The sequence below is a fragment of the Lactuca serriola genome, chromosome 6, assembly GCF_051521515.1.
Source record: "Lactuca serriola cultivar US96UC23 chromosome 6, Lser_US96UC23_V15, whole genome shotgun sequence".
Lineage (NCBI taxonomy): Eukaryota > Viridiplantae > Streptophyta > Magnoliopsida > Asterales > Asteraceae > Lactuca > Lactuca serriola.
This window is the reverse complement of record NC_136413.1, coordinates 168349699-168421787: the sequence shown is the minus strand read 5'-3', so window position 1 is coordinate 168421787 and position 72089 is coordinate 168349699.

Sequence of the window (72089 nt, the reverse complement as noted above, 5' to 3'; positions counted from 1 at the left end):
TTCTTGGATGGAAGATGTGAGAAATGAAGAAAAGTCAAGGAAACCTTCATATGTAGAAAGGGGTTCACGGCCAAACTTGGGTTCACAGCCGTGAACCTAGTTTGGGCTGTGAACATCCCTTGATGAATGTTCTTGGCTCAATTTGAAACTCATAGATTCATTACTCACACTTAATAGCATTAAGTCCTAAGTTAGCATGGCTTAAAAACTCTTTGAATAACCCTTAGCAAGGCTAAAAGGTAACAAATACTAGTCTGACTTTACAAGATAGAAATGCCGGGTTGTCACATCATCCCCCTATTAAAGGGAATTTCGTCCCGAAATTATATTTTAAGTAAATACAGATAAACTAAGGGAAATGATGAGGATACTTCAGTTTCATTTGATCTTCGTGCTCCCCAGTGAATTTAGGTCCCCGCTTGGCATTCCAACGAACCTTCACTATCGGGATAAGGCTTTGCTTCGTTCGCTTGACTTCATGGTCCATGATCTCTACTGGTTCTTCCACAAAATTGAGGCTCTCATTGATCTCGATTTCATCAAGTAGGATAACAAGAGTCTCATCGAATAGACACTTTTTCTGGTTCGAACCACGGAAAGTAGGGTGTATGTTACTAAGTTCTTGAGGTAGTTTGAGTTTGTAAGATACAGGGTCGATTCTAGCGAGGGGCCGATTCTAGCGAGAATCTCAAAAGGCCCTACGTATCTTGGATTTATCTTCCCATGCTTTCTGAAGTGTATCAAGCCCTTCCAGGGTGAGACTTTCAATAGAACACGGTCACCCACCTGGAATTCCAAATGTTTCCCTCTCTTGTCTGCGTAGCTTTTTTGTCGGTCTCTAGAGGCTTTCAATCGTTCACGAATCTGAACAATCTTCTCTGTCGTTTCCCGAATGATTTTTGGACCTGTGAGAGTGCTGTCAGGAACCCTTCCTTTAGCTAATTGTGTATAACCCACTTCAGCCCAGCATAGAGGGGATCTGCACTTCCGGTCATAGAGAGCTTTAAATGGAGCAACCTTCATGCTTGTGTGATAACAGTTATTGTAGGAGAAATCGACAAGGGGTAAATGAGTATCCCATGCCTTTCCAAAGTCTATCAAACAGGCTCACAACATATTTTCCAAAGTTTGAATAGTCCTCTCACTTTGTCCATCGGTTTGCGGATGATAGGTTGTGCTCATGTCCAGCCTAGTTCCTAGGGAACTTTGTAGCTACTGCCAGAATCTTGAAGTGAATCTACTATCTCTGTCAGAGATAATGGATATGGGAACACAATGTAGTCGTACAATCCCCCTAATGTAGGTTCTTGTTAGTTTCTCCATCTTGTCAGTTTCTTTGATAGGCAGGAAGTGTGCGGACTTGTTTAAACTGTCTACGATCACCCAAATGGGATCGAGACCACCCCTTGTCTTGGCCAACATGGTTATGAAGTCCAGTGTGATCCACTCCGACTTCCACTCAGGTATCTCTGGTTGTTGTAGCAAACCTGAGGGTTTCGGGTATTCAACCTTAACCTTGGCGTAAGTAAGACACTTGCCCACGAAGGTAGCAATCTCTGCTTTCATGTTAGGACACCATTATAACTTTTTGAGATCCAGATACATCTTATGTGAACCTAGATAGACGGAATATCGAGTATTGTGCGCTTCGGTCATGACCAAGTCTCTGAAACCACCGAACCTCGGTGTCCAGATTCGATCCATGAGATACAAGGCTCCACCACCCTTGACTTCCAAGTTTTTATCCATCCCTCTTAGGGATTGACCCGCCACATTTTCAGGTTTCAAGGCTTCTAGATGAGCCTCCTTACTTTGTGTGGACAAATGTGAATGGATAGTCATAGTCAATGATTTGACTCTACGACCAGAGTATTCTTTCCGACTTAGGGCATTAGCTACTACGTTGGCTTTACCGGGATTATAACGAATTTCACATTCGTAGTCATTGAGTAGCTCGACCCACCGTCGTTGTCTCATCTTGAGCTCCTTCTGGTCAAATATATGTTGAAGGCTTTTGTGGTCTGTAAAGATAGTGGTTCTTGTACCATACAGGTAGTGTCTCCTGATCTTCAGAGCAAATACCACTGCTCCTAACTCAAGATCATGTGTGGTGTAGTTGACTTCGTGTGTCTTTAGCTGTATTAAGGCATATGTGATGACCTTTCCCCATTGCATAAGAACACAGCCAAGCCCTTGGTTGGATGCATCGCAATAAACCACGAAGTCTTATATCCCTTCTGGGAGGGATAGTATCGGTGCACTGCATAAGGCCCGCTTCAGTGTTTGGAACGCCTTCTCTTGTTTCTCTTCCCAGTCAAAGGTCACACCTTTCTGGGTCAATGTAGTAAGCGGTTTCGTGATCCTAGAGAAGTTATGAATAAACTTGCGATAGTAACCAGGAAGACCCAGAAATTGACAAATTTCTGTAGGCGTCTTTGGAGCTGACCAGTTCTCAATGGCCTTTAATTTTGAAGGGTCCACATGAATTCCCTCTTTGCTAATCACGTGACCCAAGAATTCGACTCTTCGAATCCAAAATTCGCACTTAGAGAACTTCACGTAGAGCTTCTCTGACCGTAGTGTTTCTAAGATCTGTCGTAGGTGCTGACTATGCTCCTCCTTACTTCGAGAGTAGATAAGTATGTCATCGATGAATACAATAACGAACTAATCTAAGTAAGGACAGCACACCCTATTAATTAAATCCATGAATACAATAGGCACATTAGTTAATCCGAATGGCATCACTACAAACTCGTAGTGTCCATAACGAGTTCGGAAGGCTGTTTTGGGAACATCTTCCTCTAACACTCGTAATTGGTGGTAGCCGGATCTCAGATCAATCTTTGAAAGTAATTCGCCCCTTGTTGTTGGTCGAACAAGTCGTCTATGCGAGGTAGAGAATATTGGTTCTTGACAGTAAGCTTGTTTAGTTCTCTGTAGTCGATGCACATACAGAACGATCCGTCCTTCTTCTTCACGAACAAGACCGGTGCTCCCCAAGGTGATAAGCTTGGTCTAATAAAGCCCTTGCTGAGCAGTTTGTTCAGTTGACCGGATAAATCCTGCATCTCAGTTGGTGCTAGACGATAGGGCGATTTGGCTACTAGGGTAGCCCCTAAAACTAAGTCGATTCTGAACTCGACTTGACGTTGTGGTGGTAATCCTGGTAGTTCTTCTGGAAAGATGTCGAGAAAGTCGCGTACTTCTGGGATGTTCTTTATGTCTTTTATCTCTTGTCTCATATCCACTACATGAGCAAGGAATGCATGGCATTCCTTTTGTACGTACTTCTAGGCTTGTATGCTCGAGATGATACGAAGGTTCGTGTTGGGTTTTTCGCCATAGATAATTAGGGTTTCGTTAGACGGTAGATTAAGATGAACGGCCTTCTCGTAACACATGATGTAAACACGATGAAGACTCAACCAATCCATGCCGATAATGGCGTCGAAACTTTTAATTGAGATAGGCATGAGGTCGATTAGAAATGAATGGCTATCTATAGATAGGGTACATCCTATGTATATACAACTAGTGCTCTCAGTCTTTCCGTTAGCCATTACTACAGTGAACGATTCTTCTAGTGCATGTGATTTTTGTTTAAGTAAGTATGCAAATTTCTGGTTCACGAAACTCCTCTCCGCTCCACTATCAAACAGTATGCATGCATAAGAGTTATCGGTGAGAACAGTACCAGCGACCACTTTAGGGTCTGCTACCGTTTCCCCGTGGCCTATTGCCAAAACCCTTCCCACTCCGCCAGCGTTCAATGACTTTAGGCAGTTCCTTTTGTAGTGACCCACCTCGCCACATTCGTAGCAAGCCTGGCCCACACCAACGCCGGGGACTTGGGTGGTTGGCCTAGCCAGAGATTTGCAGAAACGGGCAGTGTACCCCTTCTTGTTTCAGTTAGCGCACTGCATTTCCCGACAGGGTCCGTTGTGGTGGAAGTTGCACTTGTTTCACTTTAGCAAGCTTCCCGCATATTGTTTCATAAGTGCAATGGCAGTAAGTGCTATCGTGGCATGAGGAACCATGACCTGCTGCTTCTTGGCAGAGTTCTGCGCTTTGTTGCCTTGCTTCTTGTCCCAAAACTTCCGCTTGTTGTAAGTGACTGTTGATGGTTTTGGGATGGCAAGGGTTGTTGTTGTTGTCGGTGTGCGGACTCTGTGATCAATGAGCCGTTGTGCCAATCGCTTGGCACTATTGAAGTTAGTGGGGTTTAAAGCTAAGACATTCCCCTGGAATGGAGGTACCATGCCCCAAATGTACCTCTCGACCTTCTTTCCCTCAATAGGGACCATTCCTGGACATAAAGCCACCAGATCACTGAAGTTGGCGGTGTAAGCAACTATGTCAGAGCCCTTGATGGTTAGGCTCCAGAGTTCTTGTTCAAGTTTTTGAACCTCACCCCTTGGGCAGTACTCCTCAATCATAAGCTCCTTCAGAGCTTCCTAGCCCATTGCATTAGCCACTATCAACGTAAGTGACTTGACATGGCGATACCACCATGTCAGGCCTCTGTCCGAGAAGGTGCAGGCAGCAAATTTTACTTTGCTTCCTTCCGGACAGGAGAATATCTCGAAGATCGACACAGTCTTTTTGAACTGTTGCGAGAGAGCAATGATCCCACCGTTGCCATTGAAGGCTATGGGTTTGCAGTTGGTGAAGTCCTTATATGAACACTCTCTAGAGCGCACTGGAGCATCACCTTGAGTAGACTGTACAGCTATTCCACTCCCACTAGTACTACAAGCCCTGAATTGAGTTAAGGTTGCCATAACAGCTACAATCACTACAACTTGGAGAGTTGCAGGATTGTATTGTGGAAGAGGTGGTGGTTGAGTTGGAGTTATCAGGGGATTGCGTCTTGTTACTCTATGTGGAGGCATCGCTCAAGTAAAGTTTACAAAGATGAAGATGATAGTAAGAATAATGAGAGTGGTCCATGGACTAAATCACCATAGCCCAAAAAACAAATGAGAGTATGATTGAAATAGGGATCTAACGATAGAAGGATGAAAGCCTTTGGATAAAGATTTCCCATGAGATTAGATGTCTGTCAATATCATTGGCATTAAAGATGTAACAAGTTCGGGAAAAGTCACATTGGAGTAGGTCTTACATCAAACCAGAAATGAGAAAATTTTGACAGAACAAAGACCTAACAGACTGAGAGTTCAAGGTCTTTACATAAGTAGGAAGTTAATACTAGATTCTATACAAAGACCTAAATTATATCCAAAAGACAGAGTAGAGTAGGCTCTACTCGGGAGGGGAGTTGTTATGGTTGATAGTTGATTCAGCCCTGGCTTCAGCCAGCTGTTGTTTCGTTTCCCATACGCGCCTTTGTAGTGCCACCTGGTTCTGACGAAGATCCCTGGTCTCAGATCGACAGGCATTTAGCTCCACCTGTAGGGCGTCAGTGCGAGACCTTTCAAATGTTGGGTTTTGAGCATTCTAACACTCCTAAGTGTACATGCAACCCTAAATACCTTGGATATATGTTTTTCTCTATTATAGATGCAAATATGAATATTCTAAGGTATTACCCTATCTAGCATACAATCTTTTGCTACTTGGGTAATATAACAAGTTAGAATACATACCTCTTGATGAAGCTTGACTCCATAAAGCTCGAGAGCCTAGTGCCCCAAGTGTGACGCCTCAAATGGTTCACACAACATTACTAACACATGGAATAACCATGAGAAGAAGACACTCATGCTCAAATCGGCTAGCCCTCATATATGTATCACTTGTGCCAATTTCTTGAGCTAAAGGGGTCTTTATATAGTGTGGCTATTAGGGTTACACCATGTAACTCATGACTTTTACCCTTTCCTTATCCTCCATGGGTTTTAAACTCCATGGAGTATCCATGGGTCACCACATGGGTTAAACCCAACATAATGAATCATGGATCATAAGCCCACATATATAAGAATGAATGATTTACAAAATTAATCCCTATATATTTAATTAGTCTCTTTTGATCACTTAATTAATTCCAAATTAATTCTTGATCAATACTCATTAAATAACAGAATTTCATTTTAATATATTAGTGCTTATAATATATTAATATGTCACAAATGTCCTCTTCTCACAAATGGTCTATCCAAATGTTCCAATGCCATGCAACCCAAATAGACCATGATGAGTCGGGTCAAGTACATACCAATTATAGTTATGGACTTAGACACTAATCCAACAGTCTCCCACTTGGATAAGTCTAAAACTATTATTACGTATGACTTCAAAAACCAACTAGCAATCGTAGCTCTCAGAAGCCGTTGTCGAACTTTGACCTTGTCAATGAACTCTAACCTTTGTCAATGACTTGCCCATTAGATAAGGGATCATATATCCCTCCATTCTAGATATCATATAGACTGAGACATGGTTTATAACTCATTCTCTCTATCCATTTGTTGTTTCCCGATTTCCGATTCATGATGACCGACTAATTGAACAAATCACATTAGTCCTGGCTTGGCCAAGCACTTCGGGTTGTCATCACTAAATCATCGAGGGGCCTATAGATATCGCTTTTATCCCGAAGGTAAAAGTAATGGATAAACTTCGACTCATATGGCTTGTTCTACTACTTTTTGAATCATACACAAAGGCACGTTTTATAACATCGAGTTACCAATGTGTTTTCATGCAATCAATGTATAACCAACTCATAGTAACAACTCATCTATCTAGGTTTGAAGAATATAAGATATTATCGCCTCATGATAAATCGTAATAAAATCCATGAAGTGATTCCAATGAGCGTAGGTTGAATCTAATACTCAGAACTTATGAGCACTCATGAGTGTTGTAGCACCACTTTGTCCATCATCTTAGACCTCTACAAGTAAACCCATGATAGTCTTGATTCATATCTACTTCCAACATATGACCGACTGTGGATGGTTTGAATAACTTAGTCATTCAAGAAGAACGACCTAATTATTCTGGAAGTTGAAACATGCAAAGTGAAACACAAGAATAATCGAATCCAATATGGTCTCAGAACTTATGAATATAAATAAAGCACCTTTTATTTATCACCATATTGATTACCCATCATTCATTGCATACTGTTTTGAACTATCAACTTTATATTTGAATAAAAACACTAGTTATCCCATGCTCGAAGCATGTACACTATGTTTTCCAAACATTAGTTATGCCATACACCAAGTATGCACACTAAGTTTGTCTATGATCTTTACTTTGTGAAATAGATCGATTGAACATAATACCAATGATTCTCATTTCACAATCCCAAGTCCTTACCGCAAACACAAGAATTCCAAATTCCTGCCATTTACCTAAATCTTGTTAGATTCTAAACTTATATGCATTGATCTTCTCGTAATAATTGTGCACAAAGTCACATAGACTTGTCAACATACAATACAGAGTATTCCAATGGAGACCATCTCCATGGAACCGAAGTCTCATATTCAAAGTTCATTGCCTTTGAACATTCTTCTTGCATTAAGTTTCCTAATCTTACATAGATTTAGTGAATAACTTCCACCTGTGGGAGCATTTGTATATTCCCCTTTTGACTATTACTCTTGAACAAGAGTTGCCTCTTTTCAGAATATGCCAATATGGTCTTTCCAAAATTAACATTATACTTCCAATTGTCCCTGAGCAACCAATCTTTGGTAAACCTTAGATTGTCCTCGAAAATTGCTTAATCTTTTTAGTCATATCCAATTGTAGACCTTTTCCCTTCTTAATGCCCCAAGCATTTGGAAATTTTAGAAAGGATGAATATTATAGCACATGCAATCAATCCTATATCCGAAGCATATGGAACACAATTCATGATGTCTCACATAAAGACATGATACTAGACCAGTCCTTTTGCTACAATATTTCTATTTGCCAAGTTCAAATAATTCAGATTATGAAAAGGGTTGTCGTAATCATAATCGAATTTTAGAACACAAATAATGTACCCATATATAGAATTTCCTCATGTTGAGCCATTCCAACATGAAATTCATATATATATATATATATATATATATATATATATATATATATATATATATATATATATATATCCTTGACTAAAGATGATTAGAACCTCAATCTAAGCTTTTAGAATTGAAATGAAGTATAATTTCCTCTCCCTTAATTATACCAAAAAAACTTTTTCCCAATTGAAACCTTTTGTTTTTCTATAATTAACATTGCTATCTTGCAATACTAATAATAATTATCATGCTCCCACTAACATGATGATTATTAACATAACACTTATGCTCCCACTAGCTTCGACATGTACTCATAAATCAGCTGGACTTCTAGAAATCAATACTTTATTGACTTTCTTACCAAAGTTCACACACCTTTCCTTAGATAGCTCACATGTGTGTCTAAACAATTTCCGAACTATGAAAAAGGGGTGCCATAATCATAGTCTCAATTGTTTAGACGTTTTGCCATTCCTCACAAGTCTGTGTTAGTGTGCCGGTTAACCACACATGCTCCACTAACAACTTTGAGAATGCAAACATCACAATTCCTATCTACCTAAAATATACTTAATGAAAGCATTTCCTCACCATCATTTTCATGAATCGGAGAGAAACTTTATGACACTTAGATTTTATGGTGTATGTGTTCCTATCCTTGTGAATTTGTCAAAACCATAATCACAAGACAAGGTTAGTGACAAATCCAAACTCTTATGGATTGAACTTGTGCAGTCTTAACTTCTTGTCACCTGGCAGCACAAGGGTCTGTCACTGCTTCCAAGTTGTTATGCAACCAATTGAGAACTCTCAGTACTCATATGCAAAGCCAACTTTAACTGGAATGTGTCAACACGATAGGTTATAAATCTCATGTCGTGTGCTAGTGATAAACTACAGGTTTTGATTCTTGATTAGATCTTGAAATTATTCCAGGATCTTTAAGACTCCCACTGTCCTCTTGACATATAAGACTATCTTGCCAAATATTCAAGAGATAGTGCGGATTCTTTATTAAGACAAACACTTCACACAATTAGCCTTAGTTGGTCTTTTTTATTCAAAACATCACAACTTACCAATCTCAAATGTACAAGAGTAGGACACTTTTACTCTTACATTTGACAAGTGTTTTAAACCTTTCTTTAAGATATGTCACTCAACTTACAGTCTTGGAGTATGACTCTAAGACTTGTTTTAAAACAAAGTATGTCTCATCTTCTTGATTTAGCCATTCCAACAATTCAAGATTCCTCTTCTTAGACATGCATTAAGATTTCCTTTGAGGACTAACTGTGATATGATCAGAAAACCTGATACTAAAGTACTCTCTCGTCTTTTTAGATTTGAGAAACTTTTATCCTTCTGCCTAATTTGATTCTTCTCATTCGTTCTGCCATACATCGAAACTTTTTCAATGCTTCAGAATTATACTTAAACTTGTAAGTATAACCATGTTTACTAAACTTTAGTAAATCATGACGAATAGTCTTATCGATCTTTTGTGGTGGACTTGACCAGTGCATAAGAATGTGTACTCGATCCCTTTGCCCTTCACTTGACTCACATATACATGTGAATAAGGAATTAGTCTTAATTTTCCAAAGATGAAAATTCTTCCTTCATCATACTATACAACTTGTATGATTTCCAAGTTTCTATCCAACTGAAACCTTGCGTGATGAAAATCTTTCCTTATTTGGTAAATTTAGACACTAACACAAATGAAAGGAACAAATCCATTTTCCAATACTGCTATCAATGAAATCATATAAGCAACACTTTTCCACAAATGCCATTGTAAGGATACTTAGAATAAATGAAATCAAAAATTTCCTTTTATTGTAAAACTTTGCGGAAAAACTTATACTTACAGTGCAAAAGTATATGGAAAACTTTGTTGTTATTTATTCCAAAGCAATATATTATAACTCCTAAGTAACAGCTCAAAATTCTAATCACCGAACCATGGGATCAAAATCCATCTTCGCGATCAGAATCAGCATATACTTTCTTTAAATTTCTTCACTTTTCTTTGATTTTTAAAACATCAACATGTGACCCAGTCACATCATGTAATAAGAATCTCATAATAGAAACTTAACAGAGTTAGATAGTGGACTTTACCTGAAGTAGAGTCAAACTTCTTGACTTGATCAACGTTATGATCTTACAGGTAAATAGGCAGCTTGGCAATCAACACCCCTTCCTTTGGCAAGAGAAACATATGGACTCTTTCGGAATGGTGCATTGGACTATCACATACTTGCCTTTCTCTTTACAGTTTGGTCAACCGTGTTGACTATGGCCAATCCCTTTCCATTGGAAAGAGAAAGCTTTTCTGGATATCCAATGTTACCATTTTCAAAGTCCATGGAAGTTTGGGAAGTTGATCTTCTAATCAAATTTGCTCTACCAGTGCTCCAAATCATTGTTGATTCAGCAGCACCAAGCAAATAGATAAGATCATTAAGGTTCATGTTATAGTCTATTTCATAATAGTCCCAGAGGTCACTCACTATGTGACTTAGAAAGTGATTGAACAACCAACTTTCTTAAGACTTTGACACCCAACTCTCCCGACTTGTCAATATGTGACTTCATCTCCAATATGTGAGCACACATAGACCTTGCTTGCCATTAGGGATTGAGTGACCTTGAACTTGGGGTTAGGGAGAATGATTAGAGGAGGTGAAGGAAGTGAAGCTCCAAGAGATTTGGGAAGATCATAGATGTCTGAACTAGACATCTTTTGGGAGATATTCAAGATAATTGATCTAAAGTCCTTAACATAACACCCAATATGAAATATTAAGGCTAGGACCCAACACAATACTTTTATAACTTGGAAGAGGGATGCCGTAATCCAAGCTATAAAATATTTGAAGGTAGGCGAATGGCGATTCACCAATTTCCACCATGAAAAAAGAAATCATTCAATTAGGTTTTACCTGGATTTGAAACTCCTAGATCTTTTAAGATTCGTTGAACTTTCAATGGCATGTTTTAATCTCGAGTGTGCCCTGCAGGTTTGGTGACTGGGATGCTGAGGATCACAAAACAAGGTGTAAAGTAACCATGCAAATTACTTGGTACCATTAATATTTACCCCTTAATCAATGTGCTGGTTAACCACACGTGCTCCACCAATACTATGATAAATATTAAGTTACCCTTTGCATACCTTGTTAAATCCAGCTAGTGTGCCAGTTAACCACACACACTCCATTAACCGACTCAAGCAAAGTGCAAAGTGTAATTTCATGGATTAGCACCTTATTCACATTTTCCTAATGTAACTAGGATTGGGAATCATAAAAAACATTTAGTTACTTTATATGTATCATTAATACTTTTAATGAATGCAGAATTCTAGTCCTTGTCCTACCCGTTCGGCTAACGGCCCTCCACCAGTCAAGGAAGTGGTGGGTGAGAGTGGACACCCATTAAACTGCCATTTTATAGGCAGTAACCTTATACCCCCCTTATAGACCGACTTCGTGAATGAGGCCTACTAACGGTAAGACTGACTTGCTCTTATATATATATATATATATATATATATATATATATATATATATATATATATATATGTATGTATGTATATATTATTAACTTATAATACTATAAAGTATAAGGGTTGAATTTTAACTTCTAAAATTCTAAGGGCTTAACTTGGAATTAAAGTATTCATAAGGGAAAACTTTACAAATTCCAAAACTTGAGGGCAAGTTTTGAAACTATTTAAAACTATTCAATTCCATAACTTATGTTTTTAAAGTAGTTTTAATCCAAAAACTCTTCAAGTTCCATAACTTGAGGACAAGTTATGGAAGACTTTAAACTATTAAAAGAATATGACTTTTCTTTGCTCATAACCTATGGAAATATTTATGAGTTCTATGAATCTTAAATGTGACTTTTCGTATTACTTGAGGACAAGTTACAAAAACACATTTTAGAATCAACTCTTAGATTAATTTGGATTGAAAACAACAATTTCACATAACTTTCCTATTTATCTAAGCAACTCATAAGAACAACATAATTCAAATCAAACTTTTTCATGTAATTAGCCTAGCCATTAAACTAATATAAAACATGAATCTATTGACAATTATCTTTTAAATTAAATTGGATTAGCATGAACATTACCACACCAAAAACATGTTTATAAGTTGAAAAACAGCTTCGGGTAATATTCCTAATCCATTTCCAACCAAAACAGTCAAAGATATGTTGTCTGGGGGTCCAACTCGTCGAGTGGACGAACCAACTCGACGAGTTGGATGAGTTTTTTCTTTGAATCGGCGAGTCTGCTGTCTAGACAACATAAAAACTTCGATTTTCAGCCAATTTTGCAAGTATAACAAGAAAACAAGCCTAGGCTCTTGTGACAACCCTATATTTTTCCAAAGCAGTGTAACGCTCAAATGTCAAATATAACAAAAACTATTTGGAACCAACTAAATTAACCTTGAAAATAAAGTGTTCAAATATCTAAGTTGGGATGCATCAAATATTAGATATCATGCCATGGTTTCCAAAAACATAAAGAACGCTCAAAACCGGGTTATATTGAAGAAATGATAACCACTCGTATATTTACGACACGCCGTTAAAACATTATTTGACGTAAAAAGTAAAATCTCAATAAAATGCATTTTAGCCTTAAGTATCTAAACAAAAGTCGTAGATCTCATTGGAAGGTGAGCGTGCATAAAAAGATCGCCCAAATTGGACTTCGTATGAAGAAGTTACGAATTTCCTAAGTTTCGTAACAGTAGTAGAGGGCTAAAAACTCAAATTGAAGATTTAGTGTTATTTAGCTATCACCACCTAAACGGAAGTTAAAGATCTCCACAATAGTAATAAAACGATAAAAAGACAAACAAAAACCGACGTCGAATAAAGAAACTTTGAAATTTTAACGGACTCTAGGAGGCCCGGCCTATTAAAATTATATCATTAAAAATAAAGTCAAAACTAGCCGACGGAGTCTAAATGAAAGTTGTAGAGCATAATCTCAACTACGCGTGGATATAAAGAACACGAAAAACGGAGCTTGTACGCGAAAGTTACAGAATTTAGAAGACGGAAGCCAGAATTACGCCCCGCGTAATATGGGAGTACGCCCCGCGTACTAGGCCCAGAGTCGAGTCCCATCGGCTGCCCCCTCTACGCTTAGCTAGACCCGAGTCGTAAGCCATGACGCATTATTATGCCCCACGTAACCGAGGTACGCCCCGCGTACTGCGTACGCCCAGCGTACTTTGGAGGTACGCGCTGCGTACGAGGAGTTTCCAGCCTTTAAATAGAGAGGTTGAGCTTCGAGTTTTTGCACACCATTCTCAATTCCTGAGTCATTCTCCCATACTTCTAAGTTCCAGAGACCATTCCATCACCTCGGTTTCCGCACTCGAGCCCCCGACGAAGGATCTACACTGCAGAGATCCCCAAAGAGCCCGAAGACGCAACTTTCCGCGGTCGAAGTTCTGCTCAACTCTAGCCTCTCTCTCTTCAAACCAAACGAGTGAGTTCATGCCCCTGCTTTTCAATTCTTTTCATGTTTTAGGGGGGAAATACAAGTACATTACAAGTCAAAGTATCGTTTTTATAAACATAATTATAATATCTATTCTATAGAGTATCGATACAAACATCGTTATGTATAGAGGGCTATTATATCACCAAGTTATTCTTACTAAATGGAACGTACTTTTGAGAAACTATAATGAGTATAGTTAACAAGTTATTCGTACATTTTACATATACATCTTGACAAATGAAATACTTTCAAATGAAGTAAAGTCTTTATCATCGTAAATCTGTTTATACCAAGTAATGTGAGATATTCAAACTTCAACGTACTCGTATGTATGCATTTCAAGTCCTGTATTATATACCATAATCTCTTGGAGAGAGAGCGTGATACTTGTGTATAGATCTATACGGGATTGAAAACCCCGCACCTAAACTATTAGCTATAGTTAGACCGGCAGGTCTGGGGTGACAAATGTCATAACACTACAACACCTGAAGAATGTTGTTACAGGCCGTCAGTGTCAATAGTATGGCTATAAAACTCACATAAAAGTATAAAAACAAGTTTGATTTACGAGATTCATATATGCATTCACTGTTCCAATTTATTTTTAGCACAAAGTTTATCATTATTATTCAAGTATGGAATATACTAACGCACTCCAACTCTGGAAACTTTTCAAACCATTTATAGAAAATATTGGATTTTCTGAAAACCTCGTTCATCGATTTACTACCAAAAAGGACATACTTTTCAATGCAAAACACTTATGAACTCACCAACTTAATTGTTGACACTTTTTCGAAACCACTTGTATTTATCAGGGAATCAGTGATACATGTAACCACCAGCTTTTGGAGAAGAAACACTAAGGATGTTTTATTATCGAACATTTATCATCATATTGTAATATTCTTTTGCTAATATGTATAACGCCACATTATACGTTTTCATTATATATATGATGGTTGTGTTACTTTCTTTACAATATTCAATTGTTGTGATACTACGTGAAGTCAACCACCCCCGAATGTTTCGGCCATTCTGGTTTGGGGGTGTGACAGCTCTGATACCACTGTTGGGTTTTGAGCATTCTAACACTCCTAAGTGTACATGCAACCCTAAATAACTTGGATCTATGTTTTTCTCTATTACACATGCAAATATGAATATTCAAAGGTATTACCCTATCTAGCATACAATCTTTTGATACTTGGGTAATATAACAAGTTAGAATACATACCTCTTGATGAAGCTTGACTCCATGAAGCTCGAGAGCCTAGTGCCCCAAGTGTGACACCTCAAATGGTTCACACAAAATCACCAACACATGGAATAACCATGAGAAGAAGACACTCATGCTCAAATCGGCTAGCCCTCATATATGTATCACTTATGCCAATTTCTTGAGCTAAAGGGGTCTTTATATAGTATGGCTATTAGGGTTACATCATGTAACTAATGAATTTTACCCATTCCTTATGCTCCATGGGTTTTAACCTCCATGGAGTATCCATGGGTCACCACATGGGTTAAACCCAACATAAGGAATCACGGATCATAAGCCCACATATATAAGAATGAATGATTTACACAATCAATCCCCATATATTTAATTAGTCTCTATTGATCACTTAATTAATTCTTGATCAATACTGATTAAATTAACATAATTTCATATTAATATATTAGAACTTATAATATATTAATATGTCACAAATGTCCTCTTCTCACAAACGGTCTATCCAAATGTTCCGATGCCATGCAACCCAAATGGACCATGCCGAGTCGGGTCAAGTACATACCAATTATAGTTATGGACTTAGACACTAATCCAACATCAAAGTCATGGTCATCGGTCAGATGCCGAAGAAGAACTGTGTTGACTTCGGAGTTAGCATGGATCTCCATGACTTAGTCGAAGTTCGTTGTTCCCTGCTCAACATTGCGAGCAGCACGGCGAACCATAATAGGAAAGACTCAGTCTGCCGAGCCTCCCTCATTCAGGTTGTAGAAGCTCCGGTCTCCATTTTAGGGAGGTGGTTGTCCCTGCTCGTGGCTCCATCTGTCCAAGTTCACCGCCCACAGAGGCGTCGGGACTTGAAAAGCCGGACGAGGGTTAGGATTTTCAGCAACTTGGGGTGGATTGTAGACGTCTGGTTCTGAGTCCGAGTCTTCTTGGACTTCCTCCTCCTTCTCTTCATCAGAACTCTCTTCGGGGTCATCTTCTGCTGGGACCACCGGGTTCTCGTTTTCGGGTTCAGCTTCGAGCTATCCTCCGACTCCTTGATCGGGAAAGTACGGTTCACCAGGGATATGGAATCCAACCATGTTACCTAACCGAGAAAAAGGATGTAAGAAACATATAATAGACGTACTACTTAAGATAATTATAGGATGATCCTTACCAATTACTTCATTACTTGTGTAGTTCATACCAGTCGTATGTTACCAAGATAAAATAGACCTTCGAATAAGTGACCCTAACTCTAAGTCCACAATGAAACATGGAACAAGAAGTAAAGCAAAGATCACAGATTCTAAGTCTATGACACCCTAGTCACATATAACCTTGGCGTATCCACTCAGCAACTATTGACCTACTAATAAAGACCTTTTAGTTCTCAAATAAGTATATATAGTATCACAAAATACTCCTATAGTATTTTAAGTTTATGTTATGTTCTAAAGTTTTCATCATAGTAGAGTTGGTAAGTTTTTAGACTTGCTGCAACACCACAACCGTTCCTAGGCACATGCTAATCACTTCTCGGAAAGATATAGTTCATCAGGCTATATCACTCCGAGATCAGATCATATGTCCCCAAGCCTACTCGTGGTGTCCAACAACCTCAATACTTTTGTTCTGTTCTAGTATGGCACTGATCCTAGTATGAATGCATGTATGTATACTTTAGTTAAATATTTTAGTTTTATATCTTTTATGGGTTGATATAATCAATTCGCTATAAACAAAACTCTGATACCAATCTGTCACACCCCCAAACCGGAACGGCGGAAACGTTTGGGGGCGGAGGACGTCAAGTTAAGTATCATAACAATGCACAATAGTAAAACAAGCAACAACATGATCCATTGCATTAATAGTATAATTTATACATGTGTGTTCTGAATGTATTTGCAAGACAATATATATATATATATATATATATATATATATATATATATATATATATATATATATATATCAAAATAAAATACAAAGTGCTCCGTCTTCTCAAAATCTGGCCATCTGTACCTATCCACTGGTAACCTGAGAATACAAGTTATTTTAAAAGAGAAGATCAACATTTAAGCTGGTTAGTTCATAAGTATTTTAGTGTCAACAGTTTGCATTAGTTTGATGAAAATGTTTGTAAGTGTTTTATGTAAATGTTTGTAAGTGTTTGATGCAAATTTTTGTATACTTCCTAGAAAATCCTATATTTCTACTAAAATGGAACGTAGTCTTCTACCAAGACCCAACTGTTCTGTATGTTTGTTCTTTTGTAAAAGTGAGTGTTTTTCCCAAGTATGACTATCATTACCATAAAATAGTTTACATTACCTTTTATGTGAGAAGATCACTATATGAATGTAATGAGAAAATAAAGATGTACAGTAGTATTGTATATAGTAACTACTGAAGTCCTAACTACCTTAAAACTAATTTGTTTAATTAAGGTAAAATGTGATGATGTTATAACCATGCTTGATTGACTAGTATAAAACACGACATTCCAAATACATCGAAATGGTATGACATTTGTCACCCATAGACCTACATGTCCCACTGTAGCTAGCAGCAAGGTGTAGGATGCGATGAAATAGTGGCTCACATTAATGTTATATTGTTCTTGTATTAGTATGTATGTTGATGTGTGTGAAACAAACTAGTTTTAATCCTACTAACTTAGACACAAAATAAACACACGAAAGGCAGTGTACCTATCGATTAATAATATAGTTCAAGCAAGTAGGGTATCGAACACAGGGAACGGTAAACAATTAAAATAAATGCTAATATTATCTAAATAAAACAAGTAAAAAAAAAGAGTTTTCTCTAGCTTTGCAAGACTAGAAACTTAAATACTTTACTAACACGCAAACTAAGCAACTAATAGCAAAGAAAACAAAGATCAACTAAATTCAATGATTAAAAAGGCCTTCTGTTTAGGTTCGAATCATTTGTTCCCATGGATGATTTTATGGTAAATATATCGGATTAATTCTTCATTGGTTACCGACTAAAGTGATTAGATTCACATTCGCTATAGCTAATCCTTAGAAAACAGATTAATTCAAGCAATGGCCAGTTGTCTAAATTAATGAATTTCCTAGTTTGTTGATTCGGGTTTAGAAAGACTTGTAATTAGCTAATCAAATTGGTGATTCAATTAACCTCTTGTTGATGGTGTATCACACAAGCTCACACATTAACTTACCTATCTTCAAGTTAATTCTAGTTTCACATTCGTTATTCCTAGACATACAACTATGTGGTCACGTAAATCATATGAAATTAATAACTAAGAGATGTTCATACAACTTAATTACTAATTTATTAACAGAAGAATAGTTATTGTTAACACATAAGGTTCTTTAACAAGCTTAATAAAACATAATCACCAATTAAAATTAATCCTAATCAAATAATCAATCCATGTTCACAAATTCATCTACCTAAACAGAAGTTATGAGTTTTTAGCTCATGATTATAGCAGAAACAAGCACAAAAACGAAATCAATTGGTAAAAACATAGTTCAAACAAGAGATTAGGTAAGAGTAAACTTGATTTTGACTTGATTCTCCTTAAAATTGAATGTAAGGTTGATTCCCTTGCTTCCCAGGCTCCAGCAGCACCTTTAGTCGACAATTGGACTCCAAGGGTTCATCTATATGCTAGGGTATCGATCTGAAAGTCCCTTTATATAGATTTTCACAAAACATAGGCTACTCGGCGAGTCCAGTGACCTACTCGGCGAGTACATCACTTAAAACCCGTGTACGGCAAGTCAGCGCGTCCAGAATCGCGAAAGTTCGATACAACTCGCCGAGTAATCGACCCTACTCGCCGAGTACGTTTCGAATCAGCATTTTCTCAAAACACGAACGTCGTCCGAAATTGTGTCTACTTTTCAGAACATTTTGAATCTCGTCAATCGGAGTTACGGTTCATGAGATATGGCCAAAACACTGACGAGGGGTCAAGCTGTCTAGCAACATCCTTCTGTCTTCAAAATCCAAGATCCAAGCCTCCAATCGCTAGTTCCACTTCCTTTTCCATCCAAGCATGTCATTGTTGCTGAAAAATGAAATTCTAAACTAATTAAGCACCTTTTTTTCATTAAATGAGATAAAATCAACATAAAGTATTAAGATAATGCATGAATTTTATAACTAAATATGCCCATATCATATGTTCCTTCCTATTCTAGTATATAGTATGTTCCTTCTATTCTTGTTATAGTATATTCCTTCTATTCTAGTTATAGTATTTTCCTTCTTGTTCTAGTTATTGTATATTTGAACTGACTCATATATGAACTGACTCATGTAAGATTCATTGTTCTATAAATAGTAAGTAGTAATCCACTAAACTATACCTATTATAGTTTAATAGTATAATTGTTTGACTGTTACTGATGTATAGAAAAGACTCAATTACTTACCAAGCAACTAAGTTAAGTATAATCCTTAAAATGGGTTTAATATTTACATATCTATTCAATAAGTATAACTTTGATTTAACCGACATTCGGACTAGTGATCCTACCCCGAGCCCACAACCAAACAAGGAAAATGAGTCAAGGTATCTAGCAGTAGTCCTAAGTCCATTAAAGCATAATTATACGTAAATAGATAGACGAATACGATTTGATATAAAAGAAGTTCATAAAAGCTTTAAAAGAGTTTTCAACAAGTTTGAGTATAATAAATCCTTTTGAATGTTGTTTTCACATGTAAATGATTAACACAATAACATTTTGTTATACTTGTATCCCCCCCTAAAATCATTTAAAAGTATTTAAAAACGTAGTTGTAGGGGTATGAAGTCACCTGTAGTGAGTGATTCGAATGAAAGATCGATATAGGATGCTAAGTATGTCAAGTGAAGTCTCGAGCACAAATGGATCCTATTAAGCATATATAATGTCACATATATGTATACAATTAGTGTATATAACAACTAATCATGTAAGGAAACAACCTTAGGTACTAGGAAACACTTGCAATGAAGTGTTACAATCACATATGATTGTATGACAGGAGTTCACAACCACACAAGGAAGTGTTCACGGCCAAGAACACTTGAAGTGTTCACGGCCCAAGCTTGGTCTAAGAAGGGTTTACGGCCATATCAAGATCACTTGAAGGGTTCACGGCCACCATGATCCTATGAAGGGTTCACGATCGTGAACTCTTGAAGAATCATGCTTAAAGGGTGTTTGTTTCATGGGGATTTAAGAGCTTCTAATGGATAACAAGTATATGGAAAGGATACTTACTTAATGGAAGTCTTGAAGGTGTTTACGGCCCAAGAACAAGTGTGTGTTCTTGGTGTTCTTGGTGAAATAATGAAGACTTGAATATCTTGAAGGAAAAGTGATGGATTCAAGGATTTGATTCATAGGATTCATATGATCAAGAATATTAACTAGTAAAAGGGATGAATCACTTACGTTTTTGAAGAGAAAGGATGTTTTCCCTTGATGATATTTGAGAGAGTTTGAGTGTTCTTGGATGGAAGATGTGAGAAATGAAGAAAAGTTAAGGAAACCTTCATGTGTAGAAAGGGGTTCACGGCCAAACTTGGGTTCACGGCCATGAACCTAGTTTGGGTTGTGAACATCCCTTAATGAATGTTCTTGGCTCAATTTAAAACTCATAGATTTATTACTCACACTTAATAGTATTAAGTCCTAAGTGAACAAGGCTTAAAAACTCTTAGAATAACCCTTAGCAAGGCTAAAAGGTAACAAATACTAGTCTGACTTTACAGGATATAAATTTCGGGTTGTCACAGTAGGGGACGACGTTGAGGATCCTATCTCCCAACAGCTTCTTAGGGATCCTGTATTGTCAAAGTTCAGGATCTTAGGTTACAAGATCGAGGGTGTTGTTTCTTGGGGTTTATGGATCTCCGCCCTCATTCTTTCCATTTACTTGAGTACCGTTCTGTTGTCCTCCTAGTGCTGAGTGACTTGTTGTTCCAATGTCTTCATCATAGCAAAGATTTCGTTGATGGAAATCATTACAGGGGGATCCTAATATCCTTGGGTAGTAGCCGGAAAGGTGGTTTTCTTTAGTGCCTCAAAAGTTTTATTGTAAGCTCTACTTGGCGGTGGTGAAAGGTTTTTAGAAGAAATGGGAGGAATGGAGATAAAGGACAAGGTTGGTTGGATAGACATGATTCTCAAACGATTGTGAACACCACAGTCCCATGGTGGGCGCCAAATTGTTTTGGTCAAAAACTGATGAAGTACTATCTAACCAAACTGTATGAGAGGTTGTGGTGTTTAAGGTAATGTAAATATCGAATATTTATCAATGTTAGACAAATGAGTTACAAGGAAAGCCCTTGATCTTTTATAGGATCTTCGACATAAAACCTTGCGAGGTGATAGTGATCACCTGTCGTGTTCTTTTTATTGATTTGAATATGAGTATACAGGAATGATGAAGATAATATGAGTACAAGTGTGTAACAGAGATAATTGTGTGTGTATTACAGGTGTATTTGTAGTCTAGACTAAGTAACAATAAGTCTGATATTTTTGGGATCCTCTTGGATGACCATATGCATGTTGTTTGACTTGGTATTCCCAGGTCTTAAGCTTGGTTGAAGCGATTATTCATTAAGAATGGGTCTTACATTGACCATCTCTACACATGTGAGAAAAAGAAATAGAAATATAACCGTTAATAATGTTATGAAATAATAATAACAATAGTCAGGATCCTAAGAAAGGTTTGAGATCCTAAAAGATCATGAAGATCCAGGATCCTGAATAGAGTTGAGGATCTTGACACTAACCATATATATATATATATATATATATATATATATATATATATATATATATATATATATATATATATATCATGAAGATCCAGGATCCTGAATAGAGTTGAGGATCTTGACACTAACAATATATATATATATATATATATATATATAGGGCTTAGGGAATAAGTGGTTGTCATGTACCTAATATTAGATATATAACTATAAAAAACTATACGGTTTTAACAGAATGCAATCAAATCTCTCTACCATCTTTCTTGTGTCCTCTCTTAGATCATATGCTAAGCTTTTTATATATTTTTATGGAATGTTATAAGTTTAATATTGCACCACAAACCATGTATAAGAATATTTTACCAACTACGTGTAGGTCTCCAAATTGAAATTTAATACAGAAAACTACATTGAAATATTGAAATTGTTCATTAAAAACCCACTAAAACTCTTTCCATAAGCCACCATAGAAAAACCGTACAAGTTTACAAAAGATAGGTGTTAAAGGAGTTATGAAACCTATTAGAGATCTAATAAAAAAAAACACATTTAAATAGATAGATATTTGAAATGAATCACGAAATCAAATATAGTATGAGTTCAAAGACTATAAAAAGAAGCTAACAATGAAAAAAAATGTGTTTTTTTAATCAAAATGAAGTCAATTTTGATAGTTCTATACCTAACATTATATACATGACAGCCACAAATTCACTTTTCCTATATAAATATATATATATATATATATATATATATATATATATATATATATATATATATATATATATATATCACTGTTGTAAAAATCCTGATTAGGTCCCGATTAATCCCTATGCGCTACTTGACCGATTAGAGAGCGCCTAGAGATTAATCCATGCATACTAAATGACTGAAACAGTAGAACCCGATGAAATTTTAACACTTTGAAGAAGTTATATCTCAATAGAAACTATTTGAGGTATGATTGGTGTTGTATTTATCATATTCACTTATTTTAGTATGATATTAGTGGTATTTATGAACTTTTATATCACATTAGACATATTTAATTTTTTAAAATATAAAAAATTAGCAATTTGGTCCCCGATTAATCTCCGCCTAGCCGATTAATCCTTTGACCCCAGTCCACCGACTAGCTCACGTCGAGCGATTTTTACAACCTTGATATATATATATATATATATATATATATATATATATATATATATATATATATATATATATATACAGGGTTAAGTTCATGTGAGACGGCCTAATTTTGTGAGACCGTGAGACGCAATCCTAGCCACTTATTTATTACATAAAACAAAAGCATTTTTAAAATGCAAAATAATTGAAAATAGTCGAAAAAAAAAATTCCAATATTATTTTCGGAATATATATTTTCCAATAAGAAAATAAAAAAATACCAAAAAAAATAAAAAATAAATACAAAAAAAAATACATTTTTTACATATTTTAGTAGAATATTTAGAATATTCTAAATATCTGGCAATCTAATAGAATATTCTAAACATTCTAAAAATCATATTACAATATGTACATTGTAATATTCTATTAAAATATTTTACGTATTTTTAAAAAAAACGATAATTTTATTTATTTTTTTTTTAAATTTTTTTTAGGTAAATAAAGTTCCGAAAATAATAATTAAAAAAAGAATTTTTGGATTTTTCCTTTTATTTTGAATTTTAAACTTATTTTTAGATTTGGTCTCACGGTTTCACAAAATTAATATTGGTCTCAAAAGAACATGAACATATATATATATATATATATATATATATATATATATATATATATATATATATATATATATATATATATATATATATATATATATATACGAGTGTTCAATTGATAACATTTCTTATCGCGAGAACATTTGAGAACAAATTTGAAAAACACAATTTTTTTAATTAAAATTATAAAAAAATATTCATATAAATCAAAAAATAATTACAAACAATTAAAAAACTCACTAACTAACACCACTCACCACCCAACCACCACCACCCACCACCACAACGCGCCACCACCACCCATCACTAACCACCACCACCAACTACCAACCACCACCCATCATTACCCACCACCCACCACAACCAACCACCACCATCACCACCCACCACCATCACCTCCCAACCACCACCACCTGCCACCACCACCGCCCGCCACCACCACCAACAACCACTACCTACCACCCGTCACTACCACCCACCACCACCTCATGCCACTACTCACCTCCCATCACTACCCACCCACCACCCATCACCACCGCCCGCCACCACCACCAACAACCAGTACCTACCACCCATCACTACCCACCACCACCAACCACCAACCACCACCCACCACCACCTTCCACCATCACTCATCACTAGCCACCACCCACCACTAGCCTCCACTATCACCACCAACCACCACCCACCAACCACCACCCATCACTACCCAACACCCACCACCACACGCCACCACCATCACCACCCAACCACCACTACCTACCACCACCACCCACCTCCACCACCCATCACCACTGCGTGCCACCACCACCCACAACCACTACCTACCACCCATCACTAACCACCACCACCCACGAGGCCACCACCACCACTAACCACCACCTGCCACCACCACCACCACCCACCACCATCACTACCCAACCACCACCACAACCACCACCACCACCCATCACTACCCACCACCACCACCCACCACCACTTGCCACCATCACTCATCACTAGCCACCACCCACCACTAGCCTCCACCATCACCACCAACCACCACCCATCACTACCCAACACCGACCACCACAACCACCACACGCCACCACCATCACCACCCAACCACCACTACCTACCACCACCACCCACCTCCACCACCCATCACCACTGCATGCCACCACCACCCACAACCACTACCTACCACCCATCACTAACCACCACCACCCACGAGGCCACCACCACCACTAACCACCACCCGCCACCACCACCACCACCCACCACCATCACTACCCAACCACCACCACCCGCCACCACCAACCATCACTACCTACCACCCATCACCACTCACCACCACCCGCCACCCCCACCATAACCACCACCACGACCACCACCCGCCACCACCACCCATCACTACCCACCACCACCAACCACCACTCGCCACCCATCATTATCCACCACCCACTACCACCAGCCACCACCACCACCCAACACCCACCCACCACAACCATCACCGTCACCAACCACCAACATCCCCACCTACAAAGATTTGTTATTTTGTTTTTGATTCATTAGGTTTTCTCTTGTATATAATCAGATGTGATTATATATTAAGTCACATGTGATTATATGTATCAAATCATATATGATTTATATGTTATTAAATACATATAATCACATGTGATTAAATACACGTGAAAAACTAGTGAATCGAGAATGCAAAACTGAATATTGTCCACGTAAATCATATATGATTAGATACATATAACTACATGTGATTATATGTATTTAATAAAATATTATTTACGTGGGTCGTATTTATTTTCGTGTTTTTGGCATCGTGGATTAAATACATGTGATTATATATATTTAATCACATATTATTTATATGGACAATATTTTTTCACGTGTTGATTTAATAGTTGTTCTTGTGTATTTAATTACATGTGATTATATATATATATATATATATATATATATATATATATATATATATATATAATCACATATGATTCGTGTGGAAAATATTTATTCTTCTGTCGTTTCAATGATTGTTCTAATATTTTTAATCACATGTGATTTTATGTATTTAATCACACATGATTTATGTGGACAATATTCATTATTTCTTTCTCAATTCAATAGTTGTACTCATATACTTAATCACATGTGATTATATGTATCAAATCACATATGATTTATATTGATAATATTCATGAGTGAATATCTTTTCTTATGTATTTAATCATATGTGATTGTATGTATTAATCACATATGATTAATGTGGAAAAAGAAAAACTATTTAAATAAAAATGAGAAAATGAATCTTGTGTACAGAAATCATATGTGACTAAATGTACAAAAACAACTATTGAACACGGATGTGAAAATAAATATTGTCCATATAAATCATATCTAATTAGATAGATTTAATCTCATGTAATTAAGCACACGAGAACAACTGAATCGAGAACGCGAATATAAATATTTTCCACATAAGTTATATGTGATTAGATACATATAATCACATGTGATTATATGCATTTAATCACATATGATATATGTGAACAATATTTATCTTTGTGTTCTCGATTCAATAATTGTTCTTGTGTATATAATCATATGTGATTATATGTATCTAATCACATATGATTTATATAGACATCATTATTTTTTGTCCATATAAATCATATGTGATTACATAGATATAATCACATATGATTATATTTATCTAATAACATATGATTACAGTGGACAAAGAACAATTATTGAATCGAGAATGTGACAATGAATCTCATCCACATAAATTATATATGATTGGATACATATAATCACATGTGATTATATGTATTTAGTCAGATATCATTTATGTATACAATATTTATTATTGCGGTTTCGAATGAATAATTGCTTTTGTGTAATTAATCACATGTGATTATATGTATATAATCATATATGATTTGAGGTAGACAAGATGCATTTTTTCCTTCTCGATTCAATAGTTGTGCTCATGTACTTAATCACATACAATTATACATATAATCACATGTGATAAAATAAATGAGAACACCTATTGAATTGTCAATGCAAAAATAAATTATGCCCACATAAATCATATGTGATTAGATTCATAAAATCACATGTGATTATATGCATTTAATCATCTGTGATTAGATTCATACAATCACAAAGCAAAAATGAACTACCTCCACCACCCACACCTACCCATCACCCACCAAAACCACCACTCGTCACTATCACCACCACTTGTAACCACCCACCCACCCATCGCCACAAACCACCACTACTCCGCCGCCACCACCCCTACCCCCACCTAAAACGATTTGTTATTGTGTTTTTGATTCATTAGGTTTTCTATTGTATATAATCACATGTGATTATATGTATCGAGTCACATGTGATTATATGTATCGAATCATATATGATTTATATGTTATTAAATACATATAATCACATGTGATTAAATACACGTGAAAAACTAGTGAATCAAGAATGCAAAAATGAATATTGTCCACATAAATCATATGTGATTGGATACATATAACTATATGTGATTATATGTATTTAATAAAATATTATTTACGTGGGCCGTATTTATTTTCATGTTTTCGAGTTAATAATTCGCATCGTGTATTAAATCACATGTGATTATATGTATTTAATCACATATGATATACACGAACAACATTTATTTTCACGTGTTGATTCAATAATAGTTCTTGTGTATTTAATCACATGTGATTATATATATTTAGTCACATATGATTCGTATGGAAAATATTTATGGGGTGCTGACTACCCATCGGTCCTGACAACCGGTCCTCGGGGTGCTGACTACCCATGTCAAGCCATTCTGGGGTGCCGACCTACCCGTGTCAAGTCGTTCTGGGGTGCTGACTACCCATGTCAAGCCATTATGGGGTGCTGACTACCCATCGGTCCTGACAACCGGTCCTCGGGGACTATTTCACCCCTACTGCTACTGTCACATATATCATAACATAACATATTATCAGACATATCTGGGGTGTCCAATCTACCCTTCGGTCCTAACGACCGAACTTGGGGACTATTCCCCTCCTACTACCACTATCACATATAACATATCATGCCAGCATATAAACATATCATCACATACTGTCAGACATATCTGGGGTGTCTGACCTACCCTTCGGTCCTAACAACCAAACTCTACTACTATCACATGTACATATCATGCCAGCATATAACATATCAGGTAGTAGCAAACCTACATGATATCACAAAGACAATCATCTAACATACAACTCCTACTGGTGGGCCGGCATTGTGGCCGTAGACCCACCGCTACTGGAAGGTAACTCACCTCGAAGTAGCTGCTGATCTGTGTGGGAACTGACTGTCTTCTGCTGCTGCTGCCCCGGAAATCCTCTGGCTATAATTCCCACAAAACACTCAGTCAAATACTGCTAATCGACCTCAGGGTAAATGACCATTTACCCCTAACCAAACCAAGAGTCAAAGTCAAAGCCAAAGTCAAAGTCAACTTCCAGTTGACTCGACTCGCCGAGTTGGCCTGCCAACTCGCCGAGTCCCTATCCCTTTGTCTGACTATAGTCCCGTCTCTACTCGTCGAGTTAGGCATTGACTCGACGAGTTTTCCTTCTAAACCAAAGTCTAAACATCCTTCATCCTACTCGCCGAGTTGTATGAATAACTCGTCGAGTTCGTCTTCATCCGAAGAACATTCTATGCTGAGACTCGCTGAGTTGTATGAACAACTCGCCGAGTCTGTTCTTGAGGCAAGAAGATTGCCTTGGACTCACCGAGTCAGGGCGTTGACTCGCCGAGTTTCTTCATGGGTGAGTCTGGCTTCCGACTCACTGAGTCACACCCGAAGACTCACTACTCCACTCCGCAAACATGAAAAGGGGAAAACTCGGAGACTCGCGACTCGAATCGCTGAGTCAGATGAACGACTCGCCGAGTCTGCCACATGCAAATACTATATCCTCGATTCTGCTTGAATTCAGCTCATACCATACATAGATCTGGGTTTCTAGGGCCTGATTAACACGTAAAGTTTCCAACTTTACGTGTAAATAAACACCAATAAAGGTTTCAGGGCTCAAAATGCACTAAAGGAGTAGATCTAGGGCTTTCATGCAATATGGCTCCATAAAGGTAGTAGATCCAAGCTCCTAGAGCTCAATCATGCCTAGATCTAGATGCTAAACAACTTATTACAAACCCTAATACACAAGCAAGCTTGGGGAAAGGCTCAAGAAGGACTTTCATGGAGCTATAAGGGACAATAAGCATAAAAACAGAGGGAAACTGAGTTATACCTCAAGGAAATCATTGAGATAACACAAGGATGCCTGGCCTCCTTCTCTTCTTGATCTACTCTCCTTCCCTCTCCAAATCTTCAAGAAAACACACCAAAATGCTTGAATCTCAGAAGGAACAAGGCTTGAACGAAGTACAGAGCTCTGAGGGTGAAGGGGGAGATCTTGGGGGCAGATAAGAGGGTTTAAATAGGATGCAAACCCTTGAAATTTTGGGTTTCATCAGACAGCTGGGACTCGTCGAGTCCAGAATGTGGACTCGCAGAGTCGCCAACTTAAACGTGCTCCAAAACCCGTCTCCACTAGGCGAGTCGGGCCTACAACTCACCGAGTCCAAGGCTAAAAATGTAAAATACTTAGATAAATTTTACGTACCAGGAACCAGGTGCTACAAATCTCACCCACTTATTTTAGACTTCGTCCACGAAGTCTGCTGCTCGATCCTGAAACAGCTCGGGGTAATGCTCCATCATTTCTTCCACCGGCTCCCAAGTCCATTCCGAACCCTTTCGGTGCTGCCATTGCACCTTTACTAAATCCACCCTCTTGTTCCTCAGATCCTTCAACTTCCGGTCGAGGATTGCGACTGGGCGCTTAATGTAATTCAGGCTGTCATCAACCTGTATATCCTCTAGCGGCACCACCGCTAAATCATCCACTAGGCACTTCCGCTGCTGGGAGACATGGAAAGTGTTGTGGATATGACTGAGCTCGGCTGGCAGATCCAACCTATATGCCACCTTGCCCACCCGGGCTACAACCCTGAACGGACCAATGTATCTCGGGCCCAACTTGCCCCGCTTCCTGAATCGAATGACGCCTTTCCAAGGCGACACCTTCAGGAGAACCATATCCCCGACCTGGAACTCCAGGTCTGATCGACGCTTGTCAGCGTAACTTTTCTGCCGACTCTACGCAGTCTGAAGCCTGCTTCAAACTTGCTGGATCCTCTCGGTTATCTTGAGCACCACCTCGGTGCTCTCTATGACCCTCTGGCCAACTTCACCCCAACATATCGGGGTCCTGCACCTCCGACCGTACAACATCTCGAATGGAGGACGGTCAATGCTCGCGTGGTAGTTGTTGTTGTACCATAACTCAGCCAAGGGAAGATAGGTATCCCAGCTACCACCGAAGTCTAGCACGCATGCCCGCAACATATCCTCCAAGGTGTGGATGGTCCGCTCACTCTTTCCATTCGTCTGCGGGTGAAAGGCGGTGCTAAAATGCAGACGAGTGCCCAACTCATCATGAAACTTCTTCCAAAACCTGGAAGTGAACCGCACATCTCGATCTGATATCACTGGCACTGGCACCCCATGCCGCGCCACTATCTCCCTGATATAGATATCGGCCAACTTTTCGGCCGAGATACTCTCCTGAATCGGAATAAAATGGGTGCTCTTGGTCAACCGATCCACATGACCCAAATTGAATCTACTCCTCGCGTCGTCCGTGGAAGCTTTGTGATAAAATCCATCGTAATATCCTCCCATTTCCACAACGGGATATCCAACGGTTGCATCTTGCCGTGCGCTCTCTGATGCTCGGCCTTGACCTTCCTGCAGGTCAAACACCGCTCGACATACCACGCCACATCCCGCTTCATGCAGGGCCACCAATAGTCTAGGAAAAGATCCCGATACATCTTCATCGCCCTTGGATGAATAGAGAATCGAGATTTGTGCGCCTCCTCGATCAAGATCTGGCACACTTCTCCGTGATACAGCACCCATACCCTACGGTGTAGTGTCAATAGCCCTCGGCTATCATAATCGAAGGAGGTAACTTGACCCACTATTCGCTCACTCTTTCGATGTTCCTCCTTCATAGCCTCCTGCTGAGCTTCCCGAATCTGCTCTAAAAATGGAGTCACCACCGTCATCCTCATACACACATCCCTGATCGGCGTCGCCTTGCGGCTAAGCGCATCGGCCACCACATTGGCCTTCCCCGGGTGATAAAGGATTGCGCAATCATAATCCTTCACCACCTCCAACCACCGACGCTGCCTCATGTTCAAATTCGGTTGATCCATGAGGGACCTCAAACTCTTGTAGTCCGTGTAAATGGTACATCGAACCCCGTAGAGGTAATGCCGCCAAATCTTGAGGGTGAAGACCACCGCCCCCAACTTTAAATCATGCGTCGGGTAGTTCGCCTCGTGAGGCTTCAGCTGCCTCGAGGCATAAGCAATGACATGACCCCTCTGCATCAATACTGCGCCTAAGCCCGAGATAGACGCATCACAGTATACCACAAAATCCTCTACGCCCTCGGGCAGGGCTAAGATTGGCGTCTCGGACAATCTCTGCCTCAGAATCTCAAATGCTGCCTGCTGCTCAGGCCCCCATCGAAAGACCACGGCTTTCCTAGTCAACCGTGTCAGGGGTACGGCTATCTTAGAGAAATCCTTAATAAATCTCCGATAGCAACCTGCTAATCCTAGGAAACTCCGAATCTCGGATGGAGACTTCGGAACCTCCCATCTCATCACGGCCTCCACCTTGGCCGAGTCTACTGAAATCTCGTTCTGATTGACGCGGTGCCCAAGAAACTGCACCTCGCGCAACCAAAACTCACATTTGGAGAACTTGGCATACAAGCTCTCCCTCCTCAAGGTCTCCAAAACCTCTCTCAGATGCTCCTCGTGCTCCTCCTGTGTCTTGGAATAAACCAAGATGTCATCAATGAAAACTATCATAGACCGATCCAGCATCGGTCTACAAACGCGGTTCATGAAGGTCCAAGAACGCGGCAGGAGCATTGGTGAGCCCAAACGGCATCACCACGAACTCATAAGGACCATAACGTGTCTGAAACGCGGTCTTTAGTACATCCTCCTCTCTGACCCTCATCTGATGATAACCTGAACGCAAATCGATCTTGGAAAACCAAGATGTTCCCTGTAACTGGTCAAAGAGGTCGTCAATCCTCGGGAGTGGGTAACGATTCCTCACCGTTACCTTACTCAGCTCCCGGTAATCTATACACATCCGATGCGACCCGTCCTTCTTCTTCACAAACAGGATCGGGGCTCCCCAGAGTGAACTGCTCGGTCAAATAAATCCCTTGTCTAGCAGCTCTTGCAGCTATGTAGGCAACTCCTGCATCTCGGGAGGAGCCAACCGATAGGGTGCCTTGGCTATCGGAGCCGCACCAGGAACTAGGTCGATCCTGAACTCTACCTGCCGCTCCGGAGCTATTCCAGGAAGCTCCTCCGGGAACACATCAGCGTAATCTCGCACCACTGGAACCTCGCACACTGTTGCCTTACCCGCATCCCGGGTATCCATAACTTACGCGACATATCCTGCGCAACCCTGCTGAAGGTAGCCCCTAGCTCTTGCTGCAGAACATACTGTGGGTCCACGTTGTGGCCTCTCGCTGTGGATCACCAACTCTCCCCCACTTGGGGTCCTGATCCGCACTAACTGATGTGCGCAATCTATTACCGCCCCATTAGGGCTCAACCAATCCATGCCTATAATCACCTTGTTCCCCCGCAAAGGGATGGGAACCAAATCCACCAAATAGCGCTCCTCAAATAACCTTAGGACACAATCCCTGAATACTGCTGACACTCGCACCGATCGATCATCGACAATCTCTACCTCTAAAGGGCAATCCAACATGGCCGAAGACTCAGTAAACCTCTTGCTAAGCGCAAGGGAAACAAATGATCGGGTGGCACCCGAGTCAAACAACACCTGAACAAGAATACCATTCACATGGAACGATCCTAATGCATATACACAGAGCACACATCAATATCATAGCATAATAATATAAGATAGAGGGAAAGAATCATATCCGTCACCACATCGGGTGCGACGCGTGCCTCCTTTGTCGTCAGCTGAAACGCCCGGCTCCTCACCACTGGAGCCTCTGCCTTACCCTGCCGGCCATCTGTAATCCACAGGGTAGCTGGAGCCGGCGCCTTAACCGGCGCTGATGCTGTCAACTGGGGGCAATTAACCTTCTTGTGGCCCCTCTGGTTGCAGTGAAAACACAGCAACTCCGATGTCTGAATCATAGGTTCAGGGGCGGTACAATCCCTGCTGAAATGCCCCGTCTTGCCGCACTTATAGCAGCCCGACGATCCCAACCTACATGCCCCCTCATGAGGCATGCCGCATTTCTTGCAACGGCTTGGTCCTGACTGACCTTTCAGCCTACCATCTGATCCCTTGGGCTTCTTCCCTGAAGCCCCTCCTGCCTGTCCCTTCTCTGTCTTCCTCTTCCGAATGTGCTCCAGATCTATCTCCCTCTCCCTCGCCCTGGCAATCATAGAGTCCAAGGTAGGGCAAGCTGAAAAACTGACATGCTCTCAAATATCAGCTCGGAGCATGTCATGGTAGCGGGTCCTCCTCATGTCCTCATCAGCCGCATACTGGGGCATCAATAATGCCTTCTCCCGGAACTTGGCGGTGATCTCCGCCACAGTCTCCGTTGTCTGCCTCACATCCAAGAATTCCCTGGCTAGCTGCTGAAGCTCAACAGCCGGTGCAAACTCTGCCCTGAACCTAGTCGCAAAGTCCGTCCAGGTCATAGCCTCGACAACCGAGGCTCCCAACGAGTCACTCACGGACTCCCACCAATCCCTAGCTCGATCTCGTAAACACCCTGCTGCAAACCTCACCTTCGACCCCTCAGGGCAGAAGCTAATCATCTGTGCAGAGTCAATGTCTGCAATCCATCTCCTGGCAGCTATGGGGTCCTTTTCCCTGTGAAAATCCGGCGCACCACTGCCCCTGAAGTCCTTGAAGGACAGTGTGCGAGATCCCGACTGGCCAGGTGCCATGTCGCTCCTGAATGCCTGGAGGCAATCCTCCATCAACTCCAATATCCCTTCCTTGATCGACCCGAAGATAATGGGGCTCGACTCAAGGATGCCTCTGGTGATCTCTGACGTGATGAACTCGCGTAGCCCCACATCTACTGGCTCGGAACCTGATCCCGAACCCGATCCCTCTCCTGTACTGCCAACTGCTGGCCTCGAGCGTAGTACCACCATTTTGAAATACAAAAATAACCATTAGCGATACTGATACCTCTGGAGGGATCACACCTACTACAAGTTCTCTGGTCTCATCTTGCTCTTCCTCGGTTTGGGTACGGATCCTCTGCTTTCAGTAGTCTGGGCCCATACTACCTTCCACATCTATCCATACCTTCTTCAAGAACTGCCTTGACCCCGCCAGATCCCTTTCACTACCGTTGATCTCTGCTACTCTTATCCTAGGCTTACCTTAGGAAACCTTTGACTCCACCCAACCCAGTCCTCAGCTATTGTAGGTCTCTTTGTGATGCCAATTAGCTATTAGCCGAATACAATCACATGCGATGAGGCTCGGATAATCCTTCGAGTAAGGGACTCATCCCTACAACGGTTAGGACTCAAACAAGACCTACGCAATAGGGTCAAATCCAACACTCTGAGATTATTCAACCCTGATCACATGTGACTTTAACGTATTCACCTAACAGCTGACTCCCATCACGCAAAGCCCACATAGCACAAAGCAACAACATTTGGACAAAAGGAAACAATCTCAAGCAACTCTATCCTCGCAGAGAGAAATTGAACTAGCATACAATGCTAAACTCGTACTATCAAGCATAACCTAAACAGGCTATCTTACTGCTGTCTACTCAATTCTAGCATGCAACTTTTCATACGCTGAAGCACATAAAGCAGGCACATAAGGCATCACTCCTAGATCCTTAGTCCTATTCTAGCATGTTGTTCTACTGAACTGATAAACATAACATAAGCTTGTATGGGTACTTTGGGGAATACTTACTTGAGCTTGGCCGGCCGCGCACATCACACACTTTGTTCTTTCTTAAAACCCTTTACTTAGCCCTTTTAGAAAACATTTTCCTTTTCAAAATCTTTTAATCCCTCGATTTGAGTTCAAACACCCCCGAAGGTGTGTCCGAATCCCTCAAACCAGGGCTCTGATACCAACTTGTAACGTCCTAAAAATACGGGCCAAAAATTTCATTTTTAAAACATATTCTTAGCGAACCTTAGAAATAAAACGTTCACTGATCATATCATTCATAAAAGTTATCGCATGTCTTGAAAAGCATTTCATAAAAACATAGTAAAGTCAGAGTACAAATTCCCAGGAGGGTCTCATTGTTGGATTAATGTCTAAGTCCATAACTATATTTGGTATGTACTTAACCCGACCCGGCATGGTCCATTTGGGTTGCACTTCACCGACACAATTTATATGGATAATCTTTTGAGAATAGTATGTTTATGATTAATACTAATATATTATAAGTTCTAATATATTAATATGGAATCATATTATTTAATTAGTATTGATCAAGAATTAATTTATAATTAATTAAGTGATCAAAAGGAACTAATTAAATATGGACTCTTATATATATGGAATGGGCCAAGTTCATTTAGGTTGGGCTAAGCTTTCATGGATAGTCCATGGAGTGTTTAACCCATGGATCCTAGGAAATGAAAGGTCATGGGTATTAGGGTTTAACCCTAATCCTCCATACTATATAAAGATGTCTTTGGTTGGTGAAATTGGTACTAGTGTGGATACACTAAAGAAGGGCTAGCCAATTTCACTAGAGACAACCAAGTAATCATATTCTCAAAAGTATTCCAAGGTGTCTTGGTGATTTGTGATTCCACTTGAGGCTTCCACACTATTGGGGCTAAGCTCTTAAAGCTTGAAGACATCAAGAGGTATGTATTCTATCTTGTTACATTCATAGTTTTTGTATGCTAGATTAGGATAATACCTTGGATGTTCTTATTTGCATGTATAATAGAGAAAACATAGATCCAAGGTATTTAGGGTTGCATGTACACTTAGGAAGTGTTAGAGTGCTCACAACCCAACAGTGGTATCAGAGCCACGGGTTGTTTTCTGTTATATTGATGCAAATATTTTATTTTCAAAGTTGAAAAAAAAAACACGAAGTTTGTCAAATTTTAAGATAATTACTTGTTCTTGTGAAAAACTAATTATTTGTAAAATTTGAATAATTTGCTTTATGAGTTGAATTAGGTCAAATTTAATAAAAGATAAAATAATATGATTATTTTATTAGTTTTAAAAGTTTGATCTAAAGAGTTTTATTTTTTGAAACCTCCATAAGTTATGGATATGAAAAGGTTTTAAAAAAAAAATTGATTCAAAGTTTTTTTTTGGAGTTACAAAATTTGGTGTTAATGTTTTAAAGGATTCCATAACTTAAGAATAAGTTATGGATCACCAAAAGTTTTTTGTGTTACCTTGTTTTATGAGTGAATTTAGATTAATGAATAAAATTATGTGATAGTTGGTTTTAATCCAAATTAATCTAAGAATTGATTCTAAAATGTGTTTTTGTAACTTGTCCTCAAGTTATATGAAAAGTCACATTTAAGAATCATAAAACTCATAAAAATTGGCAAAGGTTACAAAAATGAAGAGTCTAGTTCTAATTAAATGGTTTTATGACTCCATAACTTGTCCTCAAGTTATGGAGGACCAAGAGTCTCTTCATTTAATAAAATAAAAAAAAATAAAAAAAAAAGGTGTAACCTTAATTAATTCCATAAGTTATAAAATAAAGAAAAGTTAATTCTTTTATTAGTTTAAAGTCTTCCATAACTTGTCCTCAAGTTATGGAACTTGGAGAGTTTTTGGATTAAAACTACTTTAAACACATAAGTTATGGAATTAATTAGTTTTGAATAGTTTCAAAACTTGCCCTCAAGTTTTGGAATTTGTAAAGTTTTCACTTATGAATACTTTAATTCCAAGTTAGCCCTTAGAATTTTAAAAGTTAAAATTCAACCCTTATACTTTATAATATTATAAGTTAATAATATATATATATATATATATATATATATATATATATATATATATATATGTATAAGAGTAAAGTCAGTCTTACCGCTAGTACGCCTCATTCACGAAGCCGGTCTATAAGGTGGGTATAAGGTTGTTGCCTATAAAATGGTAACTTAATGGGTGTCCACTCTCACCCACCGCTTGCTTGACTGGTGGAGGGTCGTTAGCCGAACGGGTTTGACAGGACTAGAATTCTCCCTTCATTAAAAAAATTAATGATAATACTAAGTAACTAAACTCTTAATAATACCCAATCTTAGTTACTTAGGAAAAATGTGAATAAGGTGCTAACCCATGAAATTACACTTTACACTTTGTCTAAGTCGTTAGTGGAGCGTGTGTGGTTAACCGGCACACTAACTTGGACTTAACAAGGTAGGTAAAGGGTGACTTAATATTTATCATAGTATCGATGGAGCGTGTGTGGTTAACCGGCACATCGATTGAGGGGTAATTTATTAAGGGTACCAAGTGATTTGCATGGTTACTTCACACCTTGTTTTGTGATCCTCGGCATCCCAGTCACAAAACCTGAAGGGCACACTCGAGATTGAAACATGCCTTTGAAAAGTTCAATGAATCTCAAAGATCTAGGAGTTTCAAAACCAATTAAAACCTAATAATTCATTTCGTTTATCTTGGTGGAAATTGGTGAATCGTCATTCACCGACCTTCAAATATTTTATAGCTTGGATTACGGCATACCTCTTCTAAGTTATAAAATAGTTTGTTGGGTCCTAGCCTTAATATTTCATATTGGGTGTCATATTAAGGACTTTAAATCAACTATCTTGAATATCTCCCAAAAGATGTCTGTAATAGACACCTATGATCTTCCCAAATCTAGTGAAACAAGGTTTCCTAAATGAAGATGATGTCCTTTGGAAATCATACTTCTTTCACCTCCTCCAATTATTCTCCCCAACCCACAAGTTCTTGAAAAGTTTAAGGTCACTCAAGCCCTATTGGCAAGGCAAGGTCTAGGTGTGAGCACATCTTGGAGATGTAGTCACATATTGACAAGCCGGGAGAGTTGGGTGTCAAAGTCTTGAGAAAGTTGGTGGTTCAATCACTTTCTAAGTCACATAGTGAGTTCCTTTGGGACACCTATGAAACAGACTATGACAAGACCCTTAACGATCTTATCTATTTGCTAAGATCAACTTCCTAAAACTTTATGGACATTGACAATGATGACATTGGATATCCAGTAAAGCATTCTCTTCCCAATGGAAAGGGATCGGCCATAGTCAACTCGGTTGACCAAATGGTAAAGAGAAAAGCTAAGTCTGTGATAGTCTCGTGTACCATTATCAAAGGGTCCATATGTTTATATTGCCAAGGGAAGGGGCATTGGTTGCGAAGGTGCCAAATTTACCTAAGGATGTTAAAGTCAATAAGTTTGACTCTACTTCAGGTAAAGACCACTATCTAACTCTGTTAAGTTTCTATTCTGAGATTCCTGATACATGATGTGACTGGGTCACATGGTGATGTTTTAAGAATCAAAGAAAAGTGAAGAAACTTAAAGAAAGAATATGCTGAATCTGATGGCTTAGATGGATTTCTATCGCATAGTTTGAAGATCAGATTCTTGAGCAACTTCTTAGGAGTTATGAGATATTGCTTAGGAATAGATAACAACAAGTTTTCATATGGATTGTAAGGATAAGTTTTTCCGCAAAGTTTTAAAATAAAAGAAAAAATTTTTGATTTTATTTATTTTAAAATATCCTTACAATGGCTTTTGAGGAAAAATTGTTGCTTATATGATTCCATTAAAAGCAAGAGTGGAAATATGAAATTGATTCTTTCATTTGTGGTAATGTCTAGATTTACCAAATAAGGAAAGATTCTCATCACCCAAGTTTCGATTTGGACCGGGACTTGGAATCATGCAAGTTATATAGCATGATGAATGAGAACTTTCAAGTTTTGGAAAAATTAAGACTAATTACTGGTTCACATGGATGTGTGAGTCAAGTGAAGGACTAAAGGATCGAGTACACAGTCTTGTGCACTGATTAAGTCCACCACAAAAGATCGATAAGATTATTCGTCATAGTTTACTAAAGCTCAGTAAATATGATTATACTTACATGCTTAAGTGTAACTCTGAGACATTGGAAAAGGTTCCAATGTAAGGCAAAGCGAATAAGAAGAATCAAATTAGGCAGAAGGATAAAAGTTTCTCAAATCTAAAAAGATGGGAGAGTACTTTAGTATCAGTTTTTGTGATCATCTTAATGATTAAGAAACCATATCAAAATTAGTTCTCTAAGGAAATCTTAGTGCATTCTTATGACTAAGAAGAGGAACTTGAATTGTTGAAATGGTTAAATCAAGAAGATGAGTCATACTTCGTTCCAATACAAGTCTTAGAGTCATACTCCAAGATTGTCATTTGAGTGACATGTCTTAAAGAAGGTTTAAAACACTTATCAAATGTAAGAGTAAAAGTTTTCTACTCTTGTACATTTGAAATTGGTAAGTTGTGATGTTTTGGATAAAACAAAGACCAACTTAGGCCAATTGGGTAAAGTGTTTTTCTTGATTAGAATCCGCACTATCTCTTGTAGGTTTGACAAGGGAGTCTTATATGTCAAGAGGACAGTGGGAGTCTTAAAGGTCTTGAAAGTCTCAAGAAATAATCAAGAATAAAACCTGAAATTCTTCACTAGCACACGACTTGAGGTTTATAACCTATCGTGTTGACATATCTGTGCCCATTCCAGTTAAAGTTGGCTTTGAATATGAGTTCTTAGAGTTCTCAGTTTGTTGCATAACAACTTGGAAGCAATGGCAGGCCCTTGAGCTGCCAGGTGGCAAGAAGTTAAGATTGAGTTCAATCCATATGGTTTTGGATTTGTCATTATCTTTGTCTTGTGATTATGGTTTGACAAATTCATATGGGTAGGAACTCATACACCATATAAATCTAAGTGTCATAAGGTTTCTCTCCGATTCATGAAAATGATGGTGAGGAAACGCTTTCACTAAGTAGATTTTACGAAGATATCAATTGTGTTATTTGCATTTTCAAAAGTCGTTAGTGGAGCGCGTGTGGTTAACCGGCACACTAACATGGACTTGTGAGAAATGGCAAATGCCTAAGCAATTGAGACTATGATTACGGTATCCCTTTTCATGGTTCTTGAAATTGCTTAGACACACAGGTGAGCTATCTACGGAAAGGGTGTATGAATCTAAATTTCAAACTGTCCAGCTGATTTCTGAGTACATGTCAAAGCTAGTGGGAGCATAAGTGTTATGCTAATAATCATCATGTTAGTGGGAGCATGATAATTATGATAAGTATTGCAAGTTAGCAATGTTAATTATAGAAAACAAAAGTTTCAATTGGGAAAAAGTTGTTTTGCTATAATTAAGGGAGAGGAAATTATGCTTCATCTCAAATCTATAAGCTTAGATCGTGAGGTTTTAATCATTTAGTCAAGGATATATATGAATTTCATGTTGGAATGGCTCAACATAAGGAAATTCTGTATATGGGTCCATTATTTGCGTTCTAAAATTCGATTATGATAGGAAATTATGCTTCATCTCAAATCTATAAGCTTAGATCGTGAGGTTTTAATCATTTAGTCAAGGATATATATGAATTTCATGTTGGAATGGCTCAACATAAGGAAATTCTGTATATGGGTCCATTATTTGCGTTCTAAAATTCGATTATGATTACGGCATCCCTTTTCATAATCTGAATTATGAGAACTTGGCAAATTGAAATGGAAATATTATAGCAAAAGACTGGTTTAGTCTTTATGTAAGACATCATGAATCGTGTCCCATATGCTTCGGATATAGGATCGATTACATGTGAGATATTCATCCGTTCTAAAATTTTCCAAATGCCTGGGGCATTAAGAAGGGAAAAGGATTAGAACTGGATATGACTAAAAGGATTAAACAATTGTCGAGGACAATCTAAGGTTTACCAAAGATTGGTTGCTCAAGGACAGTTGGAAGTATAGTGATAATTCTGGAAGGACCATATTGACATAATCTGTAAGGAGGCAACTCTTGGTCAGAAGTGATAGTTAAAATGGAATCTGGAAATGTTTCAAAGTTAGAATTTTTCAATCTGTGTAAGATTAAGGAAACTTAATGCAAGAAGGATGTTTCCAAGGAGCTGATCTCCTTTGGAATACTCTGTAATGATTGTTGTCAAGTCTTTCTGACTTTGTGCATAATCATTACGAGAGGATCAATGCATATAAGTTTAGAATCTAACAGATTTCAGTAAATGGCATGAATTTGGAATTCTTGCATTTGCGGTAAGGATTTGGGAGTGTGAAAAGAGAATCATTGAAGTTATGTTCAATTGATCTAGTTCACAAAGTAAGGATCATAGACAAACATAGTATGCATACTTGGTGTGTGGCATGACTAGTGTTTAAGAAAACATAGTGTACATGCTTGGAGCATGGGACAACTATTGTTTTAAATTCAAGAATAAAGTTGATAGCTGAAACAGTATACAATGAATAATGTGTAATCATATGGTGATAAATAAAAGGTGTTTTATTTATGTTCAAAGATTTGATACCATATTGGATTCAATTATTATTGTGTTTCACTTTGCATGTTTTGACTTCCCGAATAAACTAGGTTATTCTTCCGGAATGACTAAGTTATTCAAACCATCCACAGTCGGTTATATGTTGGAAGTAGATATGAATTAAGACTGTCATGGGTTGGCTTGTAGAGGTCTAAGGTGTTGGGCAAAGGGCTACAACACTCATGAGTGCTCATAAGTTCTGAGTATTGGATTCAACCCGCGCTCATTGGAATCACTTCATGGATTTTATCACGAGTGATCATGAGACGATAATATCTTATATTCTTCAAACCTAGAGATATGAGTTGTTACTATGAGTTGGTTGTACATTGATTGCACGAAAACGCATTTGGTAACTCGGTGCTATAAAACGTGCCTTTGTGTATGATTCAACAAGTAGTAGAACAAGCCATATGATTCGAAGTTTATCCATTACTTTTACCTTCGGGATAAAAGCGATATCTGTGGGCCCCTCGATGATTTGATGATGACAAATGGAAGTGCTCGGCCGGGCCAGGACTAATTTGATTTGTTCAATTAGTCAGTCGTCATAAATCGGAAATCGGGAAACAACAAATGGACAGAGAGAATGATTATAATCCATGTCTCAGTCCATATGATATCTAGAATGGAGGAATATATGATCCCTTATCTAATGGACAAGTTCATTGACAAGATCAGAGTTCGACAGCAACTTTAAGAGCTACGATTGCCAGTTAGGTTTGAAGTCATACGCAATAATAGTTTTAGACTTATCCAAGTGGGAGACTGTTGGATTAATGTCTAAGTCCATAACTATATTTGGTATGTACTTAACCCGACCCGGCATGGTCCATTTGGGTTGCACTTCACCGACACAATTTATATGGATAATCTTTTGAGAATAGTATGTTTATGATTAATATTAATATATTATAAGTTCTAATATATTAAGATGGAATCATATTATTTAATTAGTATTGATCAAGAATTAATTTATAATTAATTAAGTGATCAAAAGGAACTAATTAAATATGGACTCTTATATATATGGAATGGGCCAAGTTCATTTAGGTTGGGCTAAGCTTTCATGGATAGTCCATGGAGTGTTTAACCCATGGATCCTAGGAAATGAAAGGTCATGGGTATTAGGGTTTAACCCTAATCCTCCATACTATATAAAGATGTCTTTGGTTGGTGAAATTGGTACTAGTGTGGATACACTAAAGAAGGGCTAGCCAATTTCACTAGAGAGAACCAAGTAATCATATTCTCTAAAGTATTCCAAGGTGTCTTGGTGATTTGTGATTCCACTTGAGGCTTCCACACTATTGGGGCTAAGCTCTTAAAGCTTGAAGACATCAAGCTACATCAAGAGGTATGTATTCTATCTTGTTACATTCATAGTTTTTGTATGCTAGATTAGGATAATACCTTGGATGTTCTTATTTGCATGTATAATAGAGAAAACATAGATCCAAGGTATTTAGGGTTGCATGTACACTTAGGAAGTGTTAGAGTGCTGAAAACCCAACACTCATAATGTGGAAATACAAGGCGTGTGTGTGATGGGCCGCAACCGCGCCAGCTCCTTCCCCTTCGAAGAAGAGGTACCTGAAACCAAAACTGAAAACCGAAAGCACGAAGCTTAGTGAGTTCCCCCAACATACCACATAACATAAAATCACGTATCATACATACTGCCTGATGAGATATAAATCTCTTAGATCGTTTAGATCTTACACAGGTTTGGCAAAACGATTCAAAGAAAGTAATAAACAAGAGATGAAATCAATAGTATGCTTAATGATTCAAATGATTCAAGCCTCAGCAGAGCTCGACAAAGAACTTCCGCTGTAGAGGCTTTAGGGTTTACAAACAATAACAATTAAACGATATCAAATCTACTCTTGAAAATGTTACGTACTAAGATGCATGCAAGCATCTATAAATACTCAAACCCTAAATAATAAATCACGGATGGACATGCCTAATCCGGATACAAAACAGGGCTAAGAGCTGAGCCCAAGACGCAACACCATACACCCAACAATCTCCCCCTTTGCCTCAAATGGGGCGAGACTCTACTTCGGCTTACTAGACCCAGCAACATCAGCCTTCTTTGTAACCTTGAATAAGCAAGGAATGATGGGGAGAAGAGTTACCCTGAACCGAATATACCACTGGATCATATCATTGAAGTATTTCTTGTCACTGTTAGAGTTTTGCCTGCATCGATGGATGATCCCCAGAACATGCTCCAGACAAGCTGTAGAATAAAGATGTTTATCTGCTAAGGCAAACATAGCAGCCCAACATCCTTTTTAGGTGTTCTATGATCGGCTCATATTCCTTTTCATTGGTGAGGAGGATATTGTGCAGAATGATCCAATCATGAGGATTTAAGTTGGGAAGATCAGCAAGAGAAATGGCATGTTCGGTTTTCTCTGATCCCCTCAAGATTTTGAATCGAACATTGATAAAGTTGCCCTCTTTTGCAGGTTTGAGAACCCGGACGTTGATGATTTTCTGTGCACTCCATGTTTTATACTGAGGCTGAGCATACCTCAGGTAGAAATCAATAAACTCCCTGTCAACCTTCGAGTGCGGATGAGGTACTTCAGCAATGTGATCGAAGGCATGAAAGATGAAGGCCTTTCTGGTCAGGGGCATGTCAAACTGTGAGTCGACAGAGTTATCTTGATCCAGTGAGATCACAGGTTCTAGCCAGAGGAGACTTGGAGAGTCGATTGCTTCTTTGATAAGCTTTTCAAGAGTCCAAGGAGGGAACAGTGTTTTTCGACTTTCAAGGAGATCATGAGCCTCCTTCATCCTCCTTTCATTTGCCTCGGCCTCCCTGGCAACCCGAGCGTTCGGATTCAGTTCACTTTCCCTGGCCTGCTTCTTCAAGATCTCTACAATCGTTTCTTTATCTTCATCTTCATCACTATCACCAGTAACCTTCTTGCCTTTATCTTTAGCACCCGAACCTGATGCATGACCAGTTGGTGGTTCGGTTGCTTTGGTTTGAGCAGTGGAAACAGGAGGAGGTTGAGATTGATTATTTCCCTTTGAGCTGTCTTCTCCCCCCTTGTTTTGGATAGGCCACAGGCTCTGGAAGCCCCTCAATTTGGCTGAGTATGGCAAGCGTAGGAGCCAGCTTCTCATGCAGGGTTCGCCTCACCGAGTAGTTGAGAATCGGATCATGCGCTTCAAGGATGTTTGTAATGGCGTTGTGTACATCCGAAACACAACTCTTAATCACCGCTCGCTCGGACAGAAGAGTATCAACCTCCTTCCTAGATTGAGAAAGAAGAAGGTTCTTGGCTATTAGTGCAAAGGTTTTGCGAGCAAGGGCATCCATCACAGAATTTTCTATGGCCAGATCCTGTTGTAGTTTGGAGAGACACTCGTCAATGCTGGAATGGAAGGTTTTATGGTCTGCTTCAAGAGTTTGTCGAAGACTAGCAAAGTTCTGCTGTTCAGTGGCAAACAAAGTGGTCAGCTTCGTAATGGCAGAATTGACCCTCTCTGCATTGGTTTCGGTAGCCCCCTGCAAAGACTTCAGAAAAATGTTAGCATCTTTGAATAGTTTTTCAACTTTTTCGGTCGCAGCAGTGCATGCCTTTGAGGATGCATCAATGGCAGCAGTGGCAGAGGTAATGGAAGCATTGTGTTTGTTGGTGAAGTCATCCACCATTTTCTGAATAGCAGCCTCTGTCACGTGGGACCGAGAGGAAGAGGAAGAAGCGATGAGATTGTCAATTTTCTCATTAAGTTCTTTGATGTGCTTTTTGGTGACGGGAGCATCATCATCGTCATCGCTTTGGATCCGGTAAGGGCTGTAGTATGTGGAATCAAAGGTCATATTCTCCCCACCCAAAAATGTCTCGGTTTCTGCTGAGGGAGTGGGAGATAAGGGTGAAGTGGGAGGTTCAGTGGTAGGGGTAGATTCAGGTGTAGAAGATGGCTCTGTGGTGAAGGTGGTTTCGGGTGCTAAAGTTCGATCCCCCGTATCAGATACGTTGGTTCGAACCTCACTGATAGTTGTTTTGGTGGCTTCAGTGAAAATGGGTGGTGGTATAGGAATAGAAGTGGGTGGTATAGGGATAGAAGTGGGTGGTATAGGGATAGAAGAGGTTATGGGGGGGATGGAAAAAGTGGTGGTTATAGGGGGAATGGATTCAGGTATGGTGGTAGGAGGAGGAGAAATAGGTTTGGATGAAACTGGTACCTCATGTGAAGGCGAATAGGGAGGAGTTTCACCTCGAGCTGATTCCTCTGAGTCAGACTTGTCAGCCTCTGAATCGCTTGAGGAAGAAGCGAGAATTAGTTTCCTCCTTGGCTGGTTTTTCTTCCGTTTCAGTGGGGGGGATTGATCTGTCTTTGAGGGTTTCCGCTTCTTAGGAGAAGGACCCTTCGCCCCTTGAGCATGTTTCTTAAGTTTCCCTTTAGCTGGTTTCTTTCCCCTGGCAGGTGTTTTATCTGCGTCATTGATGGATTAAACCATCTCTGTAGTCAGCTCCCTTGGACCCGAAGGACGAAATTCCTTGTAGGTCTTCATGATAATGCTCGCCTTTGACACACCAGCGTACATAGACTCCGGAATGGATCCAATGAAAGAGAACTTGGTGGGATCAGTGACAATTATCTTTGTGGTGTGGAAGACACTGATCGAGGAGAGGGGGAATCGGCTACAATTGGAACATGAAGCTTGTCCATTGCCCATTTGGTGATGAGCGTACAAAATCTAGCATAGGATACTTCAGTATGACGGGATGAGGAGGCAAGGCTTTGAACTAGCTGTTGCCAGATAGCCGAGCCATAATCTAGGTTGATCCTATTGTACAACCCGTAGAGAATGGTCATAAACAATTTACTGGCTCCATCAGAACCAGCACTTCTCTCAGATAATCCCTTGAATAGAAGGGTGAAGAAGCCGTTCCATTGAGGTGGAAAACACGACTTTTTAAACTTCGTAACTGTAGTGAGCATTTCTATGTAGCCCATGTCGTAGAACATGGAGAATAACTGTCCCACAGAGATTGAGTCAGGGTTAACCCTTGATTCATCAGGTTCAAACCCTAGAAGCCAACAAAAACATTGCTTGGAGATGGAGGTCTTGTTGGAAAGAATGTCGAAGTAGATTCTATCCACTGACTTGTCATAATGAGCAGTGGAGAATACCTGGGAAAGACACTCCATGGGAACGATTTCCACCTTCGACAAGGCGAGAACCAGTGGAGAGTATTTGAGACACTCCACGATGGGATACATGTAATGGTCGTAGACAAGAGGGTTTAGGTCAATCACCAGGCTTTGTTGAGGTCGAATAGGGAGAATGTGGGCACGAGAAGAAGTTTCATGAAAAAACGAAGAATCTGCCATTGTTGAATACTGGGTTGAAGAAAATGAACAGTAAAGGATAAATCGCCTTAGAATGCTCTCTGATTTTGGATTGTTGTAAAGTGGTAAAGTGATTTTCGAATGATCCCTTGATACCGGGTAGAGGAGAGAGAAGAATCAGCCCCCAAATCCTCTCGAAATGTGAAACGTTTCCGGAATTGACTGATGTGTGACTGTTAGCAACCCCGGTGATTACGCATGGGAGAGAAATACTATGCCATCAAACGCGCCTTTCCATCATATCACCTTTTGAACTGTTGACCTTCCGGCTGAGTCATCATCATATCTTTTAACATAGCCGTTATCATGAGATAGAATCAAAGATATTAGAAGAGCCATGTCAGTCTTTGATTAAGAATTTCTTTGAGACCCAAAGCTATACAAGAGTAAATAGCATGTATCAAACCGAACCAGACTTTAAAAGATTTTCGTGCATAGAGTGTCAAAAGATAAAGAGAGAAAACAATATCTATGAGGGAATATGTGATGTCAATGTAGACATAAAACAGTGGATCCCGGGCACGAATCTCTTCCTTCAAAGTCAAGAGAGACTTTAAAATGTCTGTATGGATTCCCGTTGAATTATGATCAAACACTTGTTAAGAAGTGTTGAAAGGCATCTTTTGATAAGGCTTAAAAGGGTGGCTTTCGCTTCAGTTTTGAATCCCGGACCTTGACATAAGACCGAAACCAAACGAAGTACCTGTGAGACCAATGTGGTCTGTTGAACAAGTAGGTTGGGATGTATTTGTGGTGACTTGTTGGAAATGTTTGGTTGTGAAATCTCAAAATATTAAAACTAGATTCTATGGGAAGAAATGTCATGGTGAGTAACAATTTCATAAGAATCACACAAAAGAAAGAGATTTCATGATACAACTACAAATGTAATGATTTACCGTCAATTCATGGTAGGTATTGAATTTAGGGTTTCACTTAGCACGTAGTGACACGAGGCTAAGATCATGAACACAGAGATTGTGTAACCATAAACCTCAGTGGTTATTTCTGAGAGTCTCAAGGGTTACTATATAAGATCGAAATATGATGGAGAAAAATATTTGAGGTGGTGAAATGAAACCAAAGTACCTCTGCTAAAAAAATGACCAAGCAGAAAACTCTTTACTCATGTGAGAAAAGAGTAAGGTAGCTCATGATTAGAATAAATGTAGCAGCCTAATTGGGAAGACAAGGTTTGTGTATACCTAGTCATTAAGGCTTTATTCAAAATCAGTTGAGGCTTTGGACAACATGCAGCAGCATGCTTCTAGGGACGCTTAACTAGTATAAAGTGTGAGAATGATACCTGCCCCGTCGATATTCCAGGAATGATAAACAAAAATAGAAACTAAAGAAAGAAAATATTTTTGGAGATTTGATAGTTATGTAAAGAGAAAAACCAAACCACAAAGAAGAGAAAAAAAAATTTGAACCGAACCCGAAATGGACCGAACGCTCGGTTCATTTCGGTTTCAAAAAAAAATATTTTTAGATTTTTGGAAAACAAATGTACATAAGTATACAACAATAGACAATACCTTTTTGAGATTGAGCGAAAACAAGTGCAATGGGACCGAACCCGAAATAGACCGAGCATTCGGTTCATTTCGTTTCCCATGTGAACCGAACCCGAAATAGACCGAGCGTTCGGTTCATTTCGCTTCTAACTTTTAGTTTTAAGATGGTGTTTTTGGTAATGACTCCGATTCCATCATACCTAGACCTTGGAGGATTTTATTGAAACTAGCTTCAGGTAGGGCTTTGGTGAAGATATCGGTCAGTTGATCAGTGGTTCGAACAAAGTGAATTTTGATGTTTCCATCTTCCACATGATCCTTAATAAAGTGATACCTCAGTGCTATATGCTTGGTCTTGGAGTGTTGCACTGGGTTATGACAGATCCTAATTGCACTTTCTGAATCGCAATATAGTGGGATCTTTTTCATATTGAGTCCATAATCACGGAGCTGGCTTTGGATCCAAATCACTTGAGATGTATAGGAGGCAGCTACAATGTACTCTGCTTCGGCTGTAGACAGATAAACACATGTTTGTTTCTTTGATTGCCAGCTAACCAACTTCCTGTCTAGGAATTGGCAGCCTCCTGTGGTACTTTTTCGATCTAGACCACATCCTCCTAAGTCTGCATCTGAGTAGGCTTGAACGAAGAAACCTGAGTTTGAGGGATACCAGAGACCGAGAGATGTGGTTCGCTTCAAATACCTGAATATATTCTTTACAGCTAGCATGTGTGGTTCACGAGGATTTGCTTGAAACTTGGCAAAATAGCATACTGAAAACATTATGTCGGGCCTGCTAGCTGTGAGATACATCAAGGAACCAATCATTTGGCGATATAAAGTGATGTCGACAGCCAGTTTTTCTAAAGAAGGTGTGAGCTTGGTGCCGAACGCCATAGGGACTTTGACTTTTGATTCTCCCAACATGCCAAATTTAGCAAGAAGAGTCTTTGTGTATGCCTCCTAGTTGATAAAGATGTCTTCTGGTCCTATCAAACGTTTAAACCAAGGAAAAATTTAATCGAACCCATTGAGCTCATTTCAAATTTAGTCTCCATCAGCTTTCTGAATTCAACTGTTACGCTAGGATTCGTTGAGCCGAAGATGATATCATCGACATAGATTTGAATGATCATAAGGTGGTTACCTTCCTTTTTACGAAAGAAGTTTGGGTCAACCGAACCTTTTTTGAATTTAGACATCTTTAAAAATTTAGTTAAAGTTTCATACCATGCCCTAGGAGCTTGTTTCAGACCATAAACTGCTTTATCCAAGATATAGCAGTGATTAGGATGCTTTTCGTTCACAAAACCAGGAGGTTGCTCCACGTACACAGTTTCTTCAAGATCCCCATTCAGAAAGGCACACTTCACATCCATTTGGTAGACTTCAAAGTTCTTGTGTGCAGCATAGGCAAGAAATATTCGAACAGATTCCAGCCTTGCAACTAGAGCGAATGTCTCTTCGTAATCTATTCCTTCTTCCTGGGAATAGCCCTTCACTACTAACCGTGCCTTGTTCCTGATTACATTACCCTCCTTTTCCATTATGTTTCTGAACACCCATTTGAGACCAACAATGTAACGCCCCGGGTTTTCTCGGTACGTTTGGTTATTTTAATTTAATTATCCTTGTAACCTTGGGTTAATTTATTTAACCAATGTCTGATTTCTTATGTTATTGGACTCTTTTGATCATCTTGTAAACTCCTTTTATTGAAGTCCATGGGCTATGGGCCTATTTGCAAAGTCCATCTAGTTAATAGTACTTAATGTGTAAATTGAATCATTTGGAACACACACAATGAAAACACTCTAAACCCTCCCTCTCTCTCAAAAATCATCTCTCTCTCTCTCTCTCTTTGGGATCAAGAGCAGCCAAGGGGCTGTTCGGAGCTTAATTCTTGTTCATTTCCAGCCTTGATTCGTATTGGTATGAACCTCCTTATCCTTTCTTACAACTTGATTCATAACCTTGTTCTAGTTTTATGATTTCATCTTCACCTCTTCTCCTTCTTATTTTATTTGTAATTGTATGTTATACATCATCTCAAGATCCTATCTTCACCCCATATATGGTGGATGATGGATCTAGGGGATTACATGTGGCAAAAGATCATGGAAACCCTAAAAGGGAGAATGATGATTTTATGTGCTTATGTTTATTTTCATGTTGATTATTATTACATCCTTGTGGCTAAATGAAATCCTAATGATCCCTAACCCTTTTTAGTACCACCATTATCATGGGGACTGAATTGGGATGATGAACACATCTTAAAATGTGTTTCAAAAGGAGAAGGATGGATAAGCCAAAAAGGAATCACGGGTGGCTACGATTTTGTTTTCCATCAGATCTGTAGTCATTTTGTAAAACTCATATCTGGAGCTCTAGAACTCAAACGGACCCCAAACCAGTTTCAAAAGTTCACAAATTGAGTTGTCTAACTTTATTAAGCAGGCCAACCTCACTGATAAGGGCTTTATCTATGTGAAAGAATGGCATCTTTGCTGTTAGGTCTGATCCGGGTCTGTTCTGATATGTCATTTTGTTTTCATCATTTCTAAGGCTTGGAAAAGGATCCAGAGTGATTCCAAGTTTCTATATGTTCCTTATATTATGAATTTAAGATCTGCAGAATATGGGGGGTTATTTCCAATTATAAATTGGTTAGAATGGATCCACACTCCAGGTCAGTGGGCAGTCACCAGCTTTTGCTAGTGCTGTGATTGTCCACAATGTGAATTTGATATCTGGAGTTTGAGAGATGCTTTTCATTCAATTCCAACTCTGAGACTTTCACTTGTATGTCCTTTACTTCTCTTAATTTTCTTTTGGACGAATTCTACTCACAAGTTGGGTAGAATTGGCCAACATCACTTGACTGTATTGTTGGAGACAAAAGTGATACACCATTTGTTAAAATTCATATTTAATTCATCTTCTGGAGTCAGAATGAGTTCTTTATAGTTGTGGAATCCAGAGCAATCATAGTTTCCTATAAAATTTAGTTAAATCTATGTTTCTGTTTTAGATTTTGGAGTAAATCCGTTTTGAACAGCAGATCTGTTTCAGAGACCTTGCTGTGATTACTCTTTTCTCAACTCATAGCTTCATTACTTCTCCTTTCTAACCTTTAGTCCTTCTTAGGTGAGGTTTTGAAGTTTGCTCAACCTTGGTAGCATTATTTGATTGTTAGCCATCCTTAATACTCACTCAAGGTGAGTTCTCTCACACCGTTGTATTGATGATTGTGTTTGCTAGTTAGCTCGTGTGTGATTATTTGAATTCATTATAAAAGCATGCTATATAAATATTGTTTTAATTCGTACATGTGCACTGTATGTAACCAATCATGGATATGGGGACACCACCAAAGGATACGGATTTACCGGTGCGGTGGGTAGGTAAGATCACCAACGTAATACTCATCATGAGGTGCGGTGATTAGGGCCAAGTGATACGGGATCTTCCTGGTGCAACTCAAACCTACAAGTCCTTCTTGTATTATTGGCTTTGATTCGTTCTTTGCCCTTATTATAAAACTATAATTGGAAAATGGATTAGGGTTAGTAAATATGAATGTTAGTACAATGTCTGTGTTTGAATTCACTAAGCTTCGTGCTTACGTTTTTCCCTTATAACTTTTCAGGTGTTAAGATTAAAGAGGCTAAGGCTTGACATGGAGCACCGGGACATCGCTACTAGTTATTTTGTTGGGACCTTATTATTATTATTACTTCCGCACTTATTTTATATGATTATTAAGTTGATGGATTATGTTATGACTATTTCAGTTGTTTTAATTTAATTTAAGATGGGTTTTAAAAGTTTAAAATTTTTGCAAAAAAAATTGGGTGTCACAAACAACCGAGGCATCTTTTGGTGTTGGAATAAGTCTCCACACCTTATTTCTTTCGAACTCATTGAGTTCATCTTGCATTGCTTGAACCCAATCAGAGTGATCTACATCAGTATTGACGGTTTTTGGCTCTATTTTTTAAACAAAAGAGTTAAACATACAGAATTCTACATTCGAGAATAAAGCAGTTTGCTTCGCCTTCAGTTGTGATCGAGTCATAACCTTTTCAGATGCATCACCCATGATTTGAGACACAGGGTGATCTCCGGTCCATTTGATGAGAGGAGGATAATTTGGATCATAAGTGGGATCCAGTTCAGTGTTTACCTCTTCTTCCAACTCAGATAGAATAACATCATCATAAAGCAAAGTGGAATTCTCCTCCTCGATAGATGACGAATCATTTGGAGGTGAACCAAAAAATTATTCTGCTACTGGGTTTCTAGGCGATTCCGGACTTTCGGTTGCTACTGGACTTTCGGGTGCAACCGGACTGTCGGGTCTGGCAAGGCTTTCGGTTGATTTTGGACTTTCGGTTGCTACAGGACTTTCGGGTGCAACCGGACTGTCGGGTCTGGCAGGGCTTTCGGTTGCTTCAAAGATTGGAGTTTCCCTTTGGTCATGAGTATCGATTGAAACTGATGGACTCTCCCCCTGGATATGTGAATCCTGTCGTTCTAAAGAGGAATGTTTCTCCCCCTCGACTGAGGTATTGCTCTGTGAAGGTTCGCTTCGAACTGGTTCCTCTTCATCCATCTGTTTGGCGGAGTCTTCGATAATCTTCTTAATATGATCCACCTTGTTGTCTGTTTCCTGGGCTTCAGAGTGAATAGCTTTCTCTGGTTCATCAAACAAATCCATGAATTGATCAAACAAATTAGTGATCGTGGCTGTGACTTGACCAGATTGAGAAAAGATCTCTCATATTTCTCCGTCAATAGATTGCAACTTCTTGACATAGGTATCATCAAATGTTACATAATAGGTTTCTTCAATACGTTTGGAACATTTATTCAGAACCCTGTACGCCTTTGAAGTAAGAGAGTATCCCAGAAAAATGCCTTCGTCTGCTTTAACATCAAATTTGTTGCGATGTTCTTTGGAATTGAAAATAAAGCACCTTGAGCCGAACACATGAAAGAACTTGACATTCGGCTTCCTATTGTTAAGAATTTCATAGGGGGTGACAGAGAAACCTTTGTTGAGAAAACTCCTATTTTGAGTGAAACAGGCTGCAGCAATGGCTTCTGCCCAGAAGTACAGTGGTAGTGAGGCGAAACTCAGCATGGTTCTGGCTGCCTCACATAGAGATCTGTTTCGCCTTTCGACAATCCCGTTCTATTGAGGAGTATATGGGGCTGAGAAATTGTGACTGGTGCCCTTATCTGCCAAGAAGTATTCGAATTCTTTATTCTTGAATTCTAATCCATTATCGCTCCTGATGTTTCGAACGACTTTTCTCAATTGCACTTCGACCTGCTTGATAAAGAGTTTCAACTTGGGAGTTGCCTCTTATTTATGCTTTAGAAAGAACACCCATGTAAACCGTGAGAAATCATCAACAATAACAAGAATATACTTATTACCGCCAATGCTCTCGATGGATGATGGACCACATAGGTCGATGTGAAGTAACTCAAGTGGTTCAACAACTTTGGTATTTATAATGGTTGGGTGACTTTTGCGACTTTGTTTCCCCATTTCACAAGCAGCACATAAGTGTTCTCGATCAAACTTGAGCAATGGAAGACCTCGAACATGATCACCGATGACGAGCTTATTGATGTCTTTGAAGTTGAGGTGTGAGAGCCTTCGGTGCCATAACCAACTTTCGTCTGAATGAGCTTTGGACAGGAGACAGATGGCAGGATTCCCTTTGATTGGGTTGAGATTTAACAGAAACATCTCGCCTTTTTGTTTTGACTTGAGAATAACCCTCTTAGATTTCTTCTCTATGATTTCTGAACCTTCATCATCAAATGAAACTTTGAGACCGGTACCTCCAACCATTTGAGATACACTGATGAGATTATGCTGCAACCCTTCTACGTACGCCACCTTTCGTATTGTGAAGTCTCCATTGGTTATCATCCCATAGCCCTTTATCGTTCCATAGGAATTGTTACCGAACTTAACATTGCCGCCATTATCAAGGGATCGAAACTCCCTTAACTCTTCCTTCCTTCCTGTCATGTGACGCGAGCAGCCACTGTTAATGTACCATTCTTCGTCGAACTGCTCGTCACTAATAACCTGCAAAAATTAAGCAGATTTAGGAACCCAAAGTTTCTTGGGTCCTCGTGAGCCTTTCACAAGAACAGGAATAGTAAGAGAAACATCAACAAGATATGTTCGTTTTATTAAGGTTGTTTCATCTTTCCTCTTAATTGTGAACACTTTGATTTTATTGGAGTTAGGTTCAGGGATTTTGTTACTAGCTTGCTTTCGGTCTTCTTTTGCTGAGGAAATTTTAGTCTTTCCTTTCAAATCCTTTGACGATTGAGAGCATGGTGAGGGACAAGAATTAGATTTAGATGAAGAAGGAGAATGAGAAGAATGAGAAGAATTAGAATTGGAATCTCTCCTGTTTTCATATTTGAAATGACCCTTTCCGCTGTAATCATTTGAGGGACCGAACCTTGACCTTCGGTTCTTGTTTGAGGAAGGACCGAAACTGACTTTTCGGTTGTTGTGGGTCTCTGAACCAACACTGGGTTTCCTGCTATAAAAGCTAGATGTACTAAACCCTAGTTTTTGTTTGCTGTTATTCGGAGGATCGAAACAAGACTTTGGGTTGTTGTTTCTTTCAGGACCGAACTTGTCCTCTTGGTCTTGTTCTTTCTGTGATCCAGATGTGTTCTTTTGATTCTTTTGGTCCATAGGACTGATGCTTCCTTTATCCTGTTTTTCTTCTTCTTTGGCCTTGGAATTTCCCTCGAAGTGAGCGTAGTGAGGGTTTTGGGAGCGCCAAAATTGTTTTCGCTCTGAGAGGTTTTTCTTATACCTTAGATTCCTCTGCTGCTTTTGATTTTTCACCTGTTTGGGTTGTCTGTGAATATTCGCCTTCTGTTTCGGCTTCTGAACAACCGGTTCACTCTTCATAGGTGAGGTTTCGCTTGTGGAAGTGACTTCTTCTACATGATTTTCTTTTGTGCCGCTTGTACTTGGTACGTCAAAATTGGTAGGCTTGTTCAGCAGTTTAGGCACATATCTGCCTTTGGTCTTCTAGGAAGTTCGCTCTGACAGACCAACCGTTTCGTCTGCATTGTCTATGGGTGCAGACCAGAAAAAACTCATCACAGCCATCTGCGTTATCTTCGTTCACTATGACAGTGAGTTCGGCTGTTTGATGTTCGGTTACTCCTGTGACCTTATACACTTGATTCGGTGTGGTTCTCACCTTTTGGTACACAACAGCCTATTATTTAAGAGCTGGGGACTTATTTTTGGACAAACGAGCGAATTCCACAGAATTTTCAGAAATCAGATTTTTGTGGTTTTCGGGTTCGCTCTTGACAAACTCAAAACAGTCGACTTCAACCTCTACAGAAATTTCACTCATATCATCGTCCTCATCAAGTTCAGATGCGTTTTCAACATCAATTTTATTTTCTAACTTAAATTGGTGCTCAATGAGTCGAATTTTTGTATGGTTTCGGTCCTGAGTTTCAGCTTATCGTTTTCATCAAAAAGATTTTTAAGCATGTCCTTATGGTCTTTGGACTTTATAAAAGATTCTATTTTATCCAGACCATACATATAAGTGGGATTGACATCATCGGAAGATACAACACTTTCACAGTTGTATGCTTCGGCATCGATTTCATCCTCCTTAAACTCAAGGAAGGGTAAAATCATGCGATGTATCTTCTGTCCTATTTCACAATTTAGATGTAATTGAGTAATGTTAGCATAAAGTCTTTTGGCAATCAAACAAAAAACATTTCTTTGTTTTAACAATTTCAAATTGTCTCTTTGAAAATAAATGTTTTCATCCCTAGACTTAATTAGCTCCGACTCCTTTTGCTCAATCCACATCCTTCGCTCCTCACTTTTGGATGACACCCTGCTCATTTGGTCAGTCAGATTAGAATTTGTGACCCTTGTTTGAGTTAAACAACTATCTAGACTCGAAATTCTTGAGTTCAAGTTTATTAATTCTTTTTCGTATGATGCTTGTGGAAATTTAAACGAAATAAAAATGCACTGTACCTTCTTGATCAATTCGTCAAGCTCATTGAACTGCACACTGAGAGGCTTTGATGTAAAGCATACGTCCTCTCGTTCCTTGGTTGCCTCATTTCCACCATCCGTGTTGTATCCCCTCATCTGAGATACATCTGTCACCATGAAACATCTTCCACTAACATCATCACTCTTCGCAACATAAGCCTTTCCTTGAGAAGGCTTTCTCACTTCATCATCCTCTGAGTCGGTTGACCAAACTTGAACGCCCCCGAATTCATCATCATCTGTTGAACCCTGCACAATAAGAGCATTCATAGAGGGATTAGTAGCAGCTTTCTTCCTTTTAATCTCCTCCAGCTTTTTCAGGAGAATTGCTTCTTCATCTTTCTCCTTATCTTTTTCCGTCATTTTCTTCAAAACACAATCTTTGGCATAATGATTCTTTCCTCCACAGTAATAACAGCTGACACCAGAATCAGCTTCCACCTTCACCTCTTTCTTAGGTTCTTCAATCTTCGACTCCTCCTTCACCTTTTTAAAACTGTAGCTTCCCTGCCAATTTCGGTTCTTATTGGTAGGGAACTTCTTCTTGATGAACCTTTTGGGATTGGACACCATCATTTCATAATCCTCTGAAGTTAGATCATAGTCCCCTAGGTCCAGATCTTCGTCTTCTACTGCATTCTTACTTTTAGATAGAAGGGCCAAAGATCCCAAGTTTGAGACCACACTCTTTTCTTGCAACACCGACTTTTCCTGGGATTTCAGAATTCCTACTAGTTTCTCCAGTGAATAGGATTTAAATTGTTCATGTGCTTTAACTGTTGATACGACCGCCCGCCATTCAGATTTTAGACCATTTAAAAAAGTAACCTTCTGTTCGATCAGCTTTTTTTCAATGTCATGTTTGATCATTTTACTGAGAAGATGATTGAACCGATCGAATGTTTGTGTAACTAACTCCTATGGTTTTTTCTTGAACTCTCCAAATTCAGAGAGAAGAAGGGTCTGAATCGAGTGCTCCAGGTCTTCATCTGTCGAATACATATCTCTCAGCCTATCCCAGATTTCTTTCGTTGTACTGCATGAACTAACCAAACGAAACGTGTCGGATTGAAGAGCAAACCGGATTAGTCTTAATGCCTTAATGTTGCATTGAAACTTCTCCTTTTCGTCCTGAGCGACGTCACTTACATCTTTCAACAAATCATTGTACTCCTTTTGAGTTTTAATGATTTTTGAAGTCTTTGAATGAGCAAATGGGCCATTTATGATTGCTTCCCATATAAGATACCCGTTGTCCTCCGATCCAATAACGTAGTCTTCAAAATGATGCGTCCACACTTCATAATCTTGAGTGTAGAGGATTGGAATCTTGGTTGTTGATCTGATGCTGTTAGAAATGTTGATTGGATTAGATTGAGAATCGTCCATGCTTGATCGTTTAACCTGTTATAAGATCAGACTTTGTAATACGTAATATTAGGGCAGATTTAATAACTAATGAGATACATCAATAATGGAGTGACGGCTCAATAAATATCAATGCATGCGGAATAAACCCTAATCACTTCTATGACAGAAGAGATGTGTATGAATTACACAGTCTCCTACTCTGATACCAATTGATGAGATATAAATCTCTTAGATCGTTTAGATCTTACACAGGTTTGGCAAAACGATTCAAACAAAGTAATAAACAAGAGATGAAATCAACAGTATGTTTAATGATTCAAATGATTCAAGCCTCAGCAGAGCTCGACAAAGAACTTCCGCTGTAGAGGCTTTAGGGTTTACAAACGATAACAATTAAACGATATCAAATCTACTCTTGAAAATGTTACGTACTAAGATGCATGCAAGCATCTATAAATACTCAAACCCTAACAAATAAATCACGGATGGACAGGCCCAATCCGGATACAAAACAGGGCTAAGAGCCGAGCCCAAGACGCAACACCATACATCCAACACTGCCAGACAATTCTAGGGTGCCCGACCTACCCGGTACGGCCATTCTGGGGTGCCGACCTACCCGTGTCAAGCCGTTCTGGGGTGCTGACTACCCATGTCAAGCCATTCTGGGGTGCTGACTACCCATCAGTCCTGACAACCGATCCTCAGGGACTATTTCACCCATACTGCTACTGTCACATATATCATAACATAACATATTATCAGACATATCTGGGGTGTCCGATCTACCCTTCGGTCTTAACGACCGAACTTGGGGACTATTCCCCTCCTACTAACCACTATCACATATAACATATCATGCCAGCATATAAACATATCATCACATACTGTCAGACATATCCGGGGTGTCTGACCTACCCTTCGGTCCTAACAACCGAACTCTACTACTATCACATGTACATATCATGCCAGCATATAACATATCAGGTAGTAGCAAACCTAGATGATATCACAAAGACAATCATCTAACATACAACTCCTACTGGTGGGCCGGCATTATGGTCGTAGACCCACCGCTACTGGAAGGTAACTCACCTCGAAGTAGCTGCTGATCTGTGTGGGAACTGACTGTCTTCTGCTGCTGCTGCCCCGGAAATCCTCTGGCTATAATTCCCACAAAACACTCAGTCAAATACTACTAATCGACCTCAGGGTAAAATGACCATTTACCCCTAACCAAACCAAGAGTCAAAGTCAAAGCCAAATTCAAAGTCAAAGTCAACTTCCAGTTGACCCGGCTCGCCGAGTTGGCCTGCCAACTCGCCGAGTCCCTATCCCTTTTTCTGACTATAGTCCCGTCTCTACTCGTCGAGTTAGGCATTGACTCGACGAGTTTTCCTTCTAAAACAAAGTCCAAACATCCTTCATCATACTCGCCGAGTTGTATGAACAACTCGTCGAGTTCGTCTTCATCCGAAGAACATTCTATGCTGAGACTCGCCGAGTTGTATGAACAACTCGCCGAGTCTGTTCTTGAGGCAAGAAGATTGCCTTGGACTCGTCGATTCAGGGCGTTGACTCGTCGAGTTTCTTCATGGGTGAGTCTGGCTTCTGACTCACTGAGTCACACCCCAAGACTCACTACTCCACTCCGCAAACACGAAAAGGGGAAAACTCGGGGACTCGCGACTCGACTCGCCGAGTCTGCCACATGCAAATACTATATCCTCGATTCTGCTTGAATTCAGCTCATACCATACATAGATCTGGGTTTCTAGGGCCTGATTAACACGTAAAGTTTCCAACTTTACGTGTAAATAAACACCAATAAAGATTTTAGGGCTCAAAATGCACTAAAGGAGTAGATCTAGGGCTTTCATGCTATATGGCTCCATAAAGGTAGTAGATCCAAGCTCCTGGAGCTCAATCATGCCTAGATCTAGAGGCTAAACAACTTATTACAAACCCTAATACACAAGCAAGCTTGGGGAAAGGCTCAAGAAGGACTTTCATGGAGCTACAAGGGACAATAAGCATAAAAACAGAGGGAAACTGAGTTATACCTCAAGGAAATCACTGAGATAACACAAGCATGCCTGGCCTCCTTCTTCTCTTCTTGATCTACTCTCCTTCTCTCTCCAAATCTTCAAGAAAACACACCAAAATGCTTCAATCTCACAAGGAACAAGGCTTGAACAAAGTAGAGAGCTCTGAGGGTGAAGGGGGCGAGCTTGGGGGCGGATAAGAGGGTTTAAATAGGATGCAAACCCTTGAAATTTAGGGTTTCATCAGACAGCTGGGACTCGCCGAGTCCAGAATGTGGACTCGCCGAGTCGCCAACTTAAACGTGCTCCCAAACCCGTCGCCACTCGGCGATTCGGACCTACAACTCGTAGAGTCCAAGGCTAAAAATGTAAAATACTTAGATAAATTTTACGTACCAGGAACCAGGTGCTACATAATCACATATGAGTACAGTGGACAAAGAACAATTATTGAATCGAGAATGTGACAATGAATCTTATCCCCATAAATCATATATGATTGGATACATATAATCACATGTGATTATATGTATTTAATTAGATATGATTTATGTATACAATATTTATTTTTGCGGTTTCGACTGAATAATTGCTTTTGTGTAATTAATCACATGTGATTATATGTATATAATCATATATGATTTGAGGTGGACAAGATGCATTTTTTCCTTCTCGATTCAATAGTTGTGTTCATGTACTTAATCACATACAATTATACATATAATCACATGTGATAAAATACATGAGAACAACTATTGAATTTTCAAAGAGAAAATGAATTGTGTCCACATAAATCGTATGTGATCAGATTCATAAAATCACATGTGATTATATGTATTTAATTATATGTGATTAGATTCATATAATCACAAAGCAAAAATGAATTACCTCCACCACCCACACCCACCCACCACCCACCAAAACCACTACTCGTCACTATCACCACCACTTGCAACCACCCACCCACCCATCACCACACTCCACCACCACCAATCACCACCACCCCGCCACTACCACGCCCACTCCCACCTACAAATATTTGTTATTGTGTTTTTTATTCATTAGGTTTTTTGTTGTATATAATCACATGTGATTATATGTATCGAATCATATATGATTTATATGTTATTAAATACATATAATCACACGTGATTAAATACACATGAAAAACTAGTGAATCGAGAATGCAAAAATAAATATTGTCCACATAAATCATATGTGATTAGATACATATAACTACACGTGATTATATGTATTTAATAAAATACTTTTTACATGGGCCATATTTATTTTCGTGCTTTCTATTTAATTCTTGGCATCGTGTATTAAATCATATGTGATTATATCTATTTAATCACATATGATTTACATAGACAATATTTGTTTTCACATGTTGATTCAATAGTTTTTCTTTTGTATTTAATCACTTGTAATCATATGTGATTAAATACAGATAATCACTTGTAATCATATGTAATTAAGGGTGTCAAAAAAACCCGAACCCGATTAACCCGACCCGACCCTAACCAAAATAAGGTAATTAGGATCGGGTTCAATAGGGTTAGAATTCCAAATCGGGTTATTCGGGTTAACCCGACAAACCCCAATTTGTAGTTAGGGTCGGGTTTAGGGTTGATTTTCACAAAAAAAATCGGGTTTCGAGTCAACCCGAATAACCCGTTTAAGAATTCACAACCTTTACAAATTCCACTGCTCTCTACTTAAACAGCACAAAAAGACTACAAACCCTTTGAAAATGTAAATTTTTGTGACTCTAGAAGCATACAAGCGTCAAATCACTCCCTTTTTTAAAGTTGAAGTCCAAAAAGATATAAAACCACCACGTCTCAAAAGTACTAGAGTGGCTGAGAAAGTAAAGATTTTATTTTCATAGTTATTTCTACTTTAAACTAACTATAAACATGAACGAACTATATGGTTTTGATCGTTAACTAAAGATTGAAAGTTCATCTATTTAATATTTATAATGGAAGAACTCTTTTAGCTATTGTGGTATGCATGCTTTCTCGGATGTTGTAATATCCATGAGGTCCATGATCTTTTATTTTTAATTTATTTCAATTTGTATGCATTCTTGATGTTAAGAAAAGAGTAAAAAAATGATTTGGGTTTATATCAGATTGCACTCTTGAAAAAACCGTATATATTAGGTTTAAATTAAGTGTTTAGTGTATTAACTCGACTAACCCGGCTAACCCAACCCTATTAACCCGAAACCCGAACCCGACCAACCCATACCTTAATAGGGTCAGGTGTCGGGTTAAATTATTTTTTGTGAGAACTCGACTAAGCCGACTCGTTTAACCCGAAACCCGATCGGGTTAACCCGATTAATAGCCCTATATGTAATAAAATATTATTTACGTGGGCTGTATTTATTTTTATGTTTTTGATTCAATAATTGGCATCGTCTATTAAATCTCATGTGATTATATGTATTTAATCACATATGATTTACATGCACAATATTTGTATTCACGTGTTCATTCAATAGTTGTTCTTGTGTATTTAATCACATGTGATTATATATATTTAATCACATATGATTCGTATGGAAAATATTTATTTTTGTGTCGATTCAATAATTGTTCTAATATATTTAATCACATGTGGTTATATGTATTTAATCATATATGATTTATGTGGACAAGATTCACTATTTCTTTCTCAATTCAATAGTTGTACTCATGTACTTAATCACATGTGATTATATGTATCAAATTGCATATGATTTATATTGATAATATTCATGAATCAATATTTTTCCTTATGTATTTGATCATATGTGATTGTATGTATTAATCACATATGATTAATGTGGAAAAAGAAAAACTATTTAATCCAAAACGCGAAAATGAATCTTGTGTATAGAAATCATATGTGACTAAATTTACAAGAACAACTATTGAACAAGAATGTTAAAATGAATATTGTTCATATAAATCATATCTAATTAGATACATATAATCTCATGTAATTAAGCACAGAAGAACAACAATTGAATCGAGAATGCAAAAATAAATATTTTCCACATAAATTCTATGTGATTAGATACATATAATCACATGTAATTATATGAATTTAATCACATATGATATATGTGGACAATATTTATCTTTGTGTTCTAGATTCAATAGTTATTCTTGTGTATATAATCATATGTGATTATATGTATCTAATCACATATGATTTATATAGACATCATTATTTTTTGTCCATATAAATCATATGTGATTAGATACATATAATCACATATGATTATTTGTATTTAATCACATATGATTACAGTAGACAAAAAGCAATTATTGAATCGAGAATGTGACAATGAATCTCATCCACATAAATCATATATGATTGGATACACATAATCACATGTTATTAGGGTATCTGTGAACAATAAAATAAAAAAAGTAATGCCTACATAATACGAGAGTTAGTACTCACCTCCTTGACCTTGAAAATTAGCTAGCATGAGCCAGATAGATCTTTTCCTTTCCGAGAACCTACACAAAAATTATAACATTATTTAGCTTGTGTTTGTTGTATTAATCATATAAAACTTATGTATATATTTCCATACCTGTTAGATTGTAGTCCTCTGTTTGGGATATGTTTTCTTACCTTTCAACCTATTATATTGGTAAAGTTCCCTCTTTTATCTTTCTAGAAATATAAAAATCTCGTTCTAATGATTTTTGGTTGATTTTATATTAAATTTACAAGTTAGTAACTTTAAGCTGTCACATTCTGGACCACTCAACACTATTGGAATAAGCTGTACCAATCTACTAAGAATTACATCAAACCCACTATATGTGGGAAATTTCACATCCGTATCTAACTATAGGATTTTGAATTTTGGCATTTGGAGTTCTGATGAATTTATTATGATTTTTTGAAGACAATGCATGAAATCTGTGACAGCATGGACCAACCTGAGAAGATTACCAATTTTACCCCTCAAGGATTTTGAATTTCGAAATGTGATTCAAAGTTCGAAGAAATTAGACACACTAAGATTTTCAAAAAAAAATTCGTGATTTTTAGATGTTCGTATTGACTTGCACGGATTTTAGAAGTTGGAGAACAGATTTGGGAAAATTGATCATAATATCTTCTAAATCATTTTTGGTGTTCTATTAAGGATTTAATGGTTAAGCCTTAAGTTTATCACTTTTAAAGTGATTTTTGGTTAATTATTAGGCTATAGAGATGTGAAATTCAATATAACCTAAGGGCCTTAATGTTTGGCTTAATGAGGGTTCAAAGTTAAGGATTTTCAAATAAAATGTCACTTTGGGGAAATGAAGTCCATTAAAAAAAAACAAACGCAAATTAAATAGAGACTTGAAAATGATGTTGTTTCAGCAAAAAAATAAACCATCAACAAGCACCTACATACTGCAACAATAAATACACCACCTTATTCTTGATTTATTTGTAGAGGTTTTTTCATTGAGGCATTTCATCGAACACTTGGTGTTTATAAAAAATATGTAAGCTGTCACAATGTCTATGAGATTATATGAAACAAGATAGAAGTTAATTACCCCAAATGAAAGAGTAATGAAGCAACAATAACAACAAGAATCACTAATCATCTAACAAGTATGTATTTGACGTCATTCATAACTCATAATAAAATGTGTAAGCTCAAAATCCAAGAAAATCACCAAGAATGTGAATCTTATTCACATTCGTTTGCTTTAATAATCTCATACATATCAGATTCCGTAAGCTCAAAATCCAAGTATATATCTCGAAATTTCTTCTAGAAGGTGGTAATAAGATGTGTTTGATTTCCATAATGGATGGGTGAAGAAGGAGCCTAAGAAGCTTAATCTAATGAATGATACTAACAACAATAGAAGCACGTTCAAATATATCATTTATATTTTTATTGCTACTTTCTCGCTGATATTAGTATCAATTTCCTTCTTTGTTTGTTGATTTAATCATTCACCAAGTAAATGCTACACTACAATTACTTACATGATCAACAAAAATGATCCAATTATACGCATAATTCATCGCAAAAGCAAGCAAGTTCAGAATTCATCAACAATAGGAAATAATTTTGGAATTTTGTAAATAGAATGTCTTCAATGATGTGAGATCAAGTATTAGACACTCGATTCTTCGTTCATTATAAGCTTAATTTCATAAATTTCGTGATAAATCATGTCAGTTTAGGTTGAAAAACGCAAGTGTATAGACTCGAAAAAAACCCTACCTGGAAGCTCATATCGATCGTGTTTGCAGAGATCAACATTGTTGTCAATTAGGACTTGCGGAAGAGATTGCTAACGATGAGCTCTTCGTCGGGGAGAAATCAGAAACAAGATGCTTCAACGGAGGTCTGGTGGCTTCAGCAGAGGTCGGGTGGCTTCGATGGTGGTCCGACGTGAAAAATGAGATGAGAAAAGATACGTCTTTGTGGGGTGGGTATGGTATTTTTCTTATTTATATAATTAATAGTTATAACAAACAAACATGTTTTTTGAACTTACAAGCTAAAAAATATTCTCAAATGTTTTCAATTTCAAAAATGTTCTCATTTGAAGATAACTCTCTATCTCTCTCTCTCTCTCTTTCTCTCTCTCTCTCTCTCTGTATATATATATATATATATATATATATATATATATATATATATATATATATATATATATATATATATATATATATATATAGGGTGAGGTTTAATAGGGGAAAAGTTCAATAGAGAACCATTATTATTCAAAGAACCAAGGAACCAATCCAAAGCGTCGGAATTTAAAGCGACCAACGGCAAAAGGAAAAGTTGTAAATTTTATAATGGAAGCACATGTACTGGATTATAACAAAATCCACTTCCTTTTTTTCATTTAAAAAAATTTTTAGGCCAAGTTTTTTATCGAAAAAAAATCCAAATATACCGTTGTTCATGATTTGTCGTTCTCTTTCCATAGAGATCCATGATGATATATAAAAAACGAACTTTTTTTTTCGAAAAAAACCCACTTAATTTTCTTATTTTTTTTTCAATATTTAAGCTTTTTTTATAAAAAAAAAACTAATTATACCAAAAATAATAATTTTTTGTACTCTATTAATAAACATCAACACCGATTAAAAAAACCTCGAACAGTGTAGATTCATACTGTGAATCTAAACTGTAAATATTTTAATTTTTAACATTCACAATATGAAAATTTCGAACAGTTCAGATTCACATTGTGAATCTGAGAAGGTTCACAAAAAAAAAACTTCGATCAGTGTAGATTCACATTGTGAATCTAAACTGTAAATATTTCAAATTTTAACATTCACAATGTGAAAAAGCTCTGATCAGTTCAGATTCACACTGTGAATCTGATTTATTTTTATACACACTGTGAATTTGAGGAGGTTCACAATGTGAATCTGAACAGGTTTACAATATGAATCTGAACAAGTTCACAATGTGAATCTGAACTGAAATATCGTTTTTTTTTTAACATGAATATGAATCTATGTTTAAAAAGTACAAAAAAATATAAATTTTGATATATTTATTAATTTTTTTCTATAAAAAATAGACCTTAATTTTTTTCATTAAAGAAAATGAAGTGAGTTTTTTTCGAAAAAAAAAAATTGTTTTTTATATATCATCATGGATCTCTATGGAAAGATGACGAAAAATCGTGAACAACGGTATATTCGGTTATTTTTTTTTGATAAAAAACATGGCCTAAAAAAAATTTAACGAAAAAAAGTGGTGAGTTTTTTTTGTAAATGGTGGATTTTTTTGTATAATCCGATGTGTGTCATCCAATGTAAAAATGTACATCTATTTCCTTGGCCGTTGATCGTTATAATTTCCGATGCTCACGATTGGTTCCTTGGTTTCTTGGTTAATTATGGTTCTCTATTGAACCTCACTATGTGTGTGTGTGTGTGTGTGTGTATATATATATATATATATATATATATATATATATATATATATATATATATATATAGGTAAAAGTTCAAATGAGAACCCCTAAAGGTTAAGAATCCTAAGAACCTCTAAACTTAAACTACAAAATAAGATCTTGATTATTTTTCTTGCATCCAAACATTCCCACTCAACTAAAACACAAACCCTCCATTTATCATCATCAACTACAACCATTGTTGCCACCTACCGTCGCCACCACCTACTGGCGCCGCCACCAACCGTTGCCACCACCTACCGACGTCGGTTCCGGCCATCGTTCCCATCATATTCCAGCATCATCTTTTTCTCCTCGTTTTTTGGTGAAACACCACCAGATCTACATCAGATTTGGTGTCCTCCATCTTTTTTTTCTCTCGAACTCCATGAAAGACCACCAGATCTAGTCCACCATGACCTCTACCAACCATAGATGTATGTCTTCAACCTCCAAAATCTTTTGTTTTCATCATATCTAAAGCGGTTCAGTCCAGATCTATGATCTCTGACGTTAGATCTATGATTTCCGACAACATATCTATGATTTTCGATTATGGATCTATAATTTATGCCTTCAGATCTACGATTTCTGACGAGATTGACGGACTATATTTGAGATCGATGTCAATGGTTACGGCAACTATTGCCTTGCCGGTCTGGTGTAACACCGCCAACTCAATTCCATCTTTTTCTCTCTGATCTTTAGTAAAACAACACCATATTTGCATCAGGTATGTTAAACATAGTTTTTTTTTTCTTTCGGTTAAGTTGTGAATTTAATGTTCTAATCTCTCATTTGTTGTTTACTTTTGTTAAACATAGTTTTTTTCCTACTATTAAAGTTGTTAATCCATGTTATGTTTTTTTTATAATGTTTGCATCAAGTTTTTATTCACTTTATGTTTTATTGTTGTTGTTGTGAATTGAATTTAAAATGTGTGCTATTATGTTAGTGTTTTCTCAAATATATGAATTTTAATTTTTTTAAGCTTTGAACTGTGATGTTTTCATGTTGTAACTATTGTTTAGTTCTATTTAAGTTAGTTAATGTGAATGTGTGAATTAATATGTTTTTATGTTATAAATACAATGAATGAGAGTCCTAAATTGATAAATAAACTGTGAATGAGAGTTCTGAAAAGCTCTATTAAACTGTGAATTTATATGGTGCACACGATGTATCTGATTAATTTTGTATACTAAACTGTGAATTGTGTATTACGTTGTAAATTTTATTCACGATTTAATATATTAAATTCACCGTTTAATATATATAAATGTCTTCATATATTAACCCCTAAATATAAGTTTTAATTTGAAAATATGACTATAAATATAATTTTTTTTTTGTCTTAAGTTGTGAATTTATTATATTTAGCTGTGAATTTTATATATTACCTCCGTCCCAAATTGATAGTCCACTTTTAAGTTTTGAAGTCATTTATCTTCAACTTTGACCTTAAATATTTTTGTTTTTGATAGATACTATTTGATGCAAAATATATAAATGGATTGTATTTTAAATGTTTTTTTCATTGTTATAAGTTTTATCAAGTAATATATAACACAAATAAAAATATTTAAGTTCAAAGTTAAAGAAAAAAGACTTAAAAAGGCAAAAGTGGACTATCAATTTGGGACGGAGAGAGTATTAAACTGTGAATTGTCTGTATTAAGAGTTTTAATTGATATTATTGTTGTGAATTTATATTTTTGTATTAAAGTGTAAATTTATTGTAATAAACTATGAATTTTACGTATTAAGCTATGATTTTTGTACTTTAAACTTTGAATTAATTGCATTAAGCTATGCATAATTATTTAAATTGTGAATTTGACTATATTAAACTGTGAGTTTTTTTTTATTAAACCGTGATTCATGTGTTTAAAAATGTGAATTGACTGCATTAAACTTTGAATTTCTGTTTAAACTATGAATTGACTGCATTTTGCTATGAATCTTTTGTTATATGTGTTAAAATATGAATGATTTATGTATAATTTTTTTCTAAATTTTCTTATGAATATATTTATTTTTTTGTTGTATAAATTTGTAAGAATCCACTAGTTTTTATAATTTTTTTGCATTAAATTCAAAACGAGTTAATTAATAGGCTTTATTAGACTGTGAATGTAGTATTTAAGTTGTTAATGCATGACTTTATTTACAGATCTGATTTTGAAGAAATAACGGCTACTATGTTGATACAGGTAGTTAGCGGCGGCATGTGGTGGTAGAGTTTGAGTTTTTGACTTCTTTGAATTAGTGAATTATTGTAAAACAATTTGTATTAAGTTGTGAATTTTTTGCATTAAACTGTAAAATGACTATGTAAATCTATATTTTATATAAGTTTTGTGTTAAAATATGAGAACATATATGGATGAAATATTAAACTGTAAAATTATAACATGTTTAATAAGAGTATCATGTACATATTTAAAAAACAAATAAAATATAAATAAAATAAAGTTGAGGGTGGCAGCCCTTGGTTGCCCCTATTTCTTTCTTTGTTTCTTTCACCGGTGTGTGTGTGTGTGTGTTTAAGTGTTTTTGAGGGAGAAAAAACAAATAAAATATAAATAAAAATATAAATTAAATTAATTTATGTATTTTAGCAATTAAAAAATGAAAAATATAAATTATAAGGTCATAATCATCTTTTTAAGTGTGTAGGAACCAAAAACAATAAAAAGATCCAAAATTTGGACCAATGGTGCACCAAGGTATCGTTTTGGACCAAAACTGCAGAAATTTGTCAAGCACAGGGACCATTTTTGCAATTTTGTCCCTCCAAAACCATAAACTTAAGAGTAGTTTACAATTGCACTCTAACATGTTCCAGTTGAAAGATCTAGTATGCTCAAAAATCAAATTAAAGTGATATTGCAATTAACATCTGATACTAAAGGGTCACACTAACAACAACTTGATATAATTAATTATTTAGTAGAAATTGATTTTAGTAAATATTCAATAAAATCTTATAATTAAATTGGAAATTATTTATTTCTATGAAATAATTATTTTTATTAGCAAGTAACATTATATATAATTCATATGGTATGAATTAACAAGTCATACACAACATTTTTGACTAGATAAATTCTTTTATCTCTTACCAAAAAGCTAAAGTTTATATTTTATAAACTTGGTTTATAAAATATAAAAGGATTTTGTCTTCTTTTGCCTTTATAATAATCAAAATTTGGCTAGACAAAAGAGAGTGTAGGCTCTTCATTTGTTTAATGAAAAGAACACTCCTCTAAAAAGACAATCATGGACAATATGATTAAAATAAGGGGTGACAGTATTTTGATTAATTTATTCAAAAGAAAGGCATGGCTTGAAGCATGGGGAACACATAGGCTTTAGGGGCATGAGTTCTTAAAGTGTTAAGAACTTATGAAAATAAAATCATAACTATGTATATATGTGTGTTTCTCTATAGTTTTAGTTGAAGACTTGAAGATCACACTCTTGCTTATGCACTCTTTATGTTCTTATTTTGATAAGAACATAAAGCTTAAAAGTCTTAAGAGTTTTATACAAACGAACTAAGATTCTACATCAAGTTGATTCATTGTTGGTATCTCTAAAGTTCTACATTCTTGATCAATTTCCAAGCCTCTGAAGAAGATCCAAAGAACTACAAAGATTGTAATTTTCTCCATATTCTTCTTTGGTGCTTGTATTCTTTCCAAACTTTGTAAGAAAATCCTTGGTGGATTTAAACTTGTTTATGTTATTCAAAAATGATTAAGTCTTTTCGTTGCCTAAATATTATGAAACTAGATTTTGAATAACAACCCAAAACCAATACCTATAAAATTGTTGGATGTTAGCCATTTGCTTGCATATATTTCAAAATTTACATATATGAACATCAAATACCTTAGAGCATCTCCGACTCCCCTCCAATATATATATATATATATATATATATATATATATATATATATATATATATATATATATATATATATATATATATAGGGAAGGGTTATTTGAACAAAAAAAAACCCTAAAAATCATAAAAATGCATAAAAAAATACCAAGACATCACAAAACTTTTTTTGAATTTTTTTATCAAAAAATCACAGCATTTTTTACAATTTTGCTGAAAAAAAATAAAAAATCAAAATTTTTTTTTCTGTAAAAAAAATTCAAAATTTTTTTTTCAGCGATTTTGACCTAAAAGTTGCGATTAAAAGTATTTAAACAATTATTATCCCTAATTTGATAAGAACTAAACTTATTCTCCGTTAATTTTAGGGAAGTAATATGTATACAAAAACAAGTAAAAGTCAGGTAGTCAAGGCCTGTTAAAATCAAGCTCGAACATGATTAAATTTTAATTTAATTTACCATAAGTTTCAACCGCTCAAATCCAAACCGCAATTGCTATCTCTAATTTGAAGAACCTATCTTATTCGATACCATATTTTGGGCCCAATATTCATGTTGTCACTTTTCTCCCAAATGAATAATGGTTTATGTATTTTTCAATTTATTCTTTCTACAATTAACAAAGGATTTGATGCATTCGTTGAAAATAAAATTCTAACTTCTTAAACTTATACTTGAAATATATTTTTGTGGTATTGATTTTTTTGCGAAGGGATTTTAGCTAAAGTTAGAGATAATATTAATGACGAATTGCCATAAAATTTCAATTTTGATATTATCGTTTTTTTTTCTTAGTTAAGTCATAAAATTTATACTTTTATTGCAACTTTAACCAATTGACTGGTTTGTTTTAGGTGTTTCTTATTTCTCACTTACTGTCTAGGCAAAAAAAACTAACGTGACTTCCATATATGATCCTAGTTGGCTAACATTTGGGTTAAATCGAACCCTTATGTATATTTATACTCACTTTCTCTTATTTCTTCTTCTTTTATTTTCTCATAGACTCACAATTTTTTCAATGGTTATTCAAGGACTTTCAAGTGGTTCATCATCCTAGAGTGGTGTAAGCAAGACAAATAATGTTTCATTTAGGATATGTTAATGTAACCTTTTTTTGTTTTTATACACCACTCTACGATGATGAACCACTAAAGTAAACATATTTATGTAATGGTTCGATTTAACTTGAGTAAATTACTGAAATCGTCCCTGTGGTTTGGTCAAAATTGCACGTTTGGTCCCCAATTTTTTTTGCACTCGGATCGTCCCTGTGGTTTGCTTTTGTTGCGTTTTTCGTCTCTATGGTTTGGTAAAAGTTACATGTTTGGTCCCTAACTTTATGTTTGTAAGGGACGAAAAATACAACAAAATCAAACCACATGAACGAAAAACGCAACAAAATCAAACCACAGGGACGATCCGAGTGCAAAAAAAAAGTTAGGGACCAAACGTGCAATTTTGACCAAACCACAGGGACGATTTCAATAATTTACTCATTTAACTTAAATGTTTGCCAACTGAGATCATATGTAGAAGTTATATTAGCTTTTTGTATTAATCAACAATTAAGAAAAATGAAACGTCTGAAGCAAACTGGTCGATCGGTTAAATCTGCAACAAAAGTGAAAACTTAATGACTTAATTGAGAAAAAATAAAATGCAATGTCAAAATCAAAAATTTGTAAAAATTTGATGTCTT